This window comes from Rhinoderma darwinii, chromosome 1 (genome assembly GCF_050947455.1).
Source record: "Rhinoderma darwinii isolate aRhiDar2 chromosome 1, aRhiDar2.hap1, whole genome shotgun sequence".
Lineage (NCBI taxonomy): Eukaryota > Metazoa > Chordata > Amphibia > Anura > Rhinodermatidae > Rhinoderma > Rhinoderma darwinii.
The window spans coordinates 367,445,009-367,517,097 of NC_134687.1; the positions used below are offsets into that span (position 1 = coordinate 367,445,009).

At 40.8% G+C, this 72,089-nt stretch overlaps 1 protein-coding gene across 1 annotated transcript; it reads right to left on the bottom strand.

Annotated features, from left to right (window-relative positions):
- Positions 1 to 19,519: 19,519 nt before the first annotated feature.
- Positions 19,520 to 57,178, bottom strand: VLDLR (very low density lipoprotein receptor). The gene is made up of 19 exons (XM_075827610.1): positions 56,801 to 57,178; positions 40,429 to 40,548; positions 37,313 to 37,435; positions 36,311 to 36,433; positions 35,200 to 35,571; positions 32,869 to 32,991; positions 32,651 to 32,773; positions 31,700 to 31,819; positions 28,170 to 28,295; positions 27,632 to 27,803; positions 26,911 to 27,135; positions 24,982 to 25,100; positions 24,700 to 24,839; positions 24,471 to 24,612; positions 24,218 to 24,364; positions 23,022 to 23,081; positions 21,765 to 21,842; positions 21,421 to 21,590; positions 19,520 to 20,238 (listed from the first exon to the last, which is right to left on the bottom strand). Exons 1-19 carry the CDS (start codon positions 56,880 to 56,882, stop codon positions 20,203 to 20,205), a joined length of 2,601 nt encoding a protein of 866 aa, XP_075683725.1. The 5' UTR covers positions 56,883 to 57,178; the 3' UTR covers positions 19,520 to 20,202.
- Between the last annotated feature and the right edge of the window lie 14,911 nt (positions 57,179 to 72,089).

Genomic DNA, 72,089 nt, shown 5'->3' on the forward strand with positions numbered 1-72,089 from the left:
TTTTTTTATTTTTTTGCACGAGTCCAGGTAATATTATAAATTTTTTCTAATTTATAATACTACCCATTTTTGGTCACTAGATGGAGCTAGTTCCCAAAATTGCAGCATTGCAACATTGGGTTAAAAGCCCTCGCTCTAGTGAGCTCTCAGCATCCCCCCCTCCTTTATCCTGGCTAGTGCCGGGATAAACGAGGGGTTTGAAAGGTTTAACCTCCTACACTGTGTGTCGCCATTTTATGAGGTAACCCACAGTGTAGTAGGTTTACATACAGTAGTAAACACACACAAACACTAACATACATTGAAATCTCTTACCTGCTCCTGCCGCCGCGGCTCCCTCCGGCCCGTCCGCTCCCTTTGCTGCCGCTGTTCCATGTGCACAAGTCCGGAAGCCGCGACCGGAAGTAGTAATATTACTGTCCGGCCGCGACTTCCGGTCCACAGGAAAATGGCGCCGGACGGCGCCAATTTCGAATAGGACTGTGTGGGAGCGGCGCATGCGCAGTTCCCACACAGACGCCGTACACGGCAGTCAATGGGACGGGAGCCGTTCGCAGTCCCTATGGGACTGTGGCTGCCGTATTCCATGTCTGTGTGTGTCGTTAATCGACACACACAGAAATGGAACAAAAAATGGCAGCCCCCATAGGGAAGAAAAAGTGTAAAAATAAGAAACAGTAAAACACAAACACACAAATGAAAATAAACGTTTATATTAAGGCACTAACATCTTTAACATATAAAAAAATTATTTGTGATGACACTGTTCCTTTAAGCAAAGTAGAGGTAAAATGTACAAATGTAATTTTTTTTTGCCAAAATTCATTTGTAATACAGATATTCTTTTTTGTAAGATAGAAGGTTTTACCCGAGAAATGCAACTCAATATTTATTGCCCAGATTCTGAAGTTTTTAGAAATACCCCACATGTGGCCCTAGTGTGCTACAGGACTGATACACAGGCCTCAGAAGCAAAAGGAGAACCTAGTGGATTTTGGGGCCTCTTTTTATTTTTTTAAAGGTATTTTAGGCACCATGTCAGGTTTGAAGTGGTTTTGTGGTGCCAAAACAATAAAACCCCCGCAAAAGTGACCCCATTTAGGAAACTACACCCCTCAAGGAATTTATCTAGGGGTAAAGTTAGCATTTTGACCCCACAATTTTTTTGCTAAATGTATTTGAATTAGTCTGTGAAAATGAAAATCTACTTTTTTACTGAAAAAGCGTAGACATTTTTAATTTTTACAAGAAATAATAGGAGAAAAAAGACCCCAACATTTGTAAAGAAATTTCTCCTGATTACGGCAATACCCCATATGTGGTCATAAACTGCTGTTTGGACCCACAACAGGGCTCAGAAGAGAAGGAGCATCATTTGGATTTAGGTGGCGCTGACTTGGCTGGAATGGGTTTCAGTGCCATGTCGCATTTGCATTGCACTGGAGGGACAAAGACAGTAGAAACCCCCCAAAAAATGACCCCATTTTGGAAACGACACCCCTCAAGAAATTTTTCTTGGGGTATAGCAGCCATTTTGACCCCACAGTTTTTATTTTGCTGAATTCATCTGAATTAGTCTGTGAAGATGATAATCTACTTTTTTTCTGAAGAAACATCAACATTTTTAATTTTTGCAATGTATAAAGGAGAAAAAGCCCCCCAGCATTTGTAAAGCAATTTCTCCCGATTACGGCAATATGCCAGACGTGGTAATAAACTGCTGTTTGGACCCACAGTAGGGCTTAGAAGGGAAGGAGCGCTATTTGGCTTTTGGAGCTCAAATTTAGCTAAAATGGTTTTCCCATTTGCAAAGCCCCTGAGGGACCAAAACGGTGAAAGCCCCCCAAAAGTGACCCCATTTGGCAAACGACATCACTTAAGGAATCTATTTAGGGATATAGTGAGCATTTAGACCCCATAGGTCTTTTGCAGAATTTATTAGAATTAGGCCGTGAAAATGATATCAACATTATTTCCACGAAAATGTTGCATTTTTTCATTTTCACAAAGAATAAAGGAGGAAAAAGCACCCCAACATTTGTAAAGCAATTTCTCCCGAGTACGGCTATACCCCACATGTGGTCATAAATGGTTTTTATTATTAGAGATTATTTAACCCTTTCCGGACTGATCCATTTTTTTGCTTTTTCTTTTTTGTTTTTCCCATCCCGCTTTCCAAGAGCCATAACTTTTTTATTTTTCTGTCAGTAGAGTGGTGTGAGAGCTTATTTCTTGCTGGAGGAGTTGTAGTTTCTATTGACACAATTTAAAGTACCATTTAAACTACTTGGAAACTGAAAATAAAATTCTTTGCAGGCAGAAATTGGAAAAACTGTGATTCCTCCATTGTTTTTTTAGGTTTTGTTTTTAATGCTTTCACCGTGCAGTAAAAACGACAACTTACATTTTTTCTGCGACTCAACACAATTACGGTGGTACCAAATTTATATTGTTTTTTTTTATATTTTACTACTTTTACAAAGTTAAATCTATTTGTTTAAAAAATATATATTTTGTTTCACCACATTCTGAGAGGCATAACTTTTTTTATTTTTTGGTTGATTAAAAGGAGTGAGGGCTTACTTTTTGCGGGACGAGCTGTAGTTTGTACTGGTGCCATTTTTTGGTACATACAACTTTTTGAGCACTTTTTATAAAAAATTTTTAGAACTAAGGTGACCAAAAAACTGCGATTTTGGCATTTTAAAGTCTTTACCATGTTCACCATGTGAGTTAAATAATGGTGTATTGTAATAGTTCGGACTTTTACGGACGCAGCAATACCAATTTTGTGTATTTTTTACATTACTTTAGGGAAAAAATGGGAAAAGGGTTGTTTTTTTGGACTTTAAATATTCATTTAATATTTGTTCATTAATAATAACTTTACTATTTATTTATCTTTACACTTTGTTGTAGTCCCCATAGGGGACTTGAATCAGCGATTATTGGATTGCTGACACAATACACTGTAATACTAATGTATTGCAGTATATTGTCATTTTTACAGGCTCCTGTAACGTGTGCGATCGCTGTTCCTGTCCGTTAGTCCCGCGTGTCAGCTATAATACACAGCTGACACCTGCAGCATATGGCACCGGCTCAACGCGTGAGCCCACTCCATACATCAACCCCCGCACCACGACATGATATTAAGCGGATGGTATGGAGTAAAAATTTTAATTTTCCACTGATATGCCATTTTAGTGCACAATATGTTGTGCCCAGTTTGTGCCACTGAAGACAAATACCTCATAAAATATTAAACGGGTTCTCCCAGGTATGGCGATGCCATATCTATGGACGTAAACTGCTGTGGCTTTTGGAGCACAGATTTTGCTTGGTGGTTGTTCTGTTTGGAGTTTTACTGGTATTTCAGTTTATAACGTGGGGGCATATGTAATCTGTACGGAGTACATCAGGGCATATGTAATCTGTGCGGAGAACATCAGGGCATATGTAATCTGTGCGGAGTACATCAGGGTATATGTAATATGTGAGGAGTACATCAGGGTATATGTAAGCTGTGCAGAGTACATCAGGGTATATGTAAACTGTGCAGAATACATCAGGGCATAATAAGAGGGTATAATAATGTGGTAAATAAATAATATTTCACAGATATGTGGCTAGTGTCGCACTGATAAGTGGTGCCCCAATCTTATCCGCTTTTGGAACACTGCACATTTTCTGAGAGACAGAATTTATTTTTTCTCCACCAGAGCTGTGTGGGGGGTTATTTGTTGCGGGACAATCTGTAGTTTTCATTGGTACCATTTTGTGGTACATGCGATTTTTTGATCATTTTTTATTCCATTTGTCAGCAAGCAAGGTGACCAAAAACCATGAATTCTGACATTTTTTTTTTGGTTTTTTTTACGGCGTTCGCCGTGGACTATAAATTACAATTTTACTTTATTCTGCGGGTCGATACGATTATGGCGATACAATATGTATATAGTTTTTTTTTATGTTTTGCAGCGTTTGCGCAATAAAATCACTTTTTTTAGAAAATAATGTATTTTTTGTGTCACCATATTCTGAGAGCCATAACTTTTTTATTTTTCAGTCAAAAAAACAGTGTAAGGGCTTGTTTTTTGCGGGACGGGTTATAGTTTTTATTGATCCTTTATTTTGAGGTACATGGGACTTTTTAATCACTTTTTATTCTATATTTTGGGAGGAGTGGTGATTGTTTTTTACTTTTTTTTTTTTTTTGCGGTGTTCACCGTGCGGGAAAAAATAATATTATAGTTTTATATAGTTTTTTTAGTTTGGGTTGTTACGAATTCGGTGATATCAAATATGTGTACTTTTAACGTGTTCATTTTTTTCCTATAATAAAAGACTAAAGATGTTCCCACGGCTTATTTTCGCCCGTTTTTTCGGGGTGTAAACGGCCGAGAAACGGCTGAAAAATCGAAAGCAGAATGCCTCCAAACATCTGCCCATTGATATCAATAGGAAAAACAGCGTTCTGTTCCCATGGGCCGTTTTTTTTACGTCTTGAAAAACAGTCGCGTAAAAAAAACGCCCGTGAAAAAGAAGTGCACGTCACTTCTTGAGATGTTTTTGGAGCCGTTTTTCATTGACTATATAGAAAAATAGCTCCAAAAACGGCCGTAAAAAACGCAGCGAAAAACGCGAGTTGCTAAAAAAACCTTCTGAAAATCAAGGGAAAACAGCTCCGTATTTTCAGACGTTATTTAGTAAGCGTGTGAACATAATCATTGTGACGTGACAATCGCTCTGACAGGAAGCCTCCGGCTGATCCTCATAGGTTTCTGTACATGGCAGCGCAGAGGCCATTGTCTGGCCTTCAGTTTCCATGGCAACCATCGGCAGCCCCCGTGATTTCATGTGGGGGCTGCTGATCTGCTTTAAACTCCATAAATGCAGCGATCGCAATCGACCGCCGCATCTAAGGGGTTAATTGCCAAAATCAGCGCCCGCTGATCGTCAACAGGGAATGCAGGATGGATGCCCTGCACACTTAACCGCCACCGTGATGTAGCGCCGCGCAGCGGTTAACTATTAAAAGTCCAGCCGTAACTGCACGTCAAGGTGCGTGAAGTTACTGCTCACATTAACGTGCAGTTACGCCAAGTTGCAGGAAGGGGTTAAAACCACTAAGAGGTGAAGTGAATATTTATTATCTCATTACAAGCACCTGCCAAGTTGTGGGATGTATTATGCAGCAAGCCAGTTCTTGAAGTTGATGTGTTGGAAGCAGGAAAAATGGATAAATGTAAGGATCTGAGCGACTGACAAATTATGATGGCTACATGACTAGATCAGAGCATATCCAAAACGGCAGGTCTTGTGGAATTTTCCTGGTGTGCAGTGATTAGTACCTACCAAAAGTGGTCCCATCAAGGACAAACGTTAACCGGCGACAGGGTCACGGGCACCCAGGGATCATTGATGTGCGTTTGAAGCTAGTCATTCTAGTCCGATCCCATACATGAGCTATTGTAGCACAAATTGTCGAATTAAAGTTAAAGAGGCTCTGTCACCAGATTTTGCAAACCCTATCTGCTATTGCAGCAGATAGGCGCTGCAATGTAGATAACAGTAACGTTTTTATTTTTAAAAAACGAGCATTTTTGGCCAAGTTATGACCATTTTTGTAGTTATGCAAATGAGGCTTGCAAAAGTCCAAGTGGGTGTGTTTAAAAGTAAAAGTCCAAGTGGGCGTGTATTATGTGCGTACATCGGGGCGTTTTTAATACTTTTACTAGCTGGGCGTTCTGATGAGAAGTATCATCCACTTCTCTTCAGAACGCCCAGCTTCTGGCAGTGCAGATCTGTGACGTCACTCACAGGTCCTGCATCGTGTCGGCCACATCGGCACCAGAGGCTACAGTTGATTCTGCAGCAGCATCAGCGTTTGCAGGTAAGTAGCTACATCGACTTACCTGCTAACGCCGATGCTGCTGCAGAATCAACTGAAGCCTCTGGTGCCGATGTGTCCTCGCTCGTCTGACACGACCTGTGAGTGACGTCACAGCGTGATCTGCCAGAAGCTGGGCGTTCTGAAGAGAAGTGGATGATACTTCTCGTCAGAGCGCCCAGCTAGTAAAAGTATTAAAAACGCCCCGATGTACGCACATAATACACGCCCACTTGGACTTTTACTTTTAAACACACCCACTTGGACTTTTGCAAGCCTCATTTGCATAACTACAAAAATGGTCATAACTTGGCCAAAAATGCTCGTTTTTTAAAAATAAAAACGTTACTGTAATCTACATTGCAGCGCCGATCTGCTGCAATAGCAGATATGGGTTGCAAAATCTGGTGACAGAGCCTCTTTAAGGCTATGATAGAAAGGTGTCAGAATACACAGTGCATCGTAGCTTGCTATTTTTGTGGCTGCATAGCAGCAGACTGCTCAGGATGCCCATGCTGACCTCTGTCCACCTTCGAAAGTGCCTACAATGGGCACATAACCATCAGAACTGGACCATGGAGCAACGAAAGGTGGCCTGGTATGATGAATCACATTCTTCGTTACATCATGTAAATGACCAGGTGCATGTGCGTCGCTTAGGCCCCATTTACAATAAATGCAGTTATTGCACTACGTTTGACGTCTATGCCAGGAAAAGCTCTCGACGTATAACTAAACATTAGCATCCGTCACGAGATTATAATAGTGTACACTAAACAGATACCATTATATTCTATGGGTGGGATATAGTGGTATCCGTTACCTATCGACTTATATGGTATCTGTTTAACATACACATCATGTAAAGCTATTGCAAAGCCCATGACGTATAAGTTGAATGTATGCCTGTGACGTATGCCATACATCACCCACAGGCTCCATGTTAAAATAAAGTACAGGGTGGGCCATTTATATGGATACACCTAAATAAAATGGGAATGGTTGGTGATATTAACTTCCTGTTTGTGGCACATTAGTATATGGGAGGGGGGAAACTTTCCAAGCTGGGTGTTGACCATGGCGGCCATTTTGAAGTCTGCCATTTTGTATCCAACTTTAGTTTTTTCAATGGGAAGAGGGTCATGTGACACATCAAACTTATCGAGAATTTCACAAGAAAAACAATGGTGTGCTTGGTTTTAACGTTACTTTATTCTTTCATGAGTTATTTACAAGCTTCTCTTTGTTTACAGCCATTGACATGTCACATAGGTTAACACGTGAGGAGCGGATAGAAATTGTGTTGATGTCTGGTGAACGCAGTACCCGGGTCATTGCAGCAGATTTCAATGCAAGACACCTTACGAGACCACCCATCTCCCATGCTACAGTTTGCAAACTGCTTGCCAAGTTTCGTGAAACTGGTTCAGTGTTGGATTTGCCCAAATGTGGACGCATGAAAACTGTCACTAATGAAGAAACATCAGTGGCTGTCCTAGCTTCATTCAGCAAGAGCCCACAGCGTAGCACTCGCCGCATGTCACTGGAGAGTGGCATCAGTCGGACATCCCTTCGGCAGATATTAGCTACTCACAAATGGCACCCTTACAAACTCCAGCTGCTGCAGAATCTCAACGAGGATGACCCAGATCGGCGCACTGAATTTTCAGAATGGGCAAAACAAAAATTGGAACAGCACTCTCAGTTTACACAGAACATTTTTTTCAGTGATGAGGCAAACTTTTATGGTGAAGTTAACAAACAAAACCACCGCTATTGGTCTGACACTAACCCACATTGGATAGATCCCTCCAAGACTGTTGGAACACAAAAATTGATGGTATGGTGTGGTATATGGGGTACAAAGATAGTGGGGCCATTCTTCATCAATGGAAACCTCAAGGCCAGGGGATATCTGAAATTGCTACATGATGATGTGTTTCCCTCTTTATGCACTGAAGCTGGCACGTTCCCTGAGTTTTTCCAGCAAGATGGTGCACCACCACATTATGGGTGTCAGGTCCGAGCATTCCTAGATGAACAGTTTCCTGGAAAGTGGATTGGTCGTCGTGGGCCAGTTGAATGGCCCCCTAGGTCTCCCGATCTGACCCCCTTAGACTTTTATCTTTGGGGTCATCTGAAGGCAATGGTCTATGCTGTGAAGATACGAGATGTGCAGCAACTGAAACTACGGATACTGGAAGTCTGTGCTAGCATTTATTCTGCGGTGTTGCTATCAGTGTGTGAAGAGTGGGAGAAGTGGGTTGCATTGACAATCCAACACAATGGGCAGCACTTTGAACACATTTTATAAATTGTCAGAAACTTGTAAATAACTCATGAAAGAATAAAGTAACGTTAAAACCAAGCACACCATTTTCTTGTGAAATTCTCGATAAGTTTGATGTGTCACATGACCCTCTTCCCATTGAAAAAACTAAAGTTGGATACAAAATGGCCGACTTCAAAATGGCCGCCATGGTCAACACCCACCTTGGAAGGTTTCCCCCCTCCCATATACTAATGTGCCACAAACAGGAAGTTAATATCACCAACCATTCCCATTTTATTTAGGTGTATCCATATAAATGGCCCACCCTGTATATCGCGCAGTACTACGCTATTCCATCCTTTAATTTAAAAAAAAAGTATACTAAAGGTATAACAGCCACTCCATTGGGCTAATGGAGCCTTATGTAATCATTTAGCGTGTATGCCGGGAGTTTTCCAGACATACTAGTCCTTCTCAATGAATTAGTATGTCATCAAAAAGTTACAATTAACACCAGCAGATGACATGGCTCCCCAAAACATCACTCACTGTGGAAACTTCACAGTGGACCGCAAGCAACTTGGATTGATGCCTCTCCACTCTTCCTCCAGACTCTGGGACCTTCATTTCCCAATGAAATGCAAAATTTACTTTCATCACTGAGCAACAGTGTTGGTCCACTGTGTTATATCAAGTCCAGAGTCAGCGCAGCGTCTACCAGGAAATTTCCGAGAATTTCATGCTTTCCTCCGCTGACAAGCTTTATGGAGATGCTGATTTCATTTTCAAGCAGACTTGGCACCTGCCCACACTGCCAAAAGTACCAACACCTGGTTTAATAACCTCAGTATCCCTGTGCTTCATTGGCCAGCAAACTCGTCTGACCTAAACCCCATAGAGAATCTATAGAGAATCTATGGAGTATTGTCAAGAGGAAGACGAGACACCAGACCCAACAATGCAGACGAGCTGAAGGCCGCTATCATAGCAACCTGGGCTTCCATAACACCTCAACAGTGCCACAGGCTGAACGACTCCATGCCACACCGCATTGATGCCGTAATTCATGTAAAAGGAGCCCCGACCAAGTATTGAGGGCATATACTGTACATACTTTTCAGTAGGACAACATTTCAGTATTAAAATTAATTTTGAAAATTGAGTTTATATAATATTCAAATTTTCTGAGACAATAGATTTTGGGTTTTCATTAACTGTTAAGCAGACAAAAAATGGACAGAGGCAGCACTTCCAAAAAGAGCAAGAGCTATTTATTCACCCATGCGACGTTTCAGTCCAACTGGACTTTTTTCAAGCATAAAAACACACATCAAGTCATCAGTATATAAAGGCTTGCAAAGCCCAATTGAAATTAAACAGTGATTAAGACAAAATCCAATATAAAATTGATGATACAAAAACAAAATACAATATTAAAAGATAAATATGAATGCCAGTGTACATGTGAATATACAAAGTGATAAATAAGGGACTGGTACAGAAAAAGACAGTCCTAGGTACATTAAAGTGTTAATGACATAATGACTCACCCAGATGTATATAATAAAAACATTCAAAGTTGTCAATAGCAGAAAACCGAAACCAGGGCTCGTTCCTCTAGGTCTCAGCTGTCCAGAGTGTGTACAAATGTATAGCACACCTGTGTAATGAGACTATCATTACTACTTGCAATACATAGCGAAATCCCGCGAGATCGCGGGTGGCTATTCCCGCGCATGCGCATTCGATAGCACGGCGGCCATCTTGGCCAGAATTTGCTATCTTAATTTCGCGCATGCGCAGTATGAATTCCAGTACGCGGCGGCCATTTTACAGACTGGAAGAAAATATCACGTCCAGGAACGTAACTAGAATGGAACAACAGGTCAAAAAATGTTTCAAACAGAGGATTATATCAGCAATAAACATTTAGTATGGGATTAATAATATGGCCATATATTGTTAGTTATATATATTTAATAGGTATGCATCCGGATGAATAGTCCGAAAATGTTTGAATAGGGGAGTTAATCCGCAGCAAACACAATATGTAAAATAAGTGCTTATACTATGTAATGTTATTATATATATGCAATAAATATGTAGATGTATAAGTATTGGAGGCGTAACGCCTCAAGATATGAAATAAACTATATGATAATGTCATAATGTGTGTACACATGTGGATACTCCCCCACATATAATATAAGCCCACTACCATAGTAGCTATCCCTGGAAGGATGTCAAGAAATGTCATATTATACTGCCCCCTTTATTGAAACAAGAAAACGGACCAAGTTGATCAGATGTAAATGGCCGCATAAAGATGATGCAAACAGTTCTATGAGGACTCCAGAACCCAGAGGAAAGAATCCAGCCCAATGTCGGAATCTGAAGAAATGACAAAGATTTAGAAAATTTATGGATATATTAATAAAAACAAAATTAATTATTTTATATTGCAATGACAATGTCGTCATATTGAATGTGTCCACAGATACATGTATAATAGTGGACGACAGTCAGAGACCATGCATGGCACAACAGAGAGAAAACACAATCACTGTACCCATTTAGTTGAGAGCCACCCCAACTTTGAAATCAACATTCAACCCCCTTGGATGTAAAGAATCCAATCTATGAATCCACTCCAGTTCTTTACGTTTTAATTTGGCAATTCTATCGCCGCCCCTCCTATGTAGGGACACATGGTCAACGATCCAAAATCTCAGATCGCTGACCCTGTGTCCCGCTGAAGAAAAGTGTGCTGGGACTGGAAGATCAAGTTTGTTGGTTTTAATAGTGGATCTATGCTTATTAATACGCAAGCGGCATTCCTGTGTGGTTTCACCCACGTATAGCAACTTACATGGACACTGTAGTACATATACAACGAATGTTGATGCACAAGTTAGAAATTGTTTAATATGGAATATTTTCCCATTCGTCGGGTGTCTAAATATATTGCCCTTCACCATGATGTTGCAATTCACGCAATTCAAACATGGGAAGCATCCCAATTTTTTGGGGGCCAAAGTTAATTGGCGACTCAATTGCGAAGACCCCACGTCCGCGTGTACCAGTTGATCCCTAAGATTTTTTTGACGTCTAAAAGCCATCATAGGGGGATTGCTAAATTCGGGAACCTCACCCGATAAATTACCGAGGATATGCCATTCTTTACGTATAATATTAGAGATCCTATAGCTAATGTCACAAAAAGTTGAGACAAATGCTACTCTGTTTGGTGTATTTTTACTTTGTGATGTCAATAACTGATCCCTAGCGACAGATTCAACCCTATCTCTCTGTTTGCGTAGGAGTGTTCGGGGATATTTACGTTGGGCGAATTTCTCACCCATGTCATCCAAACGTGATGTAAGATGTTGGGGTTCTGTCACAATACGTTTGACCCTCAACATCTGACTGAAAGGTAAAGATTCTATCATCCGTCGGGGATGCTGACTATCAAATCGCAACAAACTGTTGCGATCTGTGGTTTTATGATATAGATCAGTGACTAGTTTATCATCAACCCTATATACCATAGTATCCAAAAAATTCAAATGTGTGGTAGAGAGCTCCATTGTGAATTTAATGTCCTCATCAATAGAGTTGAGGAACTCAAAAAATTCCTCTAGCTGTGACTCAGTGCCGGTCCAAATAACAAACACATCATCTATGTATCGCCACCACCTCAGTACATGCCTGAAGTGGTGGGATACATAGACGTGACGCTCTTCAAGGGCCGCCATGAACATGTTGGCGTAAGTAGGAGCCACATTCGAGCCCATGGCCGTACCTCTTTTTTGAATGTAGAAGGAATCAACGAACAGAAAATAATTCTCTGTAAGTATTAATTCCAACAGATCCATGAGGAATAATGTACCAGCTTCAGAGTATTCAGACGTGTCCAAGGCTTCCCTCACTACACTAAGTCCTCTATCGTGATTGATGGACGTGTAAAGACTGCAAACGTCAAAAGACGCTAAGATAATATCTCCAGTCAAGGTTACATTTGTTAATTTAACCAGAAAATCTGTGGTGTCTTGAATGTAAGATGTTGCAGAAATGGCAAAATCCCTCAGTGTTTTGTCAAGAAATACTGCTATAGGATTAAAAATGGAATCCCTCCCAGACACAATAGGGCGTCCCGGTGGTCTATGTAAACATTTATGTATCTTGGGGAGGCAGTATATCACAGGGGTAACTGGATGTGTAACAACAAGAAAATCAAACAAATCTTTATCAATGATACCCCCAGCTAACGCATTATGAAGGATACAAATAATCTTGCGCTGGATTCTAAACTTGGGATCACCAGACACTTTGGCATAGACATTAGTGTCGTTGACTTGACTACTAATTTCCTCAAGATATAGCGATGTGTCCATGACGACCAAGGCTCCCCCTTTGTCGGCTGGCTTGATCGTCAGGGACACATCACTAGCTAATTCTTTTAGAGCAATCCACTCCCCACTAGTTAAATTGGGATGTAATAGAGATGTATCCCCAATTTCTTCTCTTAGCCGACATACCTTTTCTTTGACAATACTGATAAAAGCCTCTATAATCGGATCACTAATATGCGGCTGCCACCATGATTTTTTGAATAGACCTACTTTGCTGAGCGCAAATTCACAGGACCCTCTATTATCTTGACCCACAGTGTGATCACAAAAAAACTTTTTTAATTTTATCCTGCGAAAAAAAGAATGTAGGTCTAATTCTAGTTGGAACCAGTCGACTTTAGAGGCCGGACAGAATGAAAGTCCCTTATTCAGTAATTTCAATTGGGTGTCGGATAAAGGACGTGAGGATATATTTACCGCCAATTGCTCTAGTGGTTTTTCCTCTCTTTGCCTCATGATGCTTGCCAATGTCGTCTGGTTCTCTCCGGTCTTGGGTTTAAACCGCCTTCTGTGCTTGCGGCCTCCACGCCTAGGGCGTCGAAAGTCCCCCCTAAAAAAGCGGGATCAGAGAGATCTGTGGGGACATTCCCTGTAGATTGCAGACGTCTCTTGTTGTTCACTGTACCCTTGCCATGTACGACTCCTTTGACGATATGGGGTTCTTTTTGCCAATTATAAATGCGACCATCCATGTAATCCTCGACATCACGTACCCATTTTTGATGTTTTGTATTCTCCAGCAGTATCCTAAATTTATCATTAACTGTTAGGCTGGGTTCACACGACCTATTTTCAGACGTAATAGAGGCCTTTTACGCCTTGAATTACGACTGAAAAAACGGCTCCAATACGTCGGCAAACATCTGCCCATTACTTTCAATGGGCTTTACGATGTACTGTGCCGACGATCTGTCATTTTATGCGTCATTGTCAAAAGACGGCACGTAAAAATACAGCCTCGTCAAAAGAAGTGCAGGACACTTCTTGGGATGTAATTGGAGCCGTTTTTCATTGACTCTATTGAAAACAGCTCCAAAAACGCTTGAAAAGAAGCCTCAAAAGAAGCTCCAAATTTCATTTTCAGCTTCAAAAACGCCTGAAAATCAGAGGCTGTTTTCTCTGAAAATGTTTTTTGTTAAGCGTGTGAACATATCCTTACCATAATCATCAACATTAGAAGAAAAAAATGCTGGAAATAGATCACTCTGTGTGTAATGAATCTATAGAAAGAGTTTCACTTTTTGAATTGAATTACTGAAATAAATTAACTTTTTGATGATATTCTAATTCATTGAGGACTGGTATACACTAAACGTAAGGAATAAATGTTATATGAAGGGGGCCTTACCTGTGGACGAAGGTAAGCTAATGAAGACAGTGTGATGCTCTGGGCAATGACGTTCTGCTGGAAACCTTGTGTCCTGGCATTCATGTGGATGTTACATTGTTGCAGACCAAGTACACTTCTTCATGGCAACCGTATTCCCTAATGGCAGTGACCTCTTATAGGAGGATAATATGCCCTGCCACACTGCAAAAATTGATTAGGTATGATTTGAGGAACATGACCGAGTTCAAGATGTTGAGTTGGTCTCCAAATTCTACAGATTTCAATCTGATCGAGCATCTGTTTGACGCCCTGCTAAAAAAAAAAAGTTCAGTCCATGGAGTTCCCACCTCGCTACTAACAAGACTTAAACGATCTGCTGCTGCTGTCGGCGCAATACCACAGGACACCTTCAGGGGAGTCCATGCCTTTACAGGTCAGAATGTTTTTTTATTTGTTGGTGGCATAAGTGGGGCCAATACTCAATATTAGGCAGGTGGTTTTAGTTTTATAGGTTTGGGTGTACAGACTCTTCATGCCAATAACGTGCTTCTGAAGCTATTGTTGCGTTTGCATTTGAACTTCTTGTCACAACAGTATATATACTCACACAGTATATTCACACGAAGCGGATGTGGTGCAGTTTAAAACCCACATCTTTAAAACCACATAAGTTTTTACCACAATTCGGTGCATGTTTCATTGCTGTTGCGTTGCCGATCATAGAGAACTCTGCAGCAAATCTGACCCAGATACCACAAGGAATTCTGGACGAAACTCCGCAAAAAATCTGGTTTAATTTGACAGACCTTTGGCCAAATTTTCTGCTGCGTATATCTCATGAGGGGGGAGGAAAAACGAAATACTTACCTCCCTATGGTGTTCCTGTAGTGACACGTCACTCCTCCCACAGCTGGTGTCAGTGCTACCAGCCCCATGTGATGTTTTCTTACATATGATCACCGTTGCAGCCTGTGATTGGCTGCAGCGGTCACATGGGATGAAATATCCTCCCTATCTGGTCTCCGTTTGCCACCCTCCTGGGATGAGTGAAGCGTCGCTATGAGAACAAGAGCAGATTATCCTTTTTTATTTTTTTTAAAAAGACTTGCTATTTGTTGTGCTATTCCATTCCCACTCAAAAGAGAAGGTCCGCAGCAAACATGCAACAATTCTGTAGCATTAGGGTATGTTCACACGGTGAGCAAAAACATCTGAAAACAGAGCTGTTTTCAGGCGAAAACAGCCCCTGATTTTCAGCCGTTTTTAACTCGCGTTTTTCACGGCATATTTTACGGCCGTTATTGGAGCGGGATTTCAATGTAGTCAATGAAAAATGTTGGCAGCGGGTGGATGAGATTTTTACGTTTCATCCACTTTGTTACTACGGTAATATGTTGTAGGTACTACAAATCTGGACAGAAAAATCTGCAACCATTATGCTAGGTGGGTAGGGGGTCTAAGGGTAGACTCACAAGCAGCAAATTTTGTTGCAGAATTTCAGCAACTGAAAAATCAGTTTTTCACCTGTAACAAATTCTGCCACCTATGAATCCACTCTAAATACCTTATTCACAAAGTGCGCATTTGATGCAGATTTCATGTATTTTATTTTTTTTCTAAGCCAAACTCTGAACTGAGACATCATTCTTTTAGTTATAAACCAGAACGGTTTTATATTCGTGCTTGTCCCCCTTTACTTAGCAGCTTCTTTATCTCAGCGTCTTCTGGAGGCCTTTAGAATTCCCCTTTAAGAGGCATGAAATACCAGAGATGCAAATCAAGCAGCTACAGTAAAAGCAGTTCCCACATTCCATCAGGAATCTGAAAATGACAAGTGTTCTGGTACAGCGATTGTTGTATTACAGAAGTATTAACCCCTAGAAGCAATGCTCAAAATTTTGATGACCCCTTGCAACTACTGAAACTGCTTAATAAAATTAAAAAAATAAATAACTCAAGAAAGGTATTGGGAAAAAATAAAAACAGAATCACACCTTCCTGAAGGCGCTCCTGCAGTCGTTGATTGTGAGCTACATTCCCAGTGAAGAATGGGCCTCTCAATGAGTAAAGTATAAAACCACTTTATTACTTATAAAACGACATGTACTTTGAAACATGTATCTCTATGGGTGAATCTGGAAGCGTTTCGACCCAGTACTTAGGTCTTCATCAGGATCATTAAAATAAGTTTTTATTTTTTTACTGTGTTTTGGCCACAAGGCTAAATTACAATTTTTTTTAGAAAAAGGGTTTGCATGAAATTACTGTAAGTCTAAAATATGTATTGAAAATCTGCAGTAATGCATGTTTAACCCATGCGGTTTTGCCACACAGCTAACTACCAGTGCCATCCAATGTGTGAGAATACACCAAGGTATACCTGCATTTCTCAAAGTGTAAATATGACAGCACAAGTGAAAGTGTCAAATATCATGTATTATAAGCACTTCAAAACATATTCCTTCTTACCCACCCCTGAGCACTGGAGACTATCCTACATTTCCAACGAACAGCATGGGGCAGATTTACTAATGTTGTCTAAGGTTTATAGACGTAGCCAACAGTATAAAACCAGGTATGTCTTCAAGGTGCTACCCCTGTAATGATGCATAAGTGAGGTCTTTCCTCCCTCATTAACAATCACAGAACAAGACAGCAGGAATCTTTGCATGTAGTGTAGTGTAGTAAAAAATAAATAGAATTAGGCAAGGATTGTACTTTTAAACAAATCCCATATTCACATCTCTTCAGGTTACTGGAAGAGACCAGGTGTAAATTCACACTTATGTTTTTGGGGACCTTCCACTTTTTCCAAGCATGCTTTAGCCCCCAAGACATTTCAGAATGAATTTACACCTGTTCTCCAGCAACATCTCATGTAAATATGGACTTTGCCTGATTTCAAACAATCTAAGCCACTGCCAGGACTATCCCATTTTACTGGATTGATAAAGGGAAAGTTTGTGCAAAAACAGTGCTTGGTTTCTTGCATGATGCCTGAAGATGGGCCATCATTAAGTTTATGCTGTCCAAACCTTAGACTACATGGTCCTTCAGTGTTACATGCTGTATGATAAATTAAGCACATCTGGCTAGACACTTCCATTGCATATACAAGCTTAGGTTCTCATGTCCATTGAAAGGCAACGTCCACTAACATCTAATCCTAGTCAAGTTCTGGTACACTTCGTTTCTGGTTTTTTTTTAAACTGCCATTCTAGATGTGGACGCAGTAGTAACTCTGCCCCAATGACTTTAAATGGTTCCAACAAGCTTGAGATTTGTTAATCAAGTTTTTTTTTCTTCACTTGAGGAATTCTAACGGGAAAGTTTTTTATTTTTGTTTTTTTTTATATGTATTACTACAGAAAGTTCTGACATAAGGTTTTAGATTTTGCATCAATTGTTTTATTTCTGTTGCTTATACAACACCAACATTACACCGTGCTGTATAAAAGCGTGTCCTTAGACAAAGAAGTTGTTTTTTTTGGAAGAAGATTAACTTGCCAGTATGTTTTGAAATGTGGGAAGAAACTGGAGTACCTTATACCTGAGGAAACCCAGCCAAAACACAGGGAAGACTCAGTGTTAGCATTGATGGGGCAGCATGGTGACTTAGTGGTTGTCTCATATGCGTTTGAGTATTTGCCATCAGGGAGAAGGGGGGGGGGTCCCCTCCACTCTACATTGAGCCAGAATGCAGAGACTACGTTTGTGCCAGTTGAAACATTAGTCAGAATTGCTTAGAATGGGTGGTGTGTAATGCTACATTGAGATATATAGCTGAATGGCTTGTTCTGGCCAGGACTGCGGATTGCAGGGGGCTCGATACACAATTCAGCCCATAAGGCCAGATTCATGAGCGTGTGGTCAGTCTGATACAGACTATATGCCAGCACTATTTCCCAGACCGAACACACTGCAGTGCGCCAGGCTCTTAGTCAGTTATGACACAGAGTCCCTGGCTCGTAGTGGAAAACTTCTGTACTGAAAACATAACAGGACAGTTTTCCCACAGGCAGGGACTCCTAGCATTATAGATAATTAGGCCGATAACAGCTCGGCTCCCTGCAGTGTGTTTGGTCCAGGAAATACTGCTGACAGTCTGTATATCAGATACCAAGCACGCTTGTATGACACCAACCTAACTAAAACCACCTGCCTAATATTTTGTAGGTCTCCCTCGTGCAAGCAGAACAGCTGACCTGTCGGACTTCTAAATATGTTCTATGGTATCTGGCACCAAGACATTAAATCCTGTGTCTGCTGCTAAAGTAAGCTGTGGAGGTGGGACCTCTATGGATCAGACTTATTTTAGCAGCACATCCAACAGATGCACAATTGGCTTGAAGTGTGGGGAATTGAGGCCACGTCAACATCTTGATTCCTGGCATGTTCTTCAGACCACTCCTAAACTTTGCAGTGCCATATGCAGATTCTACTGCCATTAGTGAATACCATTGTCATGAAGTGGCACTTTGACACATACTACCCACCTAACAATTGTTGCAGACAATGCAACATCCACATGAATGTCAGTACCCATGCGCATCAGACCCAGCCACCTGTCATTGTTGAAGAATCCAGTTCTAAGCCTCACATGCCAATGGTAAAAGCTTCAGGTGGTGGACAGGGATCAGTATGGGCACTTTGACCAGTCATCATTGACATACTGCAGGTTGGAAAACCCACAGCGTGTGAACTCAAAATAGAGCTTGCTGCAACTTATGCTGTGTTTTTCCCAGGTGGGGAAAAAGTCAAAACCATGCCACTGGTCAATTTAGTAAGGAGCTAGAGTATGACTAGGGCTGAGTTTACACATTGTGGTCAATAAGCATTTTTACAGACGGTTGTGGTTTTGCCAGTCACCTAAGGGCAAGTAAGCTCACGTTAATGCCTTCCCCAAAAATGAGTGCAGGTGGATAAGTGAATTTTTTTTAAATGAGAAATTAAAGTGACCCTTGGGTCTCAGGACAAAATTATAAATGTGATGGGGTATATGGAGTTACCTGGTGCACCTCCACTGAATCTGCAGTTTTAGGGTTGCCTCTGGTCTCAAAATGGACACAGCGCTTCAGAATGAATCTAAACACACCGCTCACAGATTGGACACAACTGCTAGTGTGAGCAACCCTGGCCACTCCAAGAACAGTGGGAGTGTCTCAGACCTAGTCCAAGTAGCACTGCAGCGATTTTGGGACAGCCCAGAGGGCACCCTAAAATGGTGGATCCATGGCAGAGTGGCACAGATGAAGGGCATTGTTGTATACGAGTAATATCCATCATGTTTGAAGTATCCTAGGACCAGAGGCTCACCAAGTGTGCTTGGTCAATAGTTTTGATGACTTAAACTGATCAGTAAGCAACATGAAAATAATCCAGTTTCCAATGTCATCTGTTACACTTGTTCTGCCAAGAATCAATCCATTCCACTTGCCTTGATTTTGCATGAAAGAGGACAAAGACCAGAAAAGGCAGCAATGAATCAGAGACTTTAGTAACCAGACAGCAGATGATTACTAAATCAGAACCTCTTGCCATATGCAGCATCCATTATGTGCTTACCAGCAGTACTATTCATATGACTGTCACAAATGCACGATATAAGCAAATCATTTTTTTTTTCTTTAATTCTCAAAACAAGCTCCAGTGGTTCGGATAGGGAATTCACCCCCTGTATACCTCTAGAAAAAGGGTCAGTCAATACACATTTACAGCTGCATTCACGCATACAAAATTGTTGAAAGGTTAAGTTATTTGGCAATTTCATATGAATAACCCGTTTTGTTTTTAGTCTATTGCCATTGCCCCAACCATTTGAGGGGAAAAACAAAGTGTACAGAAACATATTTACAATCAAAAAGACTTCAAAGTGCTTCAGAATAGTGATTGTGTTTCCAGAGATATGTACAACTGCCTATACAAGTATGCACAGAAGACCTCACTATATATAGCACTAAGTTACATCGCTGGGATATGGCTTTTATGGAAAGTGCTTTATACAGTAATTTGCATGTGTGGGAGTGTAGGATTGCAAATAAATAAAGGTTTAGGGGCGATGGATGAAATGGTAACCTTTTCAAAAGCTGAACAAGCTTATTAAGAAATATATACAAGAGGTTGCCATTGCAGGGTCCATTCATAACAGCTGCGTCACGTACAAAAGATAGTCACTTCCATAATAAGGGGCAGGATGCGTTCAGCTTCTGGACTGGCTACCATCTGGAAACAAAAATCCAGTTGAAGCAGTGTAGACTGAAGGAGGATGGTGAATGCCAACTACTTCTAGCCGGGCTCATGACAGGTCGTCCTCTGTATTTACAACGGATATCTGTAAAGAAAATAAGAAAAGTTAACTTTCAGTGGGTCTTGAATGTTTCAGTGCTTCTACTAGTTACGGTCTGGTAATCTATACAACCTGTATGCTAAGGTTTTAGAAGATCAGCCAGTGGACTGCGCATGGAACTCTGCAAACTTAAAAGCCTGAGCAACCCTAAATGGGCTCAAGTGCTGTACAGTTCTGAATCACTGGACATATCTAGAACATCGGATTTGTATGGAATTTGCTTAAACTGGCCATTTCAGATTTCAGTAATTCTAATATCCTAAATGGTGCCCAAGGTGTTTTGGGCGCTTTGATGTATCAAAACCTTTTCAGAAGGGGCTAAAGCGCTACAGACTTTTGGTGATGTCCTCAGGTGTTGTCTGGGTTATTAAAACCAGTATTCACCCATCTTAAGAAAACTAGTGCCGACATTCTGGTGTCTTTCCTGGCGGCTTACATGCAGAGACCAATTGTATTTTTTGGAGTCATGCCAGGAACTCCCATGACCCCTGAGTGGCTGCAGCAGTTACACGCTGCCTGCATGTAGCCAATTGCCGGGGGTAAGGCTAGGAGAATATAGCTTGATTTTTTATTTTCAGGACATTTGCAGCCATTAGTGAAACATTAAGAACCCAGATAACCCCTTTAACACGACTTTAAATCAGACCAAATTTGTCTCCCCATGTGGTGCAGAAACTAGGACACTTCGTGCCAGGGTCAGAGGCAAAATGCTGGAGGAAAAGTCCATGCATATCTGACACATTGCAGTAGTCTGCCATTTATAGCCCCCCCTGCTATCTCTGGTTACTCTATGCATGTCCTATATGTTTGTAGACTGCAGTGGTTTACAATAACTTCCATACAGTGGGAATATAAGTGTAGAGGCTATGAGGGCACATTTATTTGAAACCGTCCAGCTGGCATAGTTTAAAGACCATAGCTCAGCTTTCATATAAGCGGCACTGGAAAAAGTGAAAGCGGAGTTTTGATAGGTTGCTATGGGCAACCAGGACAATTTTACTGACCATTTTGATAGAAGTACCACAATATATTGAATAGTACTGAAACTGAATTACATGCACTGCATGGTTAGGAACAAAATTAACCATATAGTTATCAGTTTCTTGGAAGCAATGCTATATTCAGAGGTAATTTGTACTAAAACCGGTAAGGTTGTAAAGCACTTACTGCTGGATAGGTGTGTCCTACGTTGCCGCTGTGCCTTCCAATATCTATTGTGAGGTCTTCTTCTGTAGTTTTCAAGTATACAGGATTATCAAAGTTCATGCTTTTCATGTTCTTCCGCTGCCAGTTACGCCACATAAGGTAAGCTCCTGAAGCTGCCAAGACTAGTAACACTAAAGCACAAGATAGGTAGGAGTTACCACACACTTCATTCTACACATGCACACAAAAAGAAAGTTTCTGTAATGCCCCATTAAGGTAAAGAGCCCCAGCCCGATTGTCAAAGGGGCTTAATAATCACCCTAATATTCAGTCGTTTCAGCCTAAATCTGCACATAGATACTTACAGATTGGGAGAATTGCCCAAGCTGCCGATGCACTTTTGGTGGAACTTCCCTCATATACAGATGTGTTACTATTATCTTCTGAAATGGAAGCAAGCATTCAATATGGCATGTAAGCAAAGGCAATCCAAGGCTGGTAACAGGTGAAGTCAAACTAAGGGGCATAACGTGATCTTAAATGATGTATCATGATGAAGATTACTAAAGAGGGAATAGCACGAGTCTGACAAGCCAAATACTGCATCCTCATTCAGGCTTCAAGGTTTGGTGTTCTGATTAGCTGAGAATTTGATTTGTTCTTTCCACATGTCTGTTTTGTAAAACATGTAATGCTTTGAATAGAAGACTCCATGTTCATAGATGGAGACACGGTTAAAGTGGAATTCACAAGAGTCTTTCTAAGGGCTTGTTTACACGAGCGTGTCATTAGTCCGCGCGACACGCATGATTTTCACGCATCTCGTACGGACCTATAATAATCTATGGGGCAGTGCAGACAGTCCGTGAATTTTGTGCAATGTGAGTCCGTTGCAAAAAACTCACATGTCCTATATTTGTGCGCTGTTCGCGCATCACGCACCCATTGAAGTCAATGGGTGCGTGAAAACCACACATGTCACACGGAAGCACTTCCGTGCGAACAGTGTGATTCGTGCAACAGTGAAAAGGATGAATGAAGACAGAAAAGCACCACGTGCTTCTGTTTACAAACATCCAAACGGAGTGTCATAATGGCGGCTGCGCGAAAATCACGCAGCCGCGCATCATATGGTGATGACACACGGAGCTGTTAAGTGCCTTTTGCGCACGCAAAACACACGCTTGTGTAAATGAGGCCTAAAGAGTATAGCACATTTCTGAAAACGAGACCCAGCAAAGACCTCCAATTACACAGATGAAGACCAACTAAACCTTAGTTGCGTTAAATGACAAGCAATTTCTGCTTACAGTCAATAAGATTTAACTGCTGTTATTTGAGCACTCAGCAGCTTTGTGGAAATGTATAAAGCTGTATTCAGAGAATTACGGTGAGGAAAATTCAGTCTGCTAGTTTAAAATGATGTTTGATGCAGAAATAGGACCTTTTTAAAAAGATAAATCCTCCTGTAATGTAAAAGGAAGTGTCCACTGCACTTGTTTGTTTTTTTTTAAACACAAGACTGGTCTACTGTTGAATTAGTGGACAATTTGCGGTTTATGAAGCTTGTTTGTTTTTTATACCCTAGCTGTACCCATAAGATTCATACTAAGAGAACTTACCCTCTGGAAGTGCTTTTTCAGGATGTAATCCCGTAGGGATGATAGTACGATCTTTACTTCCTTAAAACAGACAGACAAAATTGTTCATTTTCAAAAGACTGACAAAAAGTTTAGTTTTATGGGCTGAACAAGTCTCAGGACCCATAAATTTTGCCACCAGTCATATGTTATGCATCAACGCGAATGATCCAGTACAATGCTAGTGAAGGTAGTCTATGTATACATCATGGCTGGTGTACTAGTTACATAGAAAACATTGAAAGAGTACACAAGTCCAACCTAGTAGAAAAATACCCTCATGAGGCTCATTCCTCCCAGACTTCAAATCTGGAAATCAGAATAAATCCCTGGATCCACACCCCATCTCCAGAATCTAGTACTCCTAATTTGTAATAATTATATTTTTCAAGCAAGGCATCCAGGCCCTTCAACTTGTTCAAAGACTCACACTGACTGCACCATGAAAACTCCAGTTGGATCCTATGGCCAATGTGACCGATGGCAACTGGTCAATAGAAAAGTAACCTTACAGCAAGACATTCACAAAGACCTCAAAACATTTAATAAATACGCGTACACCAGTATGAACAGCGATTGCATGATTTCAGGCACCAGATCACTTGAAGTTCTTGATGGGGTGTGTAGATTATAGTCAATGTGAAGTAGACTGATTACCAACTGAGCTCTCATGTATACTGTGAGTTGAGCAGAGCTTTACAAGCCATACCTAGTGTATTAGTGGGAGGAAAACCTTACAAAAATTTGTAGATTTTAAGTTCTCTGCCCATTAAAAAAAAAACTTGACTTTTTATAATTAGAAAGGCAACATAACCAAGACTGTAGGTTTGAAAAACTTGCCATTTCTTGCAGATAATGTGCACAATTCACTAGTAGGGGGGAGTTCTTTTTTTTACTTGAGCATTTACCCCTTAGGCCATGGTGAAACATGGTGCTACTTTGTGTGAAATACAAACAAGGTACAGCAGAATGCTAGTGAACGTAGCGCAATACAACAACTTGTCACGAATGACATTCTTTAGCAATTTCTGTGAAAGTCAATTGACTATTCCATTTCTAAGACGAATTGAGAAGCAATATGGCCACACATTAACATTCTGCTACATCCCTGGATAACAACTCCATTCTAGCCATCATTTTCGCATGCCTAATTGATAAGGTTTAAGATGTGCACATACCTCTAGTACACCTTCGGTCATCATAAAGCGTTGAGCCATCAGGGCACATACACGTATATTTTGGAGAACGTTCATTTATCTGTGGAGCAGGCAGGCACAGGTACTCACATCCTCCATTGTCAAGTCTCTCATTACACCAGTTTTTTCCTGTTGAAAAATGTATATCCATTACTGCTAACCTATAAAAAGGAATGCACCAATGTGTATTACCAAACAGCAGGTTTTTGGGTTTCAGGTCTATGTAGTTAATTACCTGGAGGCTGGACAAGTTCGTGGTAGACAATGATATCTTGAGCATCATTTAAGTTATTAACTAAAGTTTCCAATTCTTGCCCCGTAAACTTGTTGGCACCATAGATTGCTTCGTTCTCACCATCGATCCAGTAGACCCGATCCTAGAAATAGAATACATCTATGTAGACAGCTGATAGAACAATATCAGTTCTTTTTTTCCTGGTAGGATTGCAGGGTTGGTTATTTACCTCAAATATAGCAAGTGCAAGAGGATGAGCTAAAAATTCATACGATTTCAGGATTATTCGTCGATCTTGTCCACCCAGGTCTACGCTACTGAGTTGATGCAACTTTAAATCAAGCCAGTAGAGGCGACTTTTTACCAAATCTAAAAAAAAAAAAATTATTAAAACGCTAAACTATTTAAAGGGTTAAATGTAGGATTCAACCAATTTAGGATCTTCTATTACAAAATATAAAAATTGCAGAAATGCAAGGGAGCATGTTCAGGACACTTTAGTAACATTTACCCAAAACAATGCCACTTGGTCGCTGGATGTCAGTTGTCACTAGAGTCTGTCTGTCTATTCCATTCAATCCAGCCTTCTCAATTTTCGCTGGCTCCCCCCAGTCGGACCAATAAACAAACCTTGAAAAATAAAAACCATAAATCAGTAAACGTTATAGCACTAAGACATTACTAAAAGGACCTAACCCAGTGCTCTCCAACTAGTGGTTCAGGGGCCACAGGTAGCTCCCCAGCTTTTTTTTTTTTTAAGCTCCAAATACTAGTAGTCATAACTTAGTGATAGGTTGACATAGTACTGAGTCAGTGAAAGCAACAGGCCACACTGAATAGTTTACACTATAACCTACCACCATTGTCATTCAAACCGCTATCAAGTATGACACGATTGAGAATCTGATGCAAACTGTAAAAGGTTTCATGTTATAAATAAGTCACATAAATGTCCAGCTGATTGAATTAAATAAGAGGGGATCTACATGTTTTTCACTACCCAGACGGCCTAACCCACCATGCCAATCATGAGTCAGAACATGGAAAGTGCTGATTTTAAGTAATCACAGAAGTAAATAGATGCCCATACAATCTAGGTGTAGCACAGGGACAAAGGCATAAATTGCCGTTTTAACCCCTTCAGGACATGGCAGAACAAGTCTATGCTCATTTTTGCACCCTGAAGATCATGATTTGTACTTTATGTAGGGGTCATTTATTTTTTTTAGCACATTGAAAAAAAATTTGCCAAAATAAAACTGTAAAAGATGAACTGCAGCAGAACTTTGTTTTATACAACCTGCACTGATCATAAATGCTATACATTTTTCATCCAGGTGGTTATGGTCACAGCTATACCAAATGTGTGTATTTAGTGTTTTGGGACTTTAACAAAAATGTACAAAATAAGACCAAATGCATATTTTCTGAATGGATTTTTTTTTTTGACTGATTTTTTTAATTAATTATTCATTCCCATAGGGGGATTTAATTTGATTTTTTGCTCTCATTAATGTACTGGCATATATCTATATGCCAGCATGTTAGTGTACTGATGCGACATACCCAAGTATGTCGCAACAGGAAATATGGTCAGATGGCCCTTCAATGAACCCTGGGCTAAAGCCTGTCTGGCCATACAAGGAACATCCATTGATCAAGTCACAGGGATTTCCACCCCCCCCCCACACACTTCTCATTTTCCTTAGAATGCCACGATCTGCTTGGATTGCGGCATTCGTGGGGGTTTAACAGCAGAGATGAGAAACCTCTTCTCTGCAGTTGAGTGGGGCTGCAGCTGTATTACAGCTTTTGCCCTTCTCAGTCACATGTGCAGTTGCGCCCACGTGACCAGCCTAACGTATACGCTAGTGATGCGGCAGCATCCAGCTGGTCATAGGGTTGAGGGTGCATCTGTTGAGAAAAGACAGGGTGACAGTGAAACCTTTAAAGTTTCATCTACACATGAGAACAGCGGATTTCCCTCGGATGTGAAGGCAGTCCTGTAACACTATTTTAGCAGAGTAAAGTCCAAATTGTATGAGATGCTCTACTTCTCTGGGTAGATACCTATCCTAGAAATAGAATACATCTATCTTGACAGCTGATAGAACTTATATTGCTCTTTTTTCCTGGTAGGATTGCAGGGTTGGTTATTGAATGCTCGTTCATCTGCTGACCGTAGAGTTTTAAAAATGTTAGTTTTATCAAGGTTGGCAGCAAGTCTGTAAAAATTGAGGTGTGGAGGAGCGATTGGAGTAAGGACTGCTCATCCTTAGTCACAGCCCCTTGTGACCGGAGCAAACGAGCACCGATCAACAAGCAATCTCATTGATTGGCACTTGTTGCACTGGCCAAAATTGGCTGGTGTAATAGAGCCAAGAGTATTTTACACAAAAGACTGTTGCATGTATTTGAGGATTTATCTTATTCTACTTACCCAGAAATAGGATCAACAGCAATAGAGGATGGATCTTTCAGGTCAACGTTGAACAAGACTCTCCGTTTTGAACCATCAAAGCTCGAGACAGATATGGTCTTTAATCTGGTATCCGTCCAATAAATGTTCTTGTAGACCCAGTCAACTGCAATCGCAGCAGGACTAGGGAGCCCATCTATGACTTTGATATGGCTTCCTATACTATCACGGTTGTCCACAGATGCTCTACAGAACAAAACAGGTAAATAAATGCCTTTAGATTTCTTCTGCGACAAATAGCAGTTGAAGACTACAACTCCAGTACGCCATCTGTTGTCTTAGGACACATGCCCAGAGATAAGCAGAGATGCCAGGGTAAATATTTGCTTGTCTGTAATATATGACACTAGACAAGGACATTCACCTATTTGCATAATAGGTGCAAAAAAGGAAGCAGAGGAAATAGGACCACTGTTGGGCTGCAAGATGGACAGGTAACCTGTGACTATGCATGGTCACTTACCATAACCGGACAACCATTTGGTCTGACATTGTATATCAGTGTGTAACGGACCTGCATAGATTCTTCTCCAGAATTCAATCTCAGGGCGATAAACCCAGCTTTTACAATGAACAAAAAAAAAAAAAAAAAAAAAAAGACAGGCAAATTCCCTACACACCATAAGCAGTTAACTGTTTCATGAATGATCATGGCTTTTAAGTGCCTGAGCAATTGCCATACCGAAATATTGACTTTTGGATTGAGTCTGCCCAGAAAAGACTCTGTCCTGAGATGTCTGCATCAAGTGCTACAGTGTTCCGCAGTTGCTCTACTAGCTGGATATACTCTTTTCTTTCAAGTCCAAACTTACGGATATCTCGGCGATTTGTAAATATCAGGCAAGGTTCTCTTCCTAGAGGAAAAAAAAATAAAATAAATTAACATAACATAAGCCAATTTATCCTGAGATATGGAGGTAGGTGGCACTAATAGACCTAGTCCTATTGCATACTCTACATTAGTTTGAAGGGACTAGCAGACTACCAGGAGCCAGAACTGCAGATTTTGTGATTGAAGAGCTCTGTCCAAACATTCCCCTGCAGAACTAAATGGCGGCCACTTTGTTAAATTAATCTGAATGGCTGCCATATAAAAACCATGGACGGCCTGAGTCCACCAGAACACAAAACAATGCATAGCTGTTCTAGGATGCCCATATGCTCTAATAAGGCATATGGACAGGTGTGGTCTTCATAAGACATCGGCATACTAGACTCACCTACAGCCTTGCAAACACCAGTTGACAGATCCATCTGATAACCTTTGCTGCATTCACACTTGTAGCCTCCTTTTAGGTTTACACATATCTGACTGCAAATCCCTGGATTTTGACACTCATCAATATCTGTAAGAAAAAAACAAAACTAAATTATGGTTTGTTCTTGGCTAGATCTCAAACTATAGGGATACTATATTCAAGGGTTACTTTGTATTTTTCATGCATTGTTTCAAATCAAAAAAAAAAAAAAAAAAGCTTTACAAGATTGTTGCAAGCTGCAATATTCTTCCTGCACCAAAGCAACTTTATGAACGAACACATTTTAATAAAATCTCAATCGGATGTACAGGACATGGAAAAATATATCAGGTATAGGATCTCTTAATGAAAAATTAAGCGCTTGGATGGACAATTACAACCCCTAGTCCAACAAAGCCCAGGCTATCTGAAAGATCGCAAGTGACCAAATAAAATTGTGGAAGGATTTGAGTAAACACATTTTCTTGGCTTATGTGTGATGTTGTTGGGCTGTAGGCCTGTATCTCACACATCAAGCGGTTCAATTTCATCTAAATATAGTACTTATACCCCAGAATTACAGGAGTTCATTTTGAGGTCCATAGAATACCTGTTGAGTCGATTTTTTTCAGCTTTGATAACGAGTTGCATTCAAATTGAAGGCGCCCCTATGGGCTCTAGATTTTCCCCTTCCCTAGCAAATGTTTTTATGTCTTGGTGGGAGGAAAAATATATCTTCTCTGCTTTGTGGGTTAATTTCAATCATGTGGTATGGACACCATTGATGACCTGCTCTTGATCTGGGCTAGAGATGCAATTTTAAATACCACATTTCATTGATAATTTGAATTTAAAGTTTACTTTCAATACTTTAGGTCTCAAACTCGATTCTGGGACTTAAGTGGGGAACAAAAAAAATAAAATAATTTTAAGAAAGTTTCTACGTCTATAAACTCTTAGCAGGAACTATTTTGCATGCATCCAGCTGTCACCCTAGTCACACTGAAAGATACCACAGGGTGAACTAATCAGAACTAGAAGAGCGTGTTCAGATAATAAGTCTCTATACAATGTAAGGATCTAGAGCAGACTATAAAAAGTGGATGTGGAGAAAAGGGTGGCATTTTGTAAAGTAAATCACAACAGTCCTTTTTGGATAACCATAGGAAAATAGATTCCTCACCAATATCTCCTTTTGTTCCCTACTGCACACAGCTCTAACTACAGGCCAGACCACCATCATTAAAAAATATATCCCTATGCTAAAGCAAGAGAATACATAGTCTGAAATTCTGAACCAGGGTCGCAAATGTTAAAAAAAAAAAAAAAAAAAGTAAAAGTCTGGGTGACCCTTGTAAAGGGAAGTGTTTTATATATTTATATCTATATACATGTGAGTGTAGATATATATAGATTTGTCCCTCCAGAAAGGTGTATACCCATCCCCCTACTAGATAATGGTATTCCATAAGGCCCAGGCCCCTCCCTTTCACGTGCATGAGCCTGTGAGGGTTGAAAAGGACAAACAGTCCCAAAGTTTTGTTCCTGCTCCCTGGCTCCACTAAGGGTCTCCTCTTCCCTCCTGGCCTGCTCCTGCCTCATGGCCCTGATGGCCCCACACCAACTGGGACCACATGGACTACTAAGTATCCACGTGTAGCAGCAGCTACACGTTATGCTCTCCCCCCTCCTTACTTTAACCCTTTCCCAAGTTAACCCTTTATCCTCCAACTGTCCCTGGTAACCCTTCGAGTATAGGTAAAGTTATATTAGGAGGGAGTGGGACAAATAGTGAGCGAGTATTGTGTATTGGATTGTAACGTAACAGTATTCATATGTATGTTTAGATAAGTGGGTGGTGGTATAATTAGGATTATGATATCATGTTTACACAGTACTACGTATAGTGCGAGTATACTCAGTATATATTAACGTGTTATATGTATTGGGGTATACTGATACTATATGGTGATCGGTTACTGTGTTCTGTGTATTTTATATGTAAGTGTGATTGTTCGTAATAAATATTACCCTTTACTATACAATTGTATTTATTGTACGGTCTTATTCCGTAGATGCAAAGCAAGTAAACATTAGTATAAGGAAAAGGTAGGGGAACTAGGCATAACCCTAGTGACCCTGATTATAAAGGGGGTAGTAATAGTGGGTGACCAAGTAGGTGAAACCCAGCTATTATACCAGCCCTTGTACACACGTGGGTGAGTGTGTATTCATTATATATATATATATATATATATATATATATATATATATATATATATATATATATATAAATCCTGTTTCAACACTCACCAAGCCTTTTTACATCCAATACCATCAATAAGATATGGCTATCAAAAAGCTTTTCAATTGTGGTGGTAACAGATGTAACGTATGCAAATATAGTACAAAAACTAAAGAATTTAATTTACAAAGTTCAGCATATAAACTGACACATGTAATTGACATCATTACATGCATCTCGTGCAACCTCAAATAGGCTGTACTACTAGGAAGAAAAAAAAAACAAAAAAAAAAAAAAAACTCATTGCAGAAGACATCTGGAGCAGCGAAACACTTCGAAACATTCAAAAAAAAAGGTATGTGCATCAGATTCTATGGTATAGAACAAGTGAAAAAGCCCATCCGAGGAAGTTATTGGAAAAATGTCAATAGGGAAGCTTTTTGGATTCTTCAATTGAAAACTCGTTATCCAAAAGGATTAAACTGGAGGGGAGATCTTCTATACCTATATTGAGCCAATTTTCTCTATTTTTTTTTTTTTTCTCAGTTCGTCCCTTCGGTTCAAGGTGTAGATAATTCTCAAACATATGAGCAAACGCATACACATATCTAGTGCATAAAGTTTTGTTTTAAATTATGCAAAGAAAATTAATGGGGCCGTCCTATATTTGGCCATATTTCATGCAGCACGCACCCAATATAGTCAATAGGTGCGTGCAAATCGCGCACGGCACACGGAAGCACTTCAGGGTGCCGCACGCTACTTAACTAAAATAAATGAATGAAAACAGAAAAGCACCACATGCTTTTGTTTGTAAACATAAAACCAGTGTCAGAATGATGCCGGCTGCGCGAAAATCATGCAGCCATGCACCATATGCTGATGACACGGAACTTTTGCGCATGCAAAACGCAGTGTTTTTTGCACGCGCAATACGGACAGGTCCGTGTGAATAAGGCCCAAGTGTGTTACGTTATGCTAGGAGTAACACGTCCCGTGTCTCATGGACTTGTCTAAATAAAGCTTTATATTTTTCTAAATAGTTTTATGTGCTGAGAATTTGCTTCTAAAAATTCTACTCAACATTTTAATCCAAATAAAGATCTTTATAGCGGTCGGAGCTCAGTCTTTTACATAACTCCAAAACCCTTGCATACAGATTTAAAAATAATGAACTGGCTGACCTCAACCACTAGGGCAGGTAATCACTTTATACCTTCAGGCCAAAGTGAATCATGTCATGAAGCCTCGGTGCCAGTAGACTTACCTCCACATGTTTTTCTGTCAATCAGTTCAAATCCAGCTGGGCAGTCACATTTATATCCAATCACCAAGTCATGGCATAAGTGGGAGCATCCGCCATTATTCACTAAACATTCATTTAAATCTAGAAAAGAAAGTCATTTTTTTTAGTTATTTATATTTGTTGTAGCTGGGACACAGTTCAAGGGTACAGTCTTAATCTTATTCTGAACATTACAACCTCATTTGTTTGGTAGTTGACACTTTTCTGTATACTTTTGAATGGCTAAATAAGGTCAATCTCTGAAGTGATAAAGGGCTTGAGGAACATTTGAAAGATTTTGTCCACTAACTTGGTTCTTGAAAAGTTACATATTTGTAACTTATTCATAACTAGGTGTCTGGAGAGCACAATTGCATGTTGTTGGAATGGCTTACATCAAGTTCTGCCTGAAGAGCCATGAAAGCAAAGCCTGGAATGGAGTTGGGACAATGACAACTGTGCCCAGATGCAGATCACTAAGTCAGGACTTGAGGTGCATAGTATGGACAGGTTCAGAATGCAATTGCCTAGCTCTAGGCAAGGGTGGCGTTCACAAGACATAACTGGGAAGCAGCACGCTACTTGTGAGATTATTATAAAGTCCTCCTACATGTGCCAAGACTATACATAATGCTTCACCAGAAGGGGAAAACTAGTGTTCCATCCACTGGATTGTAAGCTTCTATGGGCAGGGCCATCTTTGTCCAGGTTAATTTGCCATTTTAAGTGTCTACTGCTGTGAAATGTTGGAACTATACAATAAAACACTTTAAATGTATACTGTAGTACTTTTTGCAATAACTGCAGGTCAAAAGTAAACATTTAACTTAAGTGTGTTACTGACTTAGTCTACATTTAAATGCATACAAAAAAAAGCCTGTATTACCACAATAGTCATGCATCCAAGATAAAGAAAAATAAAAAACTGCTTACTGCACTCCTTTGCAGGCTCGTCACTCCAGTCTTTGCAGTCCTTTTTCTGGTTGCACACCTTATGTAGATCAATGCATTCCCCAGACTTGCACTTGAATTTTCCAGGTCCTGAGCACTGATTGACTGTCAGTACAAGGGAAATGAGGAAGAACCATGAGACAGGCACTTGTTTTTTTTGGACAAACACTACAAATAAAGCCACTTTATTAGGTGCCCACCATTTTTACAGCGAATTTCATCAGTGCCATCAAGGCAGTCTCTCACACCATCGCATTGCCTAGTACCATGTATGCAGTTTCCATCCTCACATTTAAATTGATCCGGCCGACATGTACGGGAAGCTAATTGCAAAGGGGAAAAATAAATAAATAATGAATTACTGAACGTGCTAGATCATCTACCTACTAGAATAACTTTGGCAAATTCCATATAGGATTGTGGTAGATACATTGCCTTCCAAATTCAAATCCAACAGTAGAATGTTCTCATTTCGACACGTAATGTGTCCTAAGGGTCTCCCAGGAGCTCAGCCATCAGCCTGCATGTAATATGGTATCCGACTAAGATAACTGGCTGTAGGAGACTAATCCTATTGCATATGGAATCCAGAGCAATGAAGACAAAGCATGTTGGGCCTTGTTCACGCCGAGTTTGAGGGGGGGGCTACTTGGATGTCATGTCAGAATGGTGTGAAAAAAGGCCGATGTTCACAATGTTCATGTGAACTGACCCTTAAAGATGACCTATTACTCATTTGAGGAGGTTTCATCTTGGTCTCCTACTTTATTAGTTCTAAAAAGCTTTGGCCCTTTAAAAGCTGGGCCACTTCAGCTGAAGTCTCCATAAACAATTGGCAATCCAACCAGGACATTTGACTGCAGTGTGAGATTCTGCTTTTGAGTTGGGAGACTCCACTGTGTAAGGAATGGGGTGTGCCAAGTACACAGGGGAGATCTGCTATCTTAATGCTGGATATATTAAAAGCAATGCAAGATGGATTCCTGTGTATTGTATTGTAGAGAAGGCTAGAAGTAGCAGAGGCAAATCCTGACAGTTTAGTGTGGCTGCTGCTAGAACTGTATGTAGGGAGACTTAGATTAACCCCTTTACATGCAACTGTGTGGTCCTTTTGTAGTTGGGCCGCACTTCATTGAGACCTTTGGGAATAATTTGCCAGGGGTCAGATTAGATTTGAGACCATGACAATAAACACATTTATTCTCACATTGTATTCTATGGACCAGTAAATCCACAAGACAGAACTGGAGAACTGTGCTCAGATCTGTCCAGTATTTAGGGTGAGCAACCAGTTATAGAATCAGCTTCCCCATCACAATAGGTATTGCCTAGAGAAGAGACTAGGAGGGAGAATACGGAGGAAATCCATAGATTTGCGGAGATTTATTTTAAATAAAATTTGTTACTTTCTTCCTAAATGCAAATGTAAGCAACTTTCTACAGTCATTAGAAAGGTCATACTATTTTGTTGCGGTGGGGTCTGTGCCTCTCCTGTAGATAACTGGCTGTGCTGCTAACAACTCAAATCTGTTGATACACTGCTACTGACAATCTGTTCTTCCCCCTCCCTGCTGCTAAATCTAACAGAAGAGGAGGTTGTATATAGCAGATCAGAGAGTGGAGAGGGAGGAAAGCTTACAAGTGTTCAGGGAGGGCAGATAACACAGGCTGCACTACATCAGAGTGTAGCTAGGAAGGAGAGCAGAGGGAGAATTCCACAGCCCAGTGTAAGGGTATGTTCACACGCTTAGAAAAAACCGGATGAAAATACAGAGCTCTTTTCAAGGGAATACCGCCTCCGATTTTCAGCCTTTTAAGCAACTGGCATTTTTTTTACAGCCATTTTTGGGAGCGGTTTTTCTATAGTCAATGAAAACCAGCTCAAGTAGTGACATGCACTTTATACAGGGTGTCTTTACGTGCAGCTATTTGAAAAGGAGGCGTAAAATGCCCTTTCGGAACAGAACGCCGTATTTGCCATTGAAATCCGTGGGCAGGTGTTTGTAGGAAAGCCGAGTGATTTTTCAGCTGTTTTTTGGGACATTTACAGCCTGAACAGCTAAAAATTGCCTGTGAACATACCGTAAAGAGGAAGCAGTGCGGATACATAAAATATGAAGGCAGCAGCATCCTGGACACAGGTTAGATGTGACGTCTATTACTGGAAGTTATTAGCATTTCAATCCTGAAGCTGCCATTTTGTTACACTTCCCTGCATGTCACAGTTTTAGTGGTCTCTGTAAGGACCCCTAAAGTTGTTCAGTGCGTGCGGTGTAAAATGAAATTTCTATTACCAATTTGGCAAGTTACAAGCAATACTAGAGGTTTACAGACAAACCACAAGTTTGTGTGGACAATACAAACCCACTGGTCCCAGTCCTGGGTTTATTTTTTATAAAACTACCTTTTTAAAGAGTATTCAATTGATATACATACAACATTTATAGCCTACACCAACTTTGTCAATGAAGCAGTGGACTATTTTAAAAAAAAAAAAAAAAAAAAAAAAAAAAAAAAAAAGAGAAACTTACGGCAGTTCATCTCATCACTTTTGTCCTTGCAGTCTGCATCACCATCACAGCGCCATTTCCTGTGAACACACTCCCCAGAACCACATTGAATTTCACTGGGGGAGCACCTCAGAGGAGAGACTGGTTGGCGCCCACACTGCTCAAGAGACTCATCTGAGTGATCGGCACAGTCCGCATCGTCATCACACACCCAGCTAAGAGGAATGCAGGAGGAGTTCTTGCACTGGAATTCATGAGATCCACATGTGGGAGGGGTGCAGTTCACTTCATCACTACCATCATTACAATCTTTGTGACCATTGCAGTAAAAGCTACTGGAAATACAGCGACCATTGGAGCAAGTGAACTCAGCTGGACTACAGGTCACATTCCCTAAAAGAAAAATTAGAAGTGCAAATGTAAAGTGCTGATCACTGTTTTCAGGTTGCAAGTTATACAATAGACCGCGACCCAGACCACCTGGTAAGCCTATGATTAATACAGTCAATCTTCCCACAAGCAGTTTAAGCCCAACTAGTAAAGCTGGACTTTGCTGAATAGCAGGTGGAAGGCAGCACCAAGTGTACAGTATATAGAATTTGTCAATTTCTAGAGTGCAAATGTAACAAGATCAAAAGGTTTGGGGTTTATCATGACACTTTGCAAGCTTCCATTGAAGACCTAAACATGTAAACTTAAGTCCACAAAACACAAGTCATGTTACCAAATCAATTTCAGACATGTAGCAAGTGTCCTAATTTTAACCCCAGCTGGATGAAATGCCTGGGGCACAGCTACATATTACATATGGTCACCAAGTCAGTTGAGGAAGAATATTTTAAAACACTGTCAGCAAAATGATTTTCCACTTCACTGCCATGCTGTGACCCTGCTGGCAGGGGAGACCGCTAAATAAATGATGCCCAGCTAAAATGCTCATTTGTAGCCTGCTTGTAAAAACACATCTATGGCTTGTCTCAACAAGGTAAAGAAAGTTTGGGTGGAATTTTACTTAGAGGTGTTAAACCCAATTTATACAAAAACACATTAGTACATGTGCATGCACAGGCTTGGCAAGAGATCACACCAAATACTTGTTCATCGCCAACAGCCCTCTAAAATATGTACTTACGGCAGTTCTCTTCATCCTCTGCAGCGTCACAATCCGGCTCGCCATCGCAGAGCCAAGAGATGGGGATACATTGCATGGAGCGGGCCCCACAACTGATTTCAGTTTCTCTGCACGTTCTCATATCTACACGTAGGTAAATGTCCCATTTTAATAGTTATTCAACCAATTTCAAGACAGGAACATAAAACTACTGACTTTCAGAAATTGGGCAACTTCAGAATGTTACAGCAAAAACTGTAGTACATTGGCAAAAAGTATCCAATCCAAACAGATTTTGGCCAAATAGGTGGGTCACTCATTAAAGGTGAACACTAATCAGACTTAACCTCATGCTGGGCAATGCAGCTTTCTAACCAAATCTACAGAACTTAATCCTGTACTAACAACTTAAAATGCATTAAATGAAATAAATGTGTGAGACAGCAATGTGTGAAGTGGTGATACTATAAAGAATTTTTATTAACACTTAAGCACTAGGAGCCATTACATAGCAAAAGCCCACCTGACCACCATCCCATAGGTTTTAGTGAATCTATGATCATATGGCAAGTTACGCTGCAGCTCTAGTTCTGTGCAAATGTAAGAAAACCCACAAAAAAAAAAAAAAAAAAAAACAAGACTTGCTGGGATCGGAATGTAGATTAATATTTGCGCGTCAGTTCAGAAACGTAGAATTTGTACGTTTAATAAATTCTACGGCCCTGTTCATTCTGGCAATAGTTTATTTTTTCAGGGGGCTTGCTTTTTGTAATTGATGCTGACAGATCCCATTGACTTTCCTCACAGAATAGTTACAGGTTGTGTTATTCTATAGACTAAACTTTCCCTGTTGCTTGACCGAACATTTAGAGCAGAGGAAATGTCAGTTGCCATTTGCTGCAAACTAGCGGCAGTGGTTTTTACACTTTTAATTAATTGGTCCAAAATCACTTCGTTTGTAGTAATTTCTGGTCAGTTGGTTAATGGGATAGTCACAAGCAGCAGGTAAAGAGCTCCACTTACGGCACAGTTCAGGTTTTTCATCAGAGCCATCCTCACAGTCTGGGTCACCATCACATTGCCATCGTTCTGGAACACACTGGCCATTGTCACATACAAAATTTGCCTCTGTACAAGTTTTCTTTACTGTGAAAATAAAGACTATGGTTCAAAAATGATCTGTCCTGTTTCTTCAGAGTTTATTTTCCCTTTGACCAATATGCAGTTCTGCCCTGAAAGGCGGCTTTAGGGGAATAGATCAATAGAGTTTAAGAAAAGCTATACACTAGATAACCATCTTATGGGGGCCTAAGACAAGGTCCCCTTATATTGCCAGCCCAAATGTACAAAAAAAATCTTTATCCATCAACTCTTAATGTAATTTGAATCCTTGGCAGGAAATACTACATTTACAGTGCCAGTGTTTAGCTGGCACAACACCACAAATGTATGTGGCTGAGATGGTGTGGGCACTGGGGCTGTGAACATGCCATCCTCAGCATGCGTCAGGGGGTGACACTGCTGCAACAGCTTAAGCCATTAGATGCCACAGTTAATAGCAACCAAATTATCTAAGTGTTTGGCCGAAGAGTGGGGGCTCTTTCACCCCAATTGGTGTGCCTCCACTGTTCTTTATTCTTTAAGGGGTGAAAGTTACTGTGCAAAGTAAATTATATATACAGCCATATACGGAGCGGCATGTCCTTTCTTGCTCCAGTTTCTGCCTCGGACCTCCCATTGAATCAGTGGGAGGCAAGAGTGGGGGGGGGGGGGGGGGTGGGAACAAAAAACAAAACCCTGCAATGCTAGTTTGAGGGTTTTTGCCTGCGGTCCTCGCATTAGCTTCAATGGCCGCAGGCAGGTTGAAATCTGCCTCAAATCTTTAGGACTTGAGGCAGATTTTTCTGCATGCAAAACAAGTACCCAACATTTCCACCCAAAAATATGTATGATAAAATATACATTACATGGACAAAAGTATTGGGACACCAAGTGAATTCAGGTCTTACATTGTCCCATTGCCATAGGTGTATTTAAAAAAAAAAAAAAAAAAAAAAAAAAAAAAAAGCACCTAGGATTCCACTGTTGCAACAAGTCAGTTTGTGACATTTCTTCTTTGGGAATACCACAATCAACTGAGAGTGGTATTATTACAAAGTGGATGCCTTTAGGAACCATAGCAATGCATGTGAAGTTAGATCGGGGTTCCCGAGTGCTACGGTGCATAATGCATAAAAAAAATAAATAAAAATCACCAATGCTCTGCAGACTTCATAATGCAGGAGGAGGTTTATAACTGCAGTTAACAGCCACACAACCTGTGCCAGGAGCTTCATGCCATGGTTTTACATGGCTGAGAAGCTGCATGCAAGTCTTACATCACCAAGCACAATACCAAGGGTCAGATGGAGTGGTGTAAAGCAAGCGAACACCTTTGGGATGAATTAGAATGGAGATAGTGAGCTAGACTCAACCAGCATCTGGGAAGATTTGCTCATTCATCCAGAAGTGTGTTTGTGAGGTCAGACACTAGAAAGTCTTGTAAAAAGCCAGCCCAAAAGAGTGGAAGACATCTTAGCAACAAAGGAGAGGGGGAGACACATGTTAATGCCAGTCTCCGTAGCTTAGTCCTTAAAGAGGCTCTGTCACAGATTATAAGTGCCCTGTCTCCTACATAATCTGATCGGCGCTGTAATGTAGATCACAGCAGTGGTTTTTATTTTGAAAACGATCATTTTTGAGCAAGTTATGAGCTAGTTTAGATTTATGCTAATGAGTTTCTCGATGGACAACTGGGTGTGTTTTTACTTTTGACCAACTGGGTGTTGTACAGAGGAGTGTATGACGCTGACCAATCAGTGACCAGTGACCAATCAGCATCATACACTTCTCATTGTTCCAGCCCAGCATGATCCACAGCACAGTGTGATTGTGCAGTGAAAGAAGCTGGGCTGGAACAATGACAAGTGTATGAAGCTGATTGGTCAGCGTCATACACCCCTCTGTACAACACCCAGTTGGTCAAAAGTAAAAACACGCCCAGTTGTCCATTGAGAAACTCATTAGCATAAATCTAAACTAGCTCATAACTTGCTCAAAAATGATCGTTTTTCAAAATAAAAACCACTGCTGTTATCTACATTACAGCGCCAATCAGATTATGTAGGAGATAGGCCATTTATAATCTGTGACAGCCTCTTTAAAGGAACAGTGTCATCACAAATTATTTTTTTATATGTTAAAGATGTTAGTGCTTTATTAAAAACGTTTATATATTTGTGTTTTACTTTCTTATTTTTACACTTTTTCTTCCCTATGGGGGCTGCCATTTTTTGTTCCATTTCGACACATACAGACATGGAATACGGCAGCCACAGTCCCATAGGGACTGCGAAAGGCTCCCGTCCCATTCACTTGTGTGTACGGCGTCTGTGTGGGAACTGCGCATGCGCCGCTCCCACACAGTCCAATTTGAAATTGGCGCCGTCCGGCGCCATTTTCCTGTGGACCGGAAGTCGCGGCCGGACAGTAATATTACTACTTCCGGTCGCGGCTTCCGGACTTGTGCACTTGGACCAGCGGCAGCAGACGGAGCGGACGGGCCGGAGGGAGCCGCGGCGGCAGGAGCAGGTAAGAGATTTCAATGTATGTTCGTGTTTGTGTGTGTTTACTACTGTATGTAAACCTACTACACTGTGTTAGCTCAAAAAATGGCGACACAGTGTAGGAGGTTACACCGTTCAAACCCCTCGTTTATCCCGGCACTAGCCAGGATAAAGGAGGGGGGGGATGCTGAGAGCTCACTAGAGCGAGGGCTTTTTACCCAATTTTGCAATGCTGCAATTTTGGGAATAGCTCCATCTAGTGACCAGAAATGGGAATTATTATAAATTAGAATTCATTTATAATATTTCCTGACTCGTGAAAAAAATAAAAAAAATTTGAACAATGTTTAATCACCCACACACTAAATGTTTAATTAAAAAAAAAAACATGTTTTTCTGGCAACACATTCCCTTTAAGTTAACAGGATCTCCTGTCCCCTTATACAAGCTGTGCCATAAGCTGCCAACACAGTCAACCCCAGGTTGAGCTAGTCAAATTCCCCAATGAGGTGAAGTATTGTTCGGAAGACTTACCACATGAACTTTCATCACTCCCATCAGAACAATCTTCGTCACCATCGCATTGCCACAGTGAAGTAATACAACGTCCATTTCCACATTGAAACTGAGACACTTCACAAAGTGTCTTTGTACCTAGGAAAAACAGAAATTAAATTACCCTTTCCTGGATGAAATATACTACGTTTCTTTAAACATCTTTAATCTCATGTTTGCTTTGCCTTGTGCATGAGCCATAAGTGCGTACAGACCCTGTACAGTGGGCTACGGAGTCCTTACAGGTCAGCATTAAGGACCAGGCTACTGTATGGTGCCTCTGAGGCACCATCTTTTTCCCTTAGAAGCATTGCTACTTTAGGAGAAGAACTAGTATGAACAGATCAAAATTTCTCTTTTTGGAATCTAGGAGGGAGGAGAGGCATCTGTACAAGATCAGAGGGCATAAGGAGGAACATAAAGTGCTGATAATGGACTGTATGGCTCCCTATAACAGTTACTGTACAGACCATTATGTCTCCAATTTCATATGGATGTTTTTTGGCTGCATTAAGAAGGAGGAAAGGTAGAGGACTCTGGGAGCCCTATTACAGCTGTGAATTGGCCCTTAAAGGGGTTGTCGAGTTAAGAAAACAAGCATGGGAACAGAAAATATAGTACCAGATCTGTTACATGGACACCAAATGGAATCCACAGGTTTTAATAGGTTCCGTGGGGTATCTGTCAGTTGATTGAAGCTGCAATGGAGGCTCAAACAGATGTGAACTTAAGAGCATGATCATGGAAAACCAGCTATCTTCTGCTTGTGTGACGTTCTGTTTAACGAACATGGAGTTGTCTCCCCTCTTCCTGTAGTACCAGACGTCAGATCACATGCCTTAGCTTCATGGCTTTCCCTCCTCTGGAGGAATGCATTTCACATGCTGGGCATTAGCTCTGCACAATGTCTCTGTAGCCAACTAATTACTACCTTACAACTTGTAATAGAGGGGCAAGCAGGCAGCTGTAAATATAGGCAATGTCTGAGGAGGAAATCATGAGAACTGTAGTCCTTTATACGGTAAACCCAAAGCCCCAGTAACTGGAAAGAGCATGGCAGTGCTGGGCCAAACAAGACCAAAAAAAAACAAAAAAAAAACCTGAGCTATGGTGGCATCTAGTGATCATTCAGACATTAGTACTTCAATTTTCTATAAGTTCAGAAAACCCCTGTAAACCATAAAAAAAAAAAAAAAAAGCCAAAAAGGGAGCTGGTCATAGTATTCTCAGAACAGAATACACAGCACACCCAATCATTTTCTTCAGGTTTTACACTTCAATTTAACCTTCTTACTGCAGTAATTGTGTTTGTTTTTTTTAATTTTTCCTCAAACGTCAAAAAGCCATAAACTTATTTTTACACTAATATAGCCATGAGGACTTGGGGGATAAGTTAAGTGGCATTATTTATTTCACTGGGAAACTACAGGAATCACTTTCCCAAATCCACCTACAAATTGCTTACTTTATATACTAACATCTTGGGCAGTAGACCAAACAGTTTAGCTTTTATCTGTGTGTTTGTATGCCAAAAGTGGAAAAGTCAAGAAAACCGCCTGTCTTTAAGTTTTGTTTTTTAAGAAACTACCCAAGACTTATTGCATATTGGTTATGCTATAAGTGTCCAAGATAGGAAATGCCTTTAACCCCTTAATGACCAGGCCATTTTGCACGTTAATGACCAAGGATTATTTTTTGTTTTCTCACGGTCGCATTCCAAGAGTCGTAACTTTTTTTCCTGTCGACATAGCCGTATAAGGGCTTGTTTTTGCGGGACGAGTTGTATTTTGTAATTGTACCATTTTTAGATGCTTATAATATATTGATTAACTTTTATTAAACTTTATTTTAGGAGAGATTTGAAAAGAAGCAGCTATTCCAGCATTCATTTTCACGTTATAAATTCACGCAGTTTACTATGCAGCATAAATAACATGTTAACTTTATTCTATGGGTCGGCACGATTACGGGGATACCAAATATTTAAAGGTTTTATATGTTTTTCCTACATTTGCACAATAAAAACCCTTTTAGAAAAAAATTACTTGTTTTTGCATCGCCGCATTCCAAGAGCCGTCATTTTTTTTATTTTTCCTTCGATGTGGCCGTACGTGGGCTTGATTTTTGTGGGACAAGGTGTAGGTTTCATTAGTACTATTTTGGGGTACATAGGACTTATAGACAAACTTATTTTATTTTTTATGGGGGGGAATGGGAGAAAAGAGAATTTTGAAGTTTTTTTGCATTTTCTTTAGACGCCGTTCATCCGGCGGTTTAATTAATGTGTTCATTTTATTGGTCAAGTTGTTACGATCGCGGGGATACCATATATGTGTCAAAACAAATCACATACAGTTTTACTAAATAAAACCACTTTTTGGGCCAAAAAAGTAGTTTTATTTGACTTTGACTAATTTATTTATTTTTTCCACAAACTTTATTTAACTGATTGACATTTTTTTTTAGTCCCACAAGGGGACTTCACTATGCGATCTGCTGATCGCATATATAATGCTTTGGTACACTTCGTACACCAAAGCATTATTGCCTGTCAGTGTAAAACTGACAGGCAACCTATTAGGTCATGCCTCCGGCATCGCCTAACAGGCAGATGCTGAAAACAGACCTGGGGGGGGGGGGGGGGGGTCTTTGTTAGACCCCCGGCTGTCATGGAAACCCGACGGCGACCCACGATTTGTTTGCGGGGGTGCCGATCGGGTGACAGAGGGAGCTCCTTCCCTCTGTCAAACACATTAGATCCCACTGTCACTATTGACAGCGGCATTTAATGGGTTAAACTGTTGGAATCAGAGCGTGCTTTGATTCCAGCAGTTGCAGCAGGAGCCAGGCTGTGTATAACAGCCGTGCTCCTGCCGCTGATCGCGTGGGTACAGTGATAGTACCCGCGCCATCACAGGACGGATATATCCGTCCTCCTGCACGAACTAGCAGCTGCTGAGGACGGATATATCCGTCCTTCGGCGTTGAGTTAAAGGCCATTGAGATTTCTGCCCCCGCCCAATGTGCTCATTTTTTGACTGAAGGCAGGATTTAGGCTACGCCCATTTTTTGAGAAAGTGGATCCTTTGCTCCAAATGGTCAAATATTTTTACTGTCAAAACCCATTATAGATGGCAATTGTGTCTGTAGGATGCCATTGGGGATCAGTCTTAACAGACCCAGTGGGACTGGTTACAAAATGAAGTCACAAGACAGATGTAAACAGAGCCTTAAACAATTTCTACAACGTACTCTGCTTTAAACTGATAATTTTCATGCAGTCTAAATATTTCTCTAGATCATACTTGAAGTGTCAAAATCCTATTGATAAAATAAACTGGCTTCATTTTAAACTGTCAGGATTTTTCAAAGTATTCCAGAATATTCTTTCTAAGTAATGACTCAACTGTCAAAGTATCTTGGTGATCCTTTATGCATTTTTTTCTAGCAGCAAGTTGAGCCCCTCAACTCTTACATTACAATCTAAACTCTGGTGATAAGGAAATTCATGTTAAGTGTATGGTCACCTCAGATTTTCCAAGAATCAATAGGTTCAACCTCTACAAATTATGGCTATGGGGCAGTCTTCAGGTAGAAGCATTCAGTACTGCTGTCTTGCAATATATTCTGACCAGGGTACTGTGTGGATGGTATCTTAGCCTACTTGTAACATATATAAGGCAAAGTTCCTAATGTTACTCAAGCCCCAGTAGAGGCATATATTTCTGTATGGTGCAATGGAAGGCCAAAACACATCTGAAGAACAGCGACACATAGCAATAATGTTCTCTGCAGGCTACTTGTTTCCAGATTGTGGCATTGTGCCTTGCACAAAAATACTATAGGATGTAGAGTACAGAATATTTTTATTTATTTTTTTTAATACTGAACCATTCACTACAAACCTAAAACTGGAATCAAACAAGCTTTGCTTAACAAGTGGATTCTAGATATTTTAATCTGTATATAGTCAGGGCCACCAAACTGGGGAGAGGTGAAGTAGATTTGTGATTGCTGGCACCCATAAGGTTAAAAAAAAAACAAAACACTGAGAATCAAAAAGTCTGGTGAAAGGCAGGCAATGGAGTGCTGTCACTTCAATCCCCATAAGCAGTGACTGACCAGAAGCTGATGGAGGTCAGCTCAGCACCAGCAGCTGACATTTCCCTCACCTATGACACATGATGCAAAGTTGTCTTAGGGTGGTCAATTTCCTCCTGAATGCCTATAGTAATATTTATACAACAGCATCCAGAGGTAATTATAAGGCTATGTTCACACAGAGTATTTTGGGGGAGGAATATCTGCCTCAAAATTCCGTTTGGAACTTTGAGGCAGATATTCCTCTCCCTGCACGCAGATTTTCGCGGCAATTATCGCGCCGTTTTTCGCCTGCGGCCATTGAGCGCCGCGGGCATAAAACAGCAGGAAATACGCTTTCTCCTGCCTCCCATTGAAGTCAATGGGAGGTCAGAGGCGGAAGCGCCCGAAGATAGGGCATGTCGCTTTTTTCCCGCGAGGCAGTTTTACTACATTTTAGACCTACATGTTTATCATGTATCAGGCATCTGGTATTTGCATTCTAGAGTAACTGAAGATTTAATTTAAGACCCAAGCCAAGTCCCCTACAACTACAAGGAATATAAGGCTTCATGCCCACGTGTCTTTTCCTTCAGGGTGCTAGCAGTTTTTGTGACAGCTAGCACCCTGACCCATTCATTTCAATGGGGCCATGCACACTTCAGGTTTTTTTTCCCCCGACGGTCCAGTTGCTCCGTTCCGACAAAAGTAGAGCATGTCCTACTTTGGTCTGAGATTCTGTGACCGTGAGGCCCATGCAAGTCAATGGGGCTTTAAAAAGGAAACAAAAAAAACTGAAGGCACCCGTGTGCCGTTAGTGTGTGACAGACGTTGCCTAGCAACGGCCAGAAGTACATTAGAGATATTACACTAATCGGCAGCCACTTCTCTATTCCGCACTGATAGAGAGAAGAGGCTGCTGATAAAAATAAAATGCAGTTCAAATGTACCCGGTTGTTGTCTTGGTGACGAGATCCTCTTCTTCCTCCAGTCTGAGCTTCATGTATCACATGGGAGTCCATGTGGCCACTGCAGCCTATGATTGGCTGCAGAGGCAGTCGCATGGGATGAAGTGTCATCCCAGGAGGCTGGCCTTTTGATGTAATCTAGTCCGGCCTTCTGTTATGACATGTGACCGCCACTACAGCCTGTGATTGGCTGCAGCGGTGACATGGGATGAAATGTCATCCGAGGAAAAAGCAGGGAGTTCTGGGTAAGAATGATTTTTTTATTTCATTAGAATTATATATTGCGAGCGCTGAGCATGGTCATTCAGCGCTAGTCACTGTCCAGGGTGCTGAAAGAGTTACCGCTGATCAGTGCAGCCCATTAACTCTTTCAGCACCCTGTACAGTGACTAGCACTGAACAACCATGCTCTTTCAGCACCCTGGACAGTACCATGCTCGGCGCTCAGAAACACTGAGTGCACACGGCCAACAAAACACGCACACGGAGCAGTCAAAAATGGCTGATAAAACATTGCTCATACAAGATTAGTGTTGTATATACAGGTCCCAAATAGGACAATGCATTATATAGTTTACTACTAGTGCAACATCTAAGTACACCTAACACAGGTCCTGCTTGTCCTAGGTGTGATAACACTCAGGCTGATTTTTTTCATGGTGGCTGGAATGGTCCCAGCTTTCAGACCTACTAGATCTGCTCTGATGCATTTTGGTGGTACAGGAAGGCAAGTGTATAAGCAAGATCCAGATATGGTTTTTCTACTGCCACTTGTGTAGTAAGGGGGGGGGGGGGGTGTTACAACAGATGGACAAGCATACCAAGTTCAAACAAGGGATGGGAGAGGTGGATAAAGGAAAGATATGGGTAAACTTGGTTTCACCCCTACTGACCCAGAGGACGGTAAGAAACCCATAAGGAATGGACCAATCTGAACTAAAAAAGGTACATTCCCCTCCTGATCCCAAGTAGCAATCAGAATGGAACAGTCAAGCAAATTCTACACATTGACATAGGAGCTAATATTTTTTTGTTCTGGAAATTATCTAAGCCTTTTTTAAAGCCATCTACTGTCCCTGCTGTGACAGCTCCTGCGGTAGGCTATTCCATAGATTCACAGATCTCACAGTAAAGGCTTGTCGCCTCTGCAGGTTGAACTTTTTTTCTACCAGACGGAGGGAGTGCCCCCTTGTTTTTTGAGGGGGGGGGGGTTTACATGGAACAGGATTTCACCATATTTCTTGTATGTGCCATCAATATATTTACATAAATTAATCATGTCCCCCTTAGTAGTCTTTTTTCAAGGCTAAATAGGTTTAATTCTTTTCATCATTCCTTATAACTTAGATTCTCCATGCCCCTTATTAGCTTCATTGCTCTTTGTATTTTTCCCAACTCCAGGGCATCCTTTCTATAAACTGGAGCCCAGAACTGGACTGCATATTCTAGATGAGGCCTCACTAATGCTTTGTAAAGTGGTAATATTATATCCCTGTGACGAGTCCATGCCTCTTAATACACGACAATATCTTGCTGGCCTTTGAAGCAGCTGATTGACATTGCATGCTGTTATTTAGTTTATGATTTACAAGTACACCCAGATCCTTCTCAACAAGTGACTCCCCCAGTATAGCTCCCCCTAGGACATATGATGCATGCAGGTTGTTGGTACCCAGATGTATAATTTACATTGTAAATGAATGTAAAGTTATGCACCTCTTGCCAAAAGGATGCCCAAACACTGTATCCAAGTCAGCCTGAATATAAGCATATTATATTTATGAAATGTATCTGGACAGTTCTGCTTTTTGAGGTATGAAGGAAATAATGCAAAACTCATTCTGCTCAAAAAAAAAACAACTTTCCAGATATCACAGGAAGGGATATATGGTACAAATAAGGCATAAGGAAAGGTTTTCCTAAAGCTTGCTTACCTACCGAGTCTTTAACATTCGCTGAAAGTGGACAATCCTGTTATCTTATGGTGTATAATTAAAAGTCCTTGACCTGAGTAATTAATACAATTTTTCCAATTTACTTTATGTATCTCTGCTTGTTGAGATTCAGTATAAACCTTCATGGTTTACTTCCAGCAAATAAAGATGGTCCCTGGTCGGGTAATGAACACGTGCACAGCTCATTGGTTAGGGCTTGTCCACACAAAATTGCTGCGTATTTTCCATCTGGAGTTGCATGGAAAATATGCAGCAAGATACAGTAGCAGCAAAGTGGGAGATAAAAAAAAAAAATCTCAAACACAGAGTAAAGTTTAAAAAAAAAACAAAAAAAAAAAAACCACCTGTGGTGCATATTTTTTGGACCGCAGCATGTCAATTCGTGCTGTGGAAAGTGGACCGAATTGTCGCCTTTCAGAGGAGGCACAATCTCGCAGCATTAAAAAAACCACAGCAAACTCTGAACCATTTTTCGGAGTAAAAAAAATGCAGTAAATGGTGTGGTTTTTCTGCAGTAGAATTTGCTAGTTTGTGGTAGTGCGGCAGAAATTTTCTGCAGCATTTACACTATGTGTAGACAAGCCCTTACGGAGGACTAGTAAATGGTGTAACAAAGAAATAAAAAAAAAGTTCAATAAAGTTAGTGCATTTTTTTTTATTTTTTTTTTTAAAAGTTACAAAAAACAAAACATTCTGATTCTCTAAAGTCATTTAAAACAAAATTAGTATAGATGCATCTGTAATAGTCTGAACTATTAAAGTATATTTTATTTAACGCAGTAAACCAAAACATTGCTGTTTTTTGGTCACTTCAGCTAACAAAAATAAAATAAAAACTACAGCTCGTCCTGTAAAAAATAGTTCTGGCTCTCAGAATGTGCTGAAACAATTTTTAACTAAGGTATTTTGAAAAGATAGTCGTTTTCACTGCACGCACAAAGCGTAAAAGTGAAACCCAACCAATGTAGGAATTGCAGGTTCCAATTTCAGCCTGCACAGAATTTTTTTTTTTGCCAGCTTCCCAGTAAGTTATATGATCTTTAAATGGTGCCATTGGAAACTCCAAGCGCAATTGCTGCATTTTTTTCCGTCCGGATTTGGGGGGGGGGGGGGGGAATGGAAAAATTGCAGAATACAAGTCTCATCCATGCGCTGCGTTAAAAAATCCAAACAAAGTGACCTGCGGTGTGAATTTCTCAGACTGCAGCATGTCAACTCCTGCTGCAGAAAGTGGACTGAATTGCTGCATACCACCATCTCCCTTTCATTGAAAATACAACAAAATACAGACAGTTTTCTGCAGTGAAAACTGCAGAAAATTTTGTTCTCTGCTACAGAAAGTCTGCTACTTCTGCAGCAAACAGTGGACAAGCCCCAAGACTTCAATATATGTCATGCTTAGTTACGTTTTCTTGCCACAATTTGTACCAGATTGCCATTTTTCCAAGTTTGTTCTGTCTTTATGAAAAAGCTTGAGATTTGAGAGACTTTGGACTTACTGTATGTGTATGCTTGTTGCAACCACCACTATTATGCCTGCACATGGCTTGGTACAGAGCACACTTATCTCAAATGCCAGCACGCTCAGTTCCACACCCCAGCTGGCACTACAAGGCTGCAGCCCACCACTGCTCTAGTACTCCACTTACCTGCCCAACTAGGACTCCCCACCACCAGCCCCTCCAGGACAGCAGACTGCTGCCTCTACCAGAACCATTGCAGTCCCCTAGTCAGCCATGCTACTCCCCTGGCCTGACAGGCAGTGCATTGGTCTGGCTGAGTACCTTCCTGCCCCTAGACAAGCATAACAGCCCATAAAACCTGACCCTATATCCCATAGCACTCTGACCACATTTTCCTAACCCACTGACTCTTACATCTCCCCTCTAAAGCAGTACCCAATCCAGTCTTACAACCACCATCTCCCTATATTCCCACAGTCTATACCCTCCATTTATCCCCTCATCAGCCCCACTGCTGTACTCTTTACTACCCCATTTGTTAAAGTGACAGATTGCCAGGTGGCAAAGGGGGTCGTGTGTTATAAGAGGTACTTTACCGAGCTATAGGTAAAGCATTGTGCCATGTATTAGAATACTTATTACATGTTAACAGGTTTTAAACTTCAGATACTACAGTTATTTCCAGCAACATGGAGTTTAACCTGTTAAGCCATGAAAACATGTATTGGTGGTTAAGGATACATATGCCACAGTGCTGTGACAAGCCTAGCACAGTTGTTGCTGTCTAAAAAAGACAGCTGGGCACCAGCTCTAGTGGGCAAGATTGAAGTTTGCATCGATCCAGCCTGTTTAACCCCTTAGATGCCAGTCAACAGCAACATCAGTGGTTTTATAGGGAGGTTGACTGCTATTAACACAAAAAAAAACCCTAACGTTACGGAGTGGAAACAAACGGAAACCATTTGCAATGGAAGCATTACTATTGAAATCAATGGTAATGCAAAAAGCTATGATTTCTGTTTGGCTTTCCACTCATCTGTTCCTCTGACAGAAAGGTTGACTGGAACCCATGAATAGAAGCCTGATGTGAATACAGCCTAAGGGGTTAGTATTTAGTGTGCTTGGGGTTAGTAAATAAACTCTTTCATGTTGCTTTTAGAATGGTAATAGTCTTTTACAGCCTGTCCCTGGCTCTGTATGGCAGGATCCCAGCCAGTCTAGTTGTGGACCAATGATTGGGCAACAGAAGGCACTAAAGCCTGAGGTGAGTAAACCACTAGACTAACGTGCCCATTCAAGCTGTGTTTACAGTCCAGGCAAATTTGACAGACAGAAGTGTGCCGCATGCAATTTGCCTCATCTGCCTTTGGCACCAAAATGCCCCATTGCAGCCCTGGTACTTTCAGCCCATATTAAAGTAGGAAAACCTCTGGAAAGAACTTTTTTTTTTTTAGCAAGAAACAGACATGTATCAAGAAATGATGGCAGTGTTAACTGTGGTATGGCTGTCATTTAAGGGGTAGAAGCTTTAGTCTGAACTTCCACATACGAGTCTAATAAAACTACATGTTAATCCTGCAACAAGCATTCTTTGAGGGAACAATCGTCTACATTGTGCTGGTTATACAAGTGACAGTCCATGCTGTCTCAGCGTTCATAGCAAAGTTCTTACAAGGTGCCCTTGCCCAACGAGCATTAGAATACATTCAGAAGCATGTCAACCAGAATAAGTGACAGTCAAGCAGCTGGTTCATTCTAAACATGTAAGCAGTTGGCCGGATTCACCTAGTCGTCCTTACCAGTGAAATATTAAATGTGGATTTATTAAAAATTCTGTTCTGGAATGTTAAAGAATTCTTCCAGCCATTGAGACGGTTGCTTCAATTTGACAATACTGCTGCATTTTTGCTTAGTAAACCTTCCCAAGTGACCTGAGATGTTGTATTCCATTAAGTTTAGTCTGTTTCCATCTGAAAGCAAACTCAAGATGTGAAGACACGACATTTAAGGCTCATTCACATGAGCGTGAACATCCATGTGCTGCGCATGGAAATCACGTGCAGCATACAGACCCATTGATTTCGATGGGGCTGTTCATACATGTGAGTTTTCATGCAACGGACTCTCGCTGTTTGAAACTCATCACATGTCCTATATTGGTGCGTATTCATGCACGTATGCGCAAATTGAAGTCAATGTGTGCATGAAAACCACACAATTAGGGTATGTTCACACAGCCTATTTTCAGATGTTTTACATCTCGAATTACACCTACAAACATCTGCCCATTGCTTTCAATTGGAATTACGATGTTCTGTTCCCACAAGCCTTTATTTAACACATTGCTGTCAAAACACAGCGCGTAAAATGACAGCTCGTCAAAAGTGCAGGACACTTCTTGGGACTTAAGGCATTTTTCATTGACCCCATTGAAAACCAGCTTAAAAAACGCAGCGAAAATTGCGAGTGGCTTAAAAAAACATCTGAAAATCAGGAGCCGTTTTCACTTGAAAACAGCTCCGTATTTTCAGACGTTTTTGCTCATTGCGTGTGAACATACCCTTGAATTGGGGAAAAAAAACTGCTTTGCGAGTGTGTGAAAAACGTACTTACAAAGCACACTGATGCAAAACGCATAGGGACCAGATTCACATGTGTTTATCACACTGATACGCTTGTGTGAATGTAGCCTTACTGCTGATTGAAAGCTGCCACTATATTCATATGGGGGGGGGGGCCCCATGACAAAAGCCACAATTCTGAAATATGCTGGGGCATAAAGGCCTATGGATAAGTTTGCTGAATGTAGTTTAAGAACTAAACAGGAGCCAAACATGGATTTCTAAAAAGAAAGCAAAAATGTAATCCACCTTGATATGAAGTATAAAGCTTTATAGTAATTGTAGCTCTGCGTTTAATGCAGCGTTTCACCCACTGGAGTCCATGGGAAATACAGTCATTATCTTGACCTTATGCAGACTTTAGTAAATACTATGGATATTTATCTTGTAGCCATTTGAGTTCCACATTGTGTACTTATGGCTTTATTCATTAGATTAGAGTGGTTATGAAAGAACCAACTGGTCTTTCTGCAGAAAAGGTCAGCCAAGATGTTGGCTGCCCCATCTACTCTAGGTCACACATGGTGAATAGTGATCCCACAGACTGAATGCCCTTGTTGCAGAGGTGACAGCAGTGAGTGCCACATGCCAGCCTTCAGCACTCCACTAACACAATGTTTAGGCCTTCATGCACACGTGTTTAAAAAGGCCATGAGTTTCAAGTATTTAACGTATTGTTTTTTTGAGTGTCATTTTCTACAGGTGTTTTTGAAGTCCTATAGAGAAACCTAGGAGTTTAAAAAAAAAAAAAAAAAAGTTAGGTACGTAGGCTCTCATTTTATTAGACTTTAACTTCTTAATGACCAGGCCTGAAAAGGCCTTAAAGTGGTTTTCCAAGTTATTGATCTATAAAAAAAAAAAAAAAAAAAAAAAAAAATGCAAACATTACTCACCTCACAATCCATGGCGTTCCAGCATCACTTCTCTAGTCTAACTCACTGCTGTTTATTGACATGCCTGTATTCCCACGTGATCACTGCAAGTAACCACTGGCCTAAGTGACCCTGTGCTGTATACCCACTGTGATAAGCTTTCTGTATTACTGGAAAACTGGTCTGCTCCCATGGGCTTGCACCCACATCTTTAAAGGAACAGTGTCACCCCCAAAAATTTTTTTATATGTTAAAGATGTTAGTGCTTTATTAAAAACTTTGGATTAATTTGTGTGTTACTTTTTATTTTTACACTTTTTCTTCCCTATGGGGGCTGCCATTTTTTTTCCATTTCTGTATGTGTCGATTAACGACACATACAGACATGGAATACGGCAGCTCCAGTCCCATAGGGACTGCGAACGGGGCCCGTTCCATGCACTTTCATGTACGCCGCTGTGTGGGAACGGCACATGCGCCGCTCCCACACAGTTCAATTTGAAATGCGCGCCGTCCGGTGCCATTTTCCTGTGGACCGGAAGTCGCGGCCGGACAGTAAGATTACTACTTCCGGTCGCGGCTTCCGGACTTGTGCACATGGAGCAGCAGACGGAGCGGATGGACCGGAGGCGACTGGAGCAGGTAAGTTATTTCTATATATGTTCGTGTTTCAGTGTGTTTACTACTGTATGTAAACCTACTACACTGTGTGTTAGCTCAAAAAATGGCGACACAGTGTAGAAGGTTAGACTGTTCAATCCCCTCGTTTCTCCCGGCACTAGCCAGGATAAAGGAGGGGGGGATTCTGAGAGCTCACTAGAGCGAGGGATTTTTACCCAATTTTGCAGCATAAAGCAATGTGGTTGCTTTACCACATGCAATGCTGCAATTTTGGGAATGGCTCCATCTAGTGACCTGCAATGGGAAATATTATAAATTGAATCCAATTTATAATATTACCTGACTCGTGAAAAAAAAAAAAAATAAATAAATTAGAACAATGTTTAATCACCTATACACTAACTGTTTAATTTAAAAAAAAAAAAAAAAAAAAAAAAAAAAAAAAAAAATCATGTTTTGCTGGCAACACATTCCCTTTAATCCGGTGCTGCTGGACCTTCTGTTTTGCTAGTTTATTAATTCCCCATCTCCTAACAAAAGCCAATATGCGCTATGATGCGGATAACTAGTGATGCTCAAAAAAAATGTGCAAAGTTAGGAGCATTTTTCTAAATATGCTAATTTGGCTATACTTGACAAATAAGTGACTTCACTCTGGGTGGTGTAATATTTTCTGTATGATGATGTCCAATCAGCACACAGCTTCTCCCCCTTCCCAGCACAGTGTGATCATATAGTATACAGCTTACATTCCCAACTGGTGATCTCCTGTTTCATAGCTAGAGCTGTGAAACAAGATTAGAATCTCCTCTTCCATAGGACACCAGATATGGCTATTTGAAATGATCCCCATTTCCTCCAGCCTCACACTGTGTGAAGCAGCTTCATGCTGATAGGACAGCATCAGAGGCTGCTCAGTAGCTCCACCTCAGGAGAATCACTGGTGTTGACACCCACTTAACTAATATAGCCACATTTGCATATTTAGAAAAGAGCTCAGGACTCTTAATAAATGTTTTGGGACACAATTTTCACTAGTATTGTCAGCATCTATTAGATTAGCCAGGAGATAGGGCATTACTAGACTAGTGACAACCTCTAAGCCTCCGAATGCTCAGTTCAAAGATTTACATTGCCATTACTATTTAGAGAAAGACTTTACATGGCCATGAACTAGAGCAGCGATTCCCCAACCAGAGGTACCTAGAATTCTGGGGTACCTTGATCAGCTTCCACTTTTATAGCAGTGATGGCAAAATCAAGACAACTCCAATGCTAGGCATGACATGAGGCAAAGTGGTCAATCACTGACCAAATATAAAGTTAGAATGCTTTAGTTTAGTGTAATGTTTTAGGTTATGCTCAGATTCCTTAAAATTTGACAGGAAAAAAAAAAAAAAAAAAAAGAAGTTGCAAACTTGACAGCCATAAATTGAGCTGTGCTTCATTGAGTTCAATGAAGAACGGCTCAAATTACATCTGAAAGAAGTGTCCTGCACTTCTTTTGACGAGGCTGTATATTTACACGTTGTCGTTTGACAGCTGTCAAACGACGACGCGTAAATGACAGGTCGTCTGCACAGTACGTCGGCAAACCCATTCAAATGAATGGGCAGATGTTTGCCGACGTATTGTAGCCCTATTTTCAGACGTAAAACGAGGCATAAAATGCCTTGTTTACCTCTGAAAATAGGTCGTGTGAACCCAGCCTTACTCCTAACACCTAGTGTTATCCATCAACATTGGAGCCCATGAGCCAAATAACTAAGGCAGGACAGGACAAATCCCATGAGCCAGGTGCAAATCAGCCAAGGCATTTTCCACTGGCATGACATTTCTCCTGAGGGTTATGAAGGTTCTGTCCGCTCACTTATAGGGTTTGTCTCAAAGACCTCCTGGAACAGAACCTGACCTAGTGGAAAAGATCTGCCACAGCCATCATTTGATCCCCACCAAACCCCCCCACTGTCTACCATATGGACAGAGTCTGAGAAAACCCTTAGTCAGATTATCTATACTGTACCTAAAAAACTATGCAATGTCTAGTACAGAAATAAGCCATTTTACTACAAAACCTGGCTCCCGCAACAGCTCTTGAAGACTAGCTTGTGGCAGTGATGGAAAAAGATACTGGAAGTTAGGAAGCTTCATATGGCAACAGGACAAAACATTTTGTACTAGCTAAACTAGCTTTTAACCCTGTCCACTATGGCATCACAGGCCTGTTCGCAACAGTGATCAAAAATGGGCGATCGTCCAGGTTTCAATATCTTTACAATAGTAGAGTACTTCTGTTCACTTGTATTAAGACATCATAATGTCAGGGATCTCTTGACTGGATACATTTCATGTATGCAAAAGTTAATATACCAAAAACAAATTAAATGCTCTTCAGGAGTATTAGTCTGACCTTCCATAGACATCAATGGGAGGCAGAGAAAGGTTGTCACTGTGTTTTTTGCCTGCAGTACTCAGGGGCCACAGCTGAAATAAAACATAAGACTGCAGGCAGGTTACAAATCTACCTCAAAAGTCCTGAAGGAATTAGAGGCAGATTTTTCTGCTTGCAAAAATAACTCAATGTGAACAGGGCCCTATTTGGATTGGGCCAAAAACCTTGGTGCGGATGAGCCTTCTGCATAAGAACATGTCTCATACTAAGATGCCTGAAGTGGTTCAAATATAACACATTGAAGGGGTTTTCCACTGCTAGATCTCCCAGATGGTCATAGGTCATCTCACTGACAGGACTCCCTAGCAGTCATCTGGACTCTATGGGCAAACCTGGCATTAAGTAGTAACCCTTGTGGTGGCTCGGCATGGAAATGGAAGCGGTTACATAGAACCCATTTAAACCAAATGCACGGTCCATGTAACGCATGGAGGTGTTGGGTCCTCCAGAGCAAGAGATTCTTCATAGCCTCTGGCTAATAGGCGAGGGCCCTGAATGGGGGACCCCTCAATAAAAGGTTTTCTAACAGAAAACCCCCCTTATGGATTTAGGCTAGTCAGCCTCCCACAAGTGGATTAAGCTAGGCCCAACAGAAGTGTAACCAGGGTTGATCTTTATATGGCAGATGGTAGACAAGGATGCGGATGAAGATGTAAGATGCCACCTGACCAGAGGGTAGGGGATTGGGTGGAAGCCATCAGAGAAGCTTGTTAGGGAAAGCGTGTGACAGTGCATATATCAGACTGAGGGGGATGGAGGACACAAAGGAAGAGATGGCTGGAGCGTCACCAGAAGGCCGAGGGTTAACTCACTGGCAGAACTTTGTACGGATAATAAGGATTAGCTGATCTTCCAGCAATGGTTTAAGGTCAAGCTCTGAAGCGCCCTGGTTACTGGGGTCAAGAGAGAAGACTGTCACCCACAGACTGACGATCACAAACCCCAAATGCCCAAGCTGGGAAGACACCAATCCAGCTCTGTACCCCACACTGCCAGGAGGGTAGTGGCCTCACCAAGAGCGGGCATGTCAGCAGGTGCAGGATATAGAGGTTTTCTGCACAAGTTTAGAAAGCCCCAGTGTGCCAGCTGGGTGAACTCAAGGCTACATGTTACCAGATAGGACAGGGCACGATACATGGCATTATTAGCCCTTGCATCACCAAGCCAACAGCTAACGAACAGTAAATGATGTCTGCCTGCGGTAAACCCTGGCAACCAGCAGCTGGACCCATGCCCCATCCTTCCCTGCAGGAACCGAGAATTAGTGACAATTAAAGGCATTACCACCTGAGAGCAGGGCTGTGCCAGCCAAGACTCACCATGTACCCAGCCGTGATCCGGGAGCAGACAGCAAGCAGCAAGCAGTAGCACCACCACAACCCCCGAACAGGACGTGTTCATCTCGCAGCACCCAGCCCCCCAGAGAGCCAGCTGGAGGGGAGGACACGCAGGGAAACACCACCCTCTCTTTGTAATTCCGGAGAGCCCTCCTCGTCCTCCGCACCAGGTTAGACGCAGAATGAAGGCGATAGATCCAAGCGGTGACCCGGGCTGAGGGTACAAGGCTCCCGGGCAGGGGGACTGGACAAGCAGAGGAGACGTGCGATAACCAGCAGCTCCAGAGACGCTCCCCTTATAACAGCGGCGGCAGCTGGAGATGCAGCGGGCGGCGTGAAGATGAGGAGCTGGAGCGGCAGGCGGCGCCCCCGAGCACACTCACACTGGATCTGCTCCACACGTCTCTGTGATCCGGCTCGGCCGCGGATTGCATGATCCGGGAAAACGTGCAGCCCTCACTGGTGCCGGGCATGAGTGGAGTGTGAGGATCACCTGACGGGGGAGGGAATGGGAGGCGAGCACATGGCGGCGTGTACTGTCAGTCTGCCACTCGTGGGGGTGTCCTGGGAGTGACATATGTCATGGGGCAGGGGAGGTACTGCTGGGTTTACCTCATGGTGTCTGTGTCCTTCATGTGACATGTGTGCCCGCCACACAGTAGCTCCTGTCAACTGTAAGCTCTCCATCTTCAGCCTGTTACATGGAAGGTCAGCAAGCGCCCCCGGACAAGTGTTACATCGTTCACTTCCACCATAAACATGGCCGTACACATAAATATTGGGATTATACTACTCACTACATTACTTGTCACTTCTACCGTAGAAACCAATAGCAAACTACTCTCAGTATGGACTGCTGAAGCACACGTCCACAGCTGAGAAACGATAGATAGATAGATAGATAGATAGATAGATAGATAGATAGATAGATAGATAGATAGATAGATAGATAGATAGATAGATAGATAGATAGATATGAGATAGATAGATAGATAGATAGATAGATAGATAGATAGATAGATAGATAGATAGATAGACATGGGATAGATAGATAGATAGATAGATAGATAGATAGATAGATAGATAGATAGATAGATAGACATGAGATAGATAGATAGATAGATAGATAGATAGATAGATAGATAGATAGATAGATAGATAGATAGATAGATAGATATGAGATAGATAGATATGAGATAGATAGATAGATAGATAGATAGATAGATAGATAGATAGATAGATAGATAGATAGATATGAGATAGATAGATAGATAGATAGATAGATGGATGGATGGGTAGACAGACAGACAGACAGACAGATAGATAGATAGATAGATAGATAGATAGATAGATAGATAGATAGATAGATAGATAGATATGAGATAGATAGATATGAGATAGATAGATAGATAGATAGATAGATAGATAGATAGATAGATAGATAGATAGATAGATAGATAGATAGAGATAGATAGATAGATAGATAGATAGATAGATAGATAGATAGATAGATAGATAGATATTAGATAGATAGATAGATAGATAGATAGATAGATAGATAGATAGATAGATAGATAGATAGATGGATGGATGGGTAGACAGACAGACAGACAGACAGACAGACAGACAGACAGACAGATAGATAGATAGATAGATAGATAGATAGATAGATAGATAGATAGATAGATAGATAGATAGATAGATAGATAGAGATAGATAGAGATAGATAGATAGATAGATAGATATAGATAGATAGATAGATAGATAGATAGATAGATAGATAGATAGATAGATAGATAGATAGATAGATATTAGATAGATAGATAGATAGATAGATAGATAGATAGATAGATAGATAGATAGATAGATAGATAGATAGATAGATAGATAGATAGATGATAGATAGATAGATATGAGATAGATGTGAGATAGATAGATAGATAGATAGATAGATAGATAGATAGATAGATAGATAGATAGATAGATAGATAGATAGATAGATAGATAGATAGATAGATAGATAGATATGAGATAGATAGATAGATAGATAGATATGTGATAGATAGATAGATAGATAGATAGATAGATAGATAGATAGATAGATAGATAGATAGATAGATAGATATGAGATAGATAGATGGATAGATCGTAATCAAAAAATAGGCAGCACTCCGTAGTATGTGAAAAAAAGAGGGTACATTATTGCCCCATGTGCAACGTTTCAGCTCTGTCCTCTAGAGCCTTTCTCAAGCAACTAACATTTGAACATTCAAAGTATTATAACGGTGCCAATCAGCAATGCAAAATATGAGCAATCAAGCATAATATATGCCAAAACAATATACATAAGTATACAAATTGTACAATGTAAAACTGCATAAAATACAAACACATTGTGTCATAGTATGTTGGATAATACATCACATATGTCATAAAAATAGCATCAAGTATAAAGTATCCAATTAAGTAAAAGTGTAACATATGTGCAGTTAGTGTGAATATATTAAAAAATGAAAAGGAAATCACCTACTGGGAGCTCACAATCACAGCGCCGCCATAGCAGCGTCCAGGAAGCGCAATTGCGCATGCGTGGAAATCTTGACAGGTTCAGGGTATCAAGGATATCCGGCGTACATGCGCACATGCGCAGTAAGGCTGTATTCACACGAGCACATTACGTCCGTAATGGACGGAACGTATTTCGGCCGCTAATCCCGGACCGAACACAATAGTTATGTACGATGCTAGGAGTCCCTGCCTCGCTGCAGGACAACTGTCCCATACTGTAATCATGTTTTCAGTACGGGACAGTTGTCCTGCAGCGAGGCAGGGACTCCTAGCATCGTACATAACTATGATGTTAGGAGCCCGGCTCCCTGCACTGTGTTCGGTCCGGGACTTCCGGCCGAAATACGTTCCGTCCATTACGGACGTAACATGGTCGTGTGAACCAAGCCTTAGGCGTCATGCACACGACCGTATTTTTGTCTACTCGTAAATACTGGCGTAAATACGGGTCCTTGGTCACACGTATTCGACCTTGTATTGCACCAGTATTTACGGACCCGGTGTCACCAGTATTCCATCCGTATTTACGGGCACGTTTTTGGCTACAAAATTGCACTGCACTAATCGGCAGCCCCTTCTCTCTATCAGTGCAGGATAGAGAGAAGGGACAGCCCTTTCCGTAATAAAAGTAAAATAAATTCATACTTACCCGGCCGTTGCCTTGGTGACACGTCCCTCTATTGACATCCAGTCCGACCTCCCTGGATGACGCGCAGTCCATGTGACCGCTGCAGCCAGTGATTGGCCTGTGATTGGCTGCAGCGGTCACATGGGCTGAAACGTCATCCCAGGAGGCCAGACTGGAGGAAGAAGCAGGGACTTCTGGGTAAGTATGAACGTCTTTTTTTTTTTACAGCTTTATCTATATTCTGATCGGTAGCCACTGTCCAGGGTGCTGAAACAGTTACTGCCGATCGTTTAACTCTTTTAACACCATGGACAGTGACTATTTACTAAGGTCACCAAGCAACGCTACCGTAATTACGGGTGCACACACGTAGTCACCAGTAATTACGGGAGCCCCATAGACTTCTATGGGCCTGCCCGTGCCGTAATTACGGCCTGAAATAGGACATGTTCTATCTTTTTCAACGGCACGGGCACCTTCCCGTAGGCATACGTGGAGGTACCCGTGGCCAATAGAAGTCTATGGGCCCGTAATTACGGGAGTTTTTATGGTCGTGTGCATGGGGCCTTAAGCAAAGATGCCGTTGCGGCCATCTTGGAACTGGGAAAGGGGGTAAGTCAATCTAAGGCAACTGTTTTGAGTGTCTAAAAAGACACAGAATAAGGTAAGTTAATATATTTAAGGTGCCCCTAGAGAAGGGGATTATCTACACCAGTCCACTGAGTGAGAAGTCTACATTGAGATCATTGGGTTTGAGGGTATTGAGCCTACCTATCCACTGCAACTCTCTTGTTTTAAGTAATTTGGTCCTGTTCCCACCTCTTCTAAGGGGGGGAATGTGGTCCAGGATCCAAAACCTTAACTGGTGTTCAGTGCGGCCCATGGCTGAGTAATGCTTAGATACAGGGAGATCCAGGCGCTTTTTTTCTGATAGTATATCTGTGTTGATTCAACCTAGTTTTCAGGTCTTATGTGGTTTCACCAACATACAGAAGATGACAAGGACATTGTAAAACATACACAACAAAATCAGTGTTGCACGTGAGAAAATGCCTAATCTGAAAAATTATTTTAGTAATGGGATGTACAAGAGTAGAGCCCTTCAACATGAGACTGCAATTAATGCAGCTCAAACATGGAAAACAGACTAATTTAGGTTTGGTAAGGTATGTCTGTCTATTAGATCTTAAAGGGAAGGTGTCCCGAAAATTTTTTTTTTTATATGTTATTGCTTTTGGTATGTCATTAATATAAATTTTATTTATTTGTGTTCTTGTGTTGTACTTTTTTCTTTCTTTTACTTCTCTATGGGGGCTGCCATTTTTTTTTTCATCTCTGTATGTGCCGATTAACGACGCATACAGAGATGGAATACGGCACATACATCCCCATAGAGAATGCAAACGGGAGCAGTTCCATTCACTATAGCGTATGCCGTCTGTGTGGGAACGGCGCATGCGCCACTCCCACACAGACCAAAAGGAAGGTCTTCGGCAGAGCGACATCCGGCACCATTTTCATGTGAACTGGAAGCCACGGCCGGACAGTAAGACGACTACTTCCGGTCGCGGCTTCTGGCCATATGTTCAGACTAGGAGCGGAGGCAGTATCGGCGGCGACAGCGGCGGCAGGAGCAGGTAAGTTATGTTTGTTTATGTGATGTGTGTGTATGTTCATGTTATACTGTGTGATTACCACTATCTAATCCTCCTACACTGTGCACTCGCTCAAAAAATGGTGGCACACAGTATAGGAGGTTTGAACATTCAACCCCCTCCTTTCTCCTGGCATTAGCCAGGATAAAGGAGGGGGGATTGTTTGAGGACACTAGAGCGAGTGTGTCTTCTCCAATTTTGCAGCATAAAGCAATGAGGTTGCTTTACCACATGCCAATGCTGCAATTTTTGGAATTGCTCCCTCTAGTGACCAGCACATGGAAATGTTATCAATTAGAATCTAATTTATAATATTTCCTGACTTGTGAAAAAATTAAAAAAATTAGAACAATGTGTAATCATTTATATACTAACTGTTTAACTAAAAAAAAAAAAATTTCTAGCCACACATTCCCTTTAACGAACCCATGTCAGCCTTCACCAGTCTGTCCCTCAGTCTTCTATATCTGCGATAAGAAAGTAAAGGATAATTTGTAAATTCCGGAATATGTGTCAGACAATTATGTAACATAGGCCAATGGCGTCTAATAACTTTGGCTATAGTGTTGCTTTTATCCGTATACGTAGAGATAAAAGGAATACGGTCTAGTGTAGGTCTTATGCCCCTAGGTTTAAGGAGTGTGTACCTGTCCATATGTCTACGTTTTTGCCTGTTTGTCTAGTAACCTCATTGGATAGCCTCGGGTATGGAATCGGTCAATCATGGTATCCAGAGTTTTTTCTGTGGTATCTGTGTCACTGACAATTCTTTTGACCCGCATTAACTGACTCGAGGGTAAGATTTCTACCATCTTCCGCGGGTGATTACTGCTGTATAGAAGTAGATTATTACAATCTGTGGGTTTTGTGTATAGTTCAGTAATGAAACCATCCTCTTTGACTTTGACCAAAACATCTAGAAATTGAATATCAATTTCCGAATGTATCAACGCAAATTTAACCTTGTCATCAAAGGCATTTAGGCTATAGAAAAAATCTTGAAGTGTCATAGAGTCCCCAGACCAAATCACAAAAATGTCGTCAATATATCGTAACCACTTGTCAGCACAGAAGTCTACATTGAGACCATTGGGTTTGAGGGTATTCAGCCTACCTATCCACTGCAACTCTCTTGTTTTAAGTAATTTGATCCTGTTCCCACCTCGTCTAAGGGGGGGGGGGATGTGGTCCAGGATCCAACAAAACCTTAACTGGTGTTCAGATAGATAGATAGATAGATAGATAGATAGATAGATAGATAGACAGACAGACAGACAGACAGACAGACAGACAGACAGACAGACAGACAGACAGACAGATAGATAGATAGATAGATAGATAGATAGATAGATAGATAGATAGATAGATAGATACATAGATAGATAGATAGATAGATAGATAGATAGATAGATAGATAGATAGATAGATAGATATGAGATAGATAGATAGATAGATAGATAGATAGATAGATAGATAGATAGATATGAGATAGATAGATAGATAGATATGAGATAGATAGATAGATAGATAGATAGATAGATAGATAGATAGATAGATAGATAGATAGATAGATAGATAGATAGATAGATAGATAGATAGATAGATAGATATGAGATAGATAGACATGAGATAGATAGATAGATAGATAGATAGATAGATAGATAGATAGATAGATAGATAGATAGATAGATAGATAGATAGATAGATAGATAGATATGAGATAGATAGACATGAGATGATAGATAGATAGATAGATAGATAGATAGATAGATAGATAGATAGATAGATAGATAGATAGATAGATAGATAGATAGATAGATAGATAGATAGATATGAGATAGATAGATAGATAGATAGATAGATAGATAGATAGATAGATAGATAGATAGATAGATAGATAGATAGATAGATAGATAGATAGATAGATAAGACACAGAGGTTATAGAAGATAGATGATATTTAGGCAAAGTTGAGTAAAGTTATAAATACATTACAAAGTAATTACATTTTTAAAATGTAGATGAATTATATATGAAAACTGTGGAACAGTGTTTAAAGGTGTACTGTACATGTGCATTGGAATATTTAAAAATTATTGTTTTATAACATGTCTGTAGGACAGCTTTAGGATCTGTCATACATCTCAAAGAACAATGACTGTGATTGCGCAGCTACCTGTTTTTCGAGCCTTTATCCCAAGACAGGAATTTTCAGCAATACAGAATTATTATGAGCTCTCAAGGAAAGAGACTTCAAACTCATAGCCTCTCATAGATCTTAAAGTGTAGCTAAACGTTTTACAAACTTCTGACATTTCATAGTGACATGTCAGAAGTTTGGATTGGTGGGGGTCCGAGCACTGAGACCCCCACCAATCGCTAGAACGAAGCAGCTGAAGCACTCGTGTGAGCCGCTTCGTGTCTGTTTGGCTTTTTCCGGAAAGCCGATGTATCATAGACTTTCTATTGAGTCCGTACACCGATACATTTATTTCTGAAAAAAGCCGAATCAACACGCAGCGGTTGAGCGCTCACACGAGCACTTCAGCTGCTTCGTTCTAGCGATTGGTGGGGGCCTGAGTGCTCGGACCCCCACCAATCCAAACTTCTGACATGTCTCTATCAACCACTGCTCGATTCCCAGGTCTCCAGGTTGCAAGGCAGCCATTATTTATAAATAATTTTTAAATTACACAGTGGCACAGTGGGGTTATATTGTGTGTGGGTGGCATAAGGGGGCATTATTTATACTATGTGGGGGTCACAAGGGGGCATTATTCTGTGTGGGGGTCACTAAAAGGCATTATGCTGTGTTGGAGCACTAAAGAGGACATTATACTTTGTGGGGGCACTAAAGGGGGTATTATACTGTGTTGGGCACATTATACTGTGGCACTAGAAGTGGCATTATACTGTGTGGGGGCACTTGGAGGACATTATACTGTGTATGGGCACTAAATGAGGCATTATACTGTGTGGGGGCACTACAGGGAGCAATATACTGTGTGTGGCACTTAGGAGGCATTATACTGTGTGGGCACACTTAGAGGACAAAATACTGTGTCTTTAAAGGGGTTACAATATATTATATTATTAGATATTATTATTATTATGCTGTATGGGATAGCTATGGGGCATTATACTGTATGGGAGGCACTAAAGGGGCATTATACTTTGTGGGCGGAACTAAAGGGGCATTATAATGTGTGGGGGGCAATATACCGTGTGCAGGCACTTAGGGCACATTATACTGTGTGGGCGGCACTAAAGGGGGCATTATACTGTGTGGGTGCACTATAAAGGGCATTATACTGTGTGGGGGCACTATAAAGGGCATTCTACTGTGTGGGTGCACTATAAAGGGCATTATACTGTGGGGGGGGGGCACTATAAAGGGCATTCTACTGTGTGGGTGCACTATAAAGGGCATTATACTGTGTGGGGGCACTGATAAGGGCACTATACTGTGGGGGGCATTATACTTTTTTATGGTTCATTTTTTTTATGATGGAGGTGGGGCACCGACGAAAATTTAGCAGGGGGCGCCTAATATCCTATACTTCCCTCTCCGCTGTGGATCTTTGGAGTTCCTTCAGTTTTATCAGTGTCTTTGTAGAATTTCTGATTAATGCCCTCCATGCCCAGTCTGTTTTGGTGGGTGGCTTTCTTTTGTCAGATTTGTAGTTGTGCCATATTCTTTCTATTTTGTTATAATTGATTTAAAGAGGACCTGTCACCTCTCCTGACAAGTCTGTTTTAGTAGATCATTTTATTCTACATGAAATAACAATTCTGTCTGGAGCATCTTTTCTTGGAACTCTGCCTTTTATTGTTCCTACAGTATATTATTCCTCCTAAAAATGTATGAATACATTAATAATTGGGTGTTTCCAGTTGGGGGGTGTCCCTGCCGCTTTGAGAAGGGGAATGGTGGCACCCAGTTGTCAATTCATACATTTCTAGAAGGAATAACAGAAGAATGGCACAATGCAGAATTGTGATTTTATGGGGAATATCAGTATTTACTAAAACAGTAATTTGAGGAAAGATGACAGGTTCGCTTTAATGGTACACCGTGAGATGTTTAAAGTTTGGGATATTTTTTTACAACCTAATCCTAATCTATATTTCTCCGCAACTTTCTCTCTGACCTGTTTGGAGAGCTCCTTGGTCTTCATGTTGCTTAGTGGTTTTACAGACTCAGGTGCCTTTCAGAACAGGTGTATTTATACTGACATCATGTGACAGATCATGGACACTTTGATTGCACACAGGGGACCTTATTCAACTGATTATGTGACTTTTGAAGTTAATTGATTTCACCAATAGGCAGTCACAACTTTTAATATTTTTTTTTATTTTTTTATTTTTTTAGCAAGATATTTTTTTTTTCATTCCACTGTCACAAATTGGACTATTTTTGTCAGGTCCAATACATAAAATCTAATTTTAAACCCATTTTAATTCCAGTTGGTAATGCAAAAAAAAAAGAAAAATAAACACCAAGTGGAGTGAATACTTTCGCAAGGCACTGTATTGTGTATTTTTACAGGGGTTTTTGGTGCCATTTTGCAATGCATTTTTTTCTTTGAGTATTTTAAAAATGAAATGTAAAGCCCTGTGTCACGTAATGATTTATCTACAATCAGTTGAGCATTTGTCTTCAAACCTTGTACATAAAGAGATCATTTTGCTATTTTGCTGTGATCAGAGGTGTAACTTGAAGCTCCTGTACCGCAATGCAAAATTTGTAACAGGATCCCCAACTATTAGACATTGTTTGTAGCACTGGTTTTATATGGAGCAGAGGGACCTGTTTGGGCCCCCCAGGGCCTGGACAAGACCGCAACCTCTGCACTTACTGTACGTCCATGGCTATGATCATAGCAAGTTTTTTTCAAAATACTCTCATCATAGTAGGTAATTCTCATTACAGAAAGTGATGGCATATCGCTAGGATATGCCATCACGTTCTGATTGGTGGGGGACTGACTGCCGGAAGCCCCACCGATCCTGAGAATCAATGGGTTGTGAATCAAATGAATGGTGTCGTGCTGCAGTTCCCTGCACTCTCGGTGTCCAGGGCACCGCTCTGCAAGTTTGTATGGGCTGCAGTGCTAAACCAGTGCTGCGACGCCTTCAATTTCAGGATCGGAGGGTTAATGAGTAAGAACTTGTAAATGTGATAATTTTCACAAACAAAAGAAGCCGACCTGGCGAGAGGTGGATCTGGCTTTTCTAACACCTAGTGATTAACTGTTTTTGCTGGGGGAAACTGCAACTGACTGTACATTTTGTGTTCCAGCCAAGTTAATAAATGGTCGACCATGTATTAGGCTGGATTCACACAGATTTCTGCAGCAAAAAACGCACGTGTTATGTCACAATTTTGGTGCAGCTTTACCCCTTCCGCATTAAGAATAGTGAAATTCGCAGGGAACATCCAGAACAGAATGAGCATACTGCAGTTTTGAAAATCAGCAGTGTGCTTAGATTTCCGTCCGGAAAATGTTCAGCAGTAAGTGGATAATATGTGTTCAATTCATGTACATTGAAGGGACTGTCATCCGCTGTGGATTTTCCGCACAGCAAATCTGCAGCATTTCCGTCCTCTATAAAACCAGCCTTCGACGGATGGGCTGGGTCAGTAAGAGCCGCTCTTTGTGAGAGGCTCTCTGCTCTGGTTCATAGATCAGTAGACCCCCTTCCCTGTGATGTCCATATTCTCTAATAGGGGATATGGAATAGGGCTTGTCTTTATGAAACAACTTCTTTGGATTTGCTCAGCAACGGCTTTTAATGCCCTGAAACCCTCTGAGCTTATTATTGGATCACCCTTGTGAGCTTTACGTTTCTTGTCTGGGATCCCGATCCGCTATAATGGCATATTACAGCCAGACGCTCTGCATCGTTTATACTTAGAAAGGACATTTTATGACAGTGGATACTTCCTACTTCCATTTATCTGATAATGTACTGATGATATAGGAGGGACATAGATAAAAGTTACTGCTGGAATAAAAAAAAATAATAGCTTTTTTTCTTTAGCATGTATTATGCCTGTTTGGACCTATCAGGCATTAGGGCCCTTGTGCTCCCTATAGTTACAGCCTTATATGCTGACAGTCTTTTCAATATAAGACTGGCTACATGCATAGATTTTGGCACCAATCTGACAGATATCCTGATATTTACAATTTAGGTAGACTATTTCATTTTAACAATGTTTTCGTGAAAGCCGCTATTTATAAATCCAGCTGTAGTTGGAATATTTTGACCAGAGTTATAGGGGCAGATCTTAGACTGGCCTTAGCTGGAGTAAAGCGCTAAAATCTACACCTGCTATGAGCAGATGTAGATTTATGCTATAATTTACGCTGGTTTCGAGATAAGTAAAAAGTCTAAAATTTTAGCGCAAATACGGTGTGCGGCAACATTAGCGACTTTTTCTATGCCACAAAAGTGGCAAAAAGCCATAAATAGATTCCCCTATAGTTTGAAATATTGAAAAGGTTCTAATGCCCCATCAGCTTTTCTCACAAAAATAGTCAACTGAAGCTGACGAAAGTTTGTGGTATAGCCCAAAATAAGGGTATGTGCACCTTTACATGTCATTCCGATGTTACTGAGCCGTCACTCCCCGTGATGACATCTTCTGATATGTCTCAATGTCAGAAGATGTTTATATGCACACATAGCCCTTAATGTATGCGACTATGACACAGTGTCATATAAGATAAAAAGACACATTGGCAAGTTGATCAGGTACAAGGTGACGTTGCTATGTCAACATTGTGATAACTTGATACATTGAAATTATAAGAGCACTAATTATATTCATGCCTGTCAAAAAATATTTCTTGCAATCACTGCTATTATTTCTATTGTAAATAATAAGTGCTGCCATATGAGGGTGGTCTGTGTGGTAGTATATTTTGTGCAGGGTAATACTATGACCAGACTACCTTTGTGTGCACACTTTTGCATAATTAGCGTAGGCTTTGTGAATGGCTGTTTAGGGTGTAGGGCTGTTTGTATATACAGCGCTGCATGTTGACAGACTGCTTGTGTGGAGAGCATTGTGTGAGGTTGGGCTTTTTACACAGGGCGGCATAGTAATGAAAGGCTGTTTCCCTATTGGGCATTGATTGGTGACAGGGCCTCTTTGTACGCACATAGTTACAAGAGGAAAGGGGCTGCTGTTGTACACAGTGGTGCCTGACAAGGATCACGTCTTACAAATACCAATAGCTGAAAATGACATACATGCTCCTGATGTGCCCCACAGATCTGCTTTCTTCTACAGCACTATGAGCTGCTGCTTTGTATTCCATTCTGGCTGTTTGTCTATACATAAGGTTGTTCGCGGATCCTGTCAAAACTGGCAATTATTTAATGTGTATGGCCAGCTTTAGTCTTCTACCCAGGTGCATGGGGAACACCAACTTAAAGGGGTTGTCCACGACCAGACAACTGATGACCTATCCACTAGGGTTGTCTCGATACCAGAAATTGGATTTCGATACCGATGCTTCATATAGTATTGCGATACTCGATACCAAAATGATACTTTGCCAACAATAATAATAATAATAATAATAATAAAAGAAGTTCCTCCATCTTCTGATGTGAGGCATGTGGTGTGATGAATTTTGAACCTCCATGTGCCTCACATTAATAGTAACTAATACCACCATGTTTCTCACAGTCATAATGGACAACATTGGGTAAATGTGTGAGGTACATGAGGGGGTTAATTACTACTAGGCCAGATTCACATGACTGAGTGCAAACTCGAATGTGAAAAACGGCTCTCACGATCCCTCATAGACTTCAATCTATCGAGGGATCCGTGAAAACTGAAGAAAATAGGTCATGTTCTATATTTCAACAACGGCCCAATCTAAATACATACGTCCGTGTGACGGCCGTAGTTTTAACGGCCGTCACATGGACGTATACTACGGTCGACTGAATTCGGCCTTAATGTGAGGCGCATGGAGTTTCAAAATTCATAATACCATGTGCCTCACATTAATAAGTGAAAGAAAGCAGTTTTTATTTTATTTTTGAACAGCGTACACATCACAAATGAGGCTATCAATTTGTTGTTCAGGTTATTACGGCGGCAACGATACCGAATATGTGTATATTTTATGTATTGAGACTTTTATTTTAATGTTTATTTTAAAAATGTGTTGGCAAATTTTTAAATTTTCTTTTTATTTAGCATTCCTTTATTTTTTTAAAGTTTTTTATTTTTTAAATTTAATGTACTGGCATATATCTATATGCCAGTACATTAGCCTGTGTACTGATAGTACACAGGCAGTTGTTAGGACATACGTAAGTATGCCCTAACAGGAAATATGGTCAGCCCTGGGGTCCTTCATATATGCCCATATATGATATGTCCCTCGATCGCGTCACAGGGTTTCCCTGTGATGCGATCCAAAGGGCATCCCCCTGCTCATTTTCCCTTTGAAAGCGAGCTACGCTGTTTTCACCTTCATGGTCGGAAATCAGCCGACACACAGAGGTAGAACAGGGTTTAGGGGCCCCATTCTAGAGATAGGTGCGGGTCCCAGAGGTGGGACCCGTATCTATCTAACATTTATGACTTATCCTGTGGATATGTCATAAATGTCCCTTGTGGGAAAACCCCTTTAACCCTTAACGCCAAAGGGCAGATATATCCGTCCTCTGCAGCTGCTGGTTCGCGCAGGAGGACGGATATATCCGTCCTGTGATGGCGCGGGTACTTCCACTGTACCCACGCAATCAGCGGCAGAAACACGGCTGTTATACACAGCCTGGCTACTGCTGCAACTGCCGAAATCGAAGCGTGCTCCGATTCCGGCAGTTTAACCCATTAAATGCCGCTGTCAATAGTGACAGCGACATCTAATGTGTTTTACAGAGGGAGGGAGCTCCCTCTGTCACCCCATCGGCGCCCCCGCAAAGAAATCGCGGGTCGCCGTCGGGTTTCCATGACAGCCGGGGGCCTAACAAAGACCCCCAGGTCTGTCTTCCGCAAATGCCTGTTAGGCAATGCCGGAGGCATGGCCTAATAGATTGCCTGTCAGTTTTACACTGACAGGCAATAATGCTTTGGTATACTAAGTATACCAAAGCATTATATATGCGATCGGCAGATCGCATAGTGAAGTCCCCTGGTGGGACTAAAAAAAAAATGTAAATCAGTTAAATAAAAGAAATTATTACAGTCAAAATCAAATAAACTTCTTTTTTTGCCCAAAAAGTGGTTTTATTTAATAAAAGTGTCAAAACAAATAACACATGCACATATATGGTATCCCCGCGATCGTAACAACTTGAACAATAAAATGAACACATTAATTAAACCGCCGGATGAACGGCGTCCAAAAAACGCAAAAAACAACAGCAAAATTCTCTCTTTTCTCCCATTCCCCCCATAAAAAATTAAATAAAAGTTAATCTATAAGTCCTATGTACCCCAAAATAGTACTAATGAAAACTATACATTGGCCTGCAAAAATCAAGCCCACATACGGCCACATTGACAGAAAAATAAAAAATGTACGGCTCTTGAAATGCGGCGATGCAAAAACAAGTAATTTTTTTCTAAAAGGCTTTTTATTGTGCAAACGTAGAAAAAACATATAAAACCTTTACATATTTGGTATCCCCATAATCGTGCCGACCCATAGAATAATGTTAACATGTTATTTACGCTGCATAGTAAACGGCGTACATTTATAACGTGAAAATTAATGCTGGAATAGCTGCTTATTTTCAATTCTCTCCTAAAATAAAGTTAATAAAAGTTAATCAATATATTTTAAGCATCTAAAAATGGTACAATTACAAAATACAACTCGTCCTGCAAAAAACAAGCCCTTATACGGCTATGTCGAGGGAATAAAAAAAAAGTTGTGACAATTGGAATGTGACTGTGAAAAAACAAAAAATAATCCTTGGTCATTAACCCCTTAAGGACACAGCCTATTTTGGCCTTGTGGACACAGCCGATTTTTGCAAATCTGACATGTGTTACTTTATGTGGTAATAACTCCAGAAAGCTTTTGCCTATCCAAGCGATTCTGAGATTGTTTTCTCGTGACAAGTTGTACTTTATGATACTGAAAAAATGTTGTCGTTAAATTCAATATTTATTTGTAAAAAACAGCAACATTTAGAGAAAATTTTTACAAATCTGCATTTTTCTAAATTTTAATGTGTCTGCTTGTAAAACAGATAGTAATACCACACAAAATAGTCACTAGTTACCATTTCCCATATATCTACTTTATGTTGGCATCGTTTTTTGAACGTCCTTTTATTTTTCTAGGACGTTACAAGACTTAGAACTTTAGCAGCAATTTCTCACATTTTCAAGAAAATGTCAAAAGGCTATTTTTCAGGGACCAGTTCAGTTC

Coding starts and splice junctions, on each gene's coding strand:
- VLDLR (XM_075827610.1), bottom strand. CDS start 56,882: ATGAACACGTCCTGTTCGGGGGTTGTGGTGGTGCTACTGCTTGCTGCT. Junction 27,136..27,631: donor ATCCAAAAGTCAATATTTCG/GTATGGCAATTG, acceptor TTTGTTCTGTAG/AGCATCTGTGGACAACCGTG. Junction 21,591..21,764: donor TTGGGCAATTCTCCCAATCT/GTAAGTATCTAT, acceptor CTTGTGCTTTAG/TGTTACTAGTCTTGGCAGCT.